Source organism: Pinus tabuliformis, chromosome 9 (assembly GCF_031772625.1).
Source record: "Pinus tabuliformis cultivar Carrire ecotype Pingquan chromosome 9, CPIR1, whole genome shotgun sequence".
Classification (NCBI taxonomy): Eukaryota; Viridiplantae; Streptophyta; class Pinopsida; order Pinales; family Pinaceae; genus Pinus; species Pinus tabuliformis.
The window spans coordinates 1865409540-1865481628 of record NC_142307.1 but is presented as its reverse complement, the minus strand read 5'-3'; positions in this window follow the sequence as shown (position 1 = coordinate 1865481628).

The window sequence follows — 72089 nt, the reverse complement described above, 5'->3', positions numbered from 1 at the left end:
CCCGATACTCCTTATCAATTGATCCCCACCGTCGATCTGTGCGATCCGACGGTGGAGCTTCATTCCTCCGTTCAAGTCTGCCTCGCCATACTGTCTGTGATAATCCCGACTACTCTCTACTGCCAAAGAATCAAGGCGGTCACCTACCTGTACCCGGCGCAGTTAATCCTTAGCTACCACATTCAAAGAGTAGCATGGCCAAGGAAGGAAACAGGATAGCCTCGATTAGTTATATCATTTATCAGTTATGGGTTTATTTCAGTCAACATTATATCTGCTCAGAGAAGGACTGTAGAGCACCAGAAAAGGTCGATTTTGTTCATTAAAACACTCAGATTGCAGCAGAGACCCTTATTAAATTGTAAATGTGGTTGGTGGTCCATTAAGACCCCTCCACACATAGGTTATGCAAAGCAATTTTGTGATCAACCTCCATATATACCGAGAAACAAAATGTTGATGGTTGATGAATGTTATTTTGTTGTAAGCTTCAACTTCTGGAGACTGTAACTACTATGATACCTGCAGCATCTGGTCTTCAATTTCAATTAATGCAAGTTTCTTTTGCTGTTAATTGCTCACTTTCCACTTCTTCTTCTTTGTTCCAGGTTGTACCTGTTATGCATTTTTAATCAGCTTTGATGTTTAGCATTAGAGGGCCTGTCATCCCACCTCTATGTTAGAATCTAGTTAGTATTATTGAATGTGTATGCAGGTTTCTATTGTTTTAATGCCAGAGAGCTGTCATCCTGTCTGTGCATTAGAAGATATATTTACAGACCTTTAAACTGGTTGCAGCTGGCCATCATAGGGTCCTGTGCATTTGCTGGTGTGATCAGTATTCTCCATCATCACATTTTCCTTAAACTGTGAGTAATTGTTGGTCTAAAGCCTTGTAGTCTGGGGGTGTTCACCCATGTCTGGGGTTAAGCATAGTAGAAGTGGTTATCTGGCTTGAATATGCAGTATTTCTTTCATTTATCTGCCATTTTTCCAACAATTTTGTTGAGTTTGTAATGTTCCCGAGCATCTCTGATATACAACCTAGGAGAGTTTCTTGGGGTGATAACATTAATTGGTGCCGTTGCCAGGGAGAGGAGAATTGAAGCTCAGCTTCCCTGGGAGAACAACACAGTTCCAAGCTTTGATGATAGACAAGGTTTGGGCACATATTCTGGTTGTAATCATCTATCTGGCGACTCCATTGGAGGAAGACCAAGCTTTGGCGACTCCACATTGCAGTTCTGGTGTAGTTGGTGAGGCATGCGCTGAGAAATATTCAGAAATCATCAGCTAAACCAGTGCCTGATCCTGAGAAGATCATTAAGTAGAGGAAAATATCACAGTAAGGAGCATTAGGACCAGGTAAGCCTTAAAAAGTTCCATGTATCTCTGTTAGTGAATTTCACCTTCAGAGATTCATTTAGCTCCTTAGTCATTCATTTCCCTTTCGGACCTCAGTTCAAAGAAGCATCGAGGTTGTCCATCATATTCCTCTGTTTTTGTCATCCTTTTCATTGATCTATCCAACTCTATCTACCAGAATCCTTTCATATGCTCTAATCATGGCAGGTCAGCAAGCCCTTACAAAGATAGAAAGAATAGTTGCTGCTAGGTATAGACCCTTAGTCTTGCCTACCCCTTTGAATGCCATGCCTGCAGGAGATTATTAAGAATATATGCCTAAGTTTACTGTTGTAGAAGGAGTATCAGTAGAATAGCACCTCGAATATTTTTATAGTTATGCTAATAACCTGGATATCAATGAAGAGGATGTCTAGATGAGGGTTTTTGTCCAAAGCCTAGAGGGGGAAGCTAGAAAATGGTTTAGAGAATTACCCCCTAAGTCTATTGTAGGTATTGAGGCCTTAGATGATGTGTTTTTAAAGCACTGGAGAAATAATAAAGAACTTCTCTTTTATCATGGTGAATTTGGGAACTTGCAGAGAGAAGATGGTGAGCTACTGTCTGATTTCAACATCAGATTCAATCATATGTATAGCAGAATGCCAGCTGAAGTAAGACCCACCCCTGCTTCTGCTATGCTCACTTATGCCAATGCCTTCGATTCTCAGTTATGCTTGCTGTTGAGAGAAAGAAGATGCACTTCTTTGGCTGATATGCAAAATGCAGCCTTTGAGGTAGAAGCAAATATTATTGCCACAGAAAGACTCGAAGGTGATGTTGAAAGTAGAAGTCAGGGAGGTGAGTCCTCATCATCCTCAGAGCCTGAGATCAATGAATTAGCTAGGATGATTGAGTTTTTAGCCTCTAAAGTTTACAAACTAAAGGCTGAGCAGTATTCTGAAGAAGCAGGAGCTCCTTGTCCCTTTACTCTTTCATAGACAAATCCATATAGAGGAACACATGAGCAGTTGCAGATTTTGCAAAGAAACAGTGATGCAAACGAAGATCAAAGGGTGAAGACCCTTTGTCAAAATATAGTCATGGAAGAAGAGTAGCCTGAAGAAGAGAAGGAGGTCCATGGTTTGGAAGGTGCTCCTTTCCTAACCAGAGCTGCCTATGAAGAGGCATTATCCAAAGGTACTACTCAGCAATTTGTTGTAGCTACAGAACAAAAAGTTGACCAGCAGTGGCAGCTAGTAGCAGATCCCTTCATCCTCGAAGAATCTGAGCTTGAAGCCTACCCATCTTCCCATGGTTATGAATTTCTGCAAATTTTCTAGACTGCTTTTTTCCCCAGTCTAGTGATTAAAAAGAGAGAGGAAAGCTCCCCATCATCTTATGTTTCGTTGTCTGCTCAAATGAGAATCCCTCAAAATTTCCACTTAAACACTGAGGGAGAACAAAATTCAATGCCCAAGATTGAGACTAATCACTTCAATCTTGATATTCTAATGCCTGCTCAGATGGCCTCCACATAGATTAAAAGGGCAGCTTATCAGATGACAAAGGAAGAGGATGCACAGTTTTGGGAATCCTCCTTGGATGAAGATTGTTAAAAGCAAGATACTGGAGTAGATAATGTCTCTGTTTCCTCCACACATGAACACATTGATACACCATTCATATTTATTGTGCAAGCCACAGGTGACAAAGATAAGTACACAGCAACAGTGGTTATTCAGCAGGTGTATAAAGTCTCCTGTGAGGAACATCCAAGGTGGAAAATACATAGAAGGGAGATGAAGGTTGATCCATTTCTACCTATTAAGCTCAAATGTCCTAAACTGTTTGAGGTAGAGGATCAAATAAATCCTATTTTGTAGCTCTATGATGAGGGGTCTGAGAGCAGGAGGAACAATTTTGGTAGCCCAGCAGATGGGCAGTTTAAAAAAAAAAAAAAATTAAGTTTTTAGGCCTTAATGATTGTAAGCAGTTTCTTTTTCAGGTTTTAGAGCAAACTTGGTGTGACTCCATGCCCAATGGAATACTAGGAAAATGTTTTTAAGTTGGTTTTGTATGAAGGCATTGGTCTGCAGGTCCTTGAGACCTCACAGGGGGATCTCATCCCTAGAAGGAGCCAGTGTTAGCTCTGCTACACATTTTGACATTTGAGGGTCATTGACAGCTTGGCCGTGTTGTTTTATGCTAAAAGGTAGCTCGCATCAGTCGGTTTACCTTCTTCTCCTTGATTCTCCTTACCTTCCCTTAACCTCCCGCTAGCCCTGTTTTCCTTCCAATTTCAGTGTAAACCCATGTTGTTTAACTCTCGGGCGCGGAGTTTAAATCGCATGACCATGTGCCTTATCCATTTATTCCTCATTGTTTAACTGTAGCCATTGATCGTCACGATCCAACGGTCATTTTTCTTTTTCCCGCACATTAAACTCTGTCCTTGTTCCCCGTCATCTCACCGTCCATGGCTTGATCCCACGGTTGTCGCTTTCCCTGATCGTGCAACTTGCGCACACGTTAACCCGCGGGGGCAGTGGTTTTTGTCCGCCACGTGTTATGATTCTATTGGAAAGCAAGGGGTTATACGGAAACCAGCGCCGCCCCAAAGGCGGTGCGGGGAATACCGCATGCCCGCGAAACCACCATTCTCCCGTGCGTTAACTTCCCCGCATCTTCCTCGTGCGATGGCCGTTGGATCCACCGCGCCCTAATCTGACAGCTCTCGTCTATCCCGATTTTATAACCTCTCGATACTCCTTATCAAATAATCCCCACAGTTGATCTGCGCGATCCGACGGTGGAGCTTCATTCCTCTGTTCAAGTCTGCCTCACCATACTGTCTGTAATACTCCTGACTACTCTCTGCTACCAAAGAATCAAGGCGGTCACCTACCTGTACCTGGCGCAGTTAATCCTTAGCTACCACATTCAAAGAGCAACATGGCCAAGGAAGGAAACAGGATAGCCTCGAGCAGTTATAGCATTTATCAGTTATGGGTTTCTTTCAGTCAACATTCTATCTGCTCAGAGGAGGACTGCAGAGCACCAGAAAAGTTCAATTTTGTTCATTAAAACACTCAGATTGCAGTAGAGACCCTTATTAGGTTGTAAATGTGGTTGGTGGTCCATTAAGACCCCTCCACGCATAGGTTATGTAGAGCAATTTTGTGATCAACCTCCATATATACCGAGAAACAGAATGTTGATGGTTGATGAATGTTATTTTGTTGTAGCTTCAACTTCTGGAGACTGTAACTACTATGATACCTGCAGTGTCTGGTCTTCATTTTTAGCTAATACAAGCTTCTTTTGCTGTTAATTGCTCACTTTCTACTTCTTCTTCTTTGTTCCAGGCTGTGCCTGTTATGCATTTTTAATCTGCTTTGATGTTTAGCATTAGAGGGCCTGTCATCCCACCTCTGTGTTAGAATCTAGTTAGTATTATTGAAAGTGTATGCAGGTTTCTGTTGTTTTAATGCCAGAGAGTTGTCATCTTGTCTATGCATTAGAAGATAGATTTACATACCTTTAAACTGGTTGCAGCTGGCCATCATAGGGTCCTGTGCATCTGCTGGTGTGATCAGTATTCTCCATCATCACATTTTCCTTAAACTGTGAGTAATTGGTAGTCTAAAGCCTTGTAGTCTGGGGGTGTTCACCCATGTCTGGGGTTAAAGCATAGTAGAAGTGGTTATCTGGCTTGAATATGCAGCGTTTCTTTCATTTATCCACCATTTTTCCAACAGTTTTGTTGCGTTTGTAATGTTCCCGAGCATCTCTGATATACAACCTAGGAGATTTTCTTGGGGTGATAACACAACCAATGATCATACAATGACAAGACTAGTCTTGGTTACAAAGAAAAATTTGAAAAGAAGTCGAGTCATTTTATGACAAATAAAGAAGATGGATATGCAAAATCTACTAATAAGTTAGATCTCTTAGCTAAATCAAGAGATCAAGACTTGTAGGAAGAACCTTGGAAGACAATTCCTCAAAGAATATTTCCTCCCAGGCACCAACATATCTTTTATGGTCATTTTTATTCATGTGGAAGGTTTGGACATAGAGCTACAGAATGTCACATGTATGTTTGGAATGAATATAATTCTAGGATATCCTTCAGAAATGGATATTCCGAAACTCAACATAATATCAACAAATTTGATCATTTGAGAGATGATGTCAAATGTTACAAATGTAAAAATTTTGGGCATATGGCTAGGGATTGTGAAGTTTAGATAGGTACAACTATTATCGACAAAACCCTAGAAGAAAATTTGCAAGATCATGAGATAGACACCAAACATAATCTTCTATGAATAACATCGAATGTTACAAATGTCATAACTATGGACACATAGCTTGTAACTATAGGTACAAGATGGAATCAACCATGAATTAAAAGCTTGATGATGAGAATAAGAAGGTTTTGAAAGGAAAACAAGTACATGATGAACAAGTACAAGATGAGCAAGAAAAGAAAGAAGGCAATAAGGTCCCAACAATTATTATTTCATGATTCGTAATGGATTGTGAGGAATCAATAACTTCTTCGGTTAATGACTCAAGTCAAGAGGATTCGTTAAATGACACACTATTCTGAAAAATTCAACTTATTGACTCCTAGAAATTTGAATATGAGGAGTCTATACAATAGTATATGATACAAGTCTACAATTGATAGACAAGTAGTTTGAACAAGATGGAAGTTTAATTACATATTCAGTTGGAGAAGAATAATTGAAGTATTACATATTCAAGAAAGAAAGTGTTGACCAAAAATGTCTATGTGAAAGTGGATCAAGACAATCTAATGATTATCGAGATATCTCAGTAGGATAAATGAATAGTCATATATCAAATCAAGTGCATCAAGGAAATGCTCAAGAAATTCAATATGGAAGATTGCAAGCCTATCCTTAACCCCATGGTAACAGGTTACAAGAAGATTTTTCAACGAATGTGGACCAAAGGTTGTATAGATCCATGATTGGTAGTCTCCTATATGTGATAGTCTCCCTGCCAGATGTAATGGAGGAAGTTGGACAAGTAGCACGATTCCAAGCAACACCAAAAGAATCTCATATCATTGCCATCAAAAGAATTCTTCGATATCTTAAGGAAACAATGGAATGTGGTCTCTAGTATCCCAAAGGAAATGATCTAGTCATCCAAGCTTATACAGATGCAAATTGGGTGGGAAGTGTTGATGATCGTAAGTGTACCAGTGGAGAAGAATTCTACCTAGGTGGTTTCCTTGTTAAGTAAAAACTAGTCTTCAATCTTGTTATCCATAGCAGAAGCAAAATACCTCGTGACAGCATCTTGTTGTACTCAAGTTATCTCAGTGAAGTAAACTTTGCAAGATCTTCAATTTAAGTTTGATGAGCCTATTTCCATATTCTACGATAACACCAGTGCCATCAATATCTCCAAAAATCTTGTGATGCATTCCAAAACAAAGCACATTCTGATCAAATATCATTTCGTTAGAGAGAAGGTTTCCGAAAAGAATATCAAGCTTGAATATGTTGGCACAAAGGAACAAATTGCTGACATATTTACCAAACCATTACCTCATGAAGCATTTGAGTATCTTTGCCAAAATCTTGGGATTCTCCCAAGTTATCATTAGAATATTTCTCTTATCTAACTAAGTAGAAAGGGGGAGTGTAGGTGTGTACATGTCCACAAGATGACATTTTGTCAAGGGGAGTTACCCTTTGTCATTGATGACAAAGGGGGGGAGAAGGAAGTAGGAAGACATTTCATGATCCCAGAGAGAGTACTTGTGTTTCCATCAATGCCAAAGGGGGATTTTGCTCATCAGTGGTTGTCATTAATGTTAACCCAATAAGCATCAAGGGGAAGATATTTCATGATCGCAGGGGGAGTACTTTTGTTTCCATCAATGCCAAAGGGGGACATTGTTGTCAAGTTGTTGCCATTTATGTCAACCCAAGCAGCACCAGGAGATACCCCAATACTTCATGGGAATTTTGCCTTGAAAAGTTACTCTATTATGAGTCAAAGATATTCTATATGAATTCTACTCATCAATATGTTTCTGTTGATATATGGCACGCCACATAATTCTTCATGGTTTGAGATATATTCATGTTTGAAGTTATTAACCCCAGTTAGTGGGCTAAAACCCTATGGGGTTGTGGCATGGCACTCATAATTGGTTGTGGTCATTGAATAGTCAATAATTAATAATATTTTTTTCTCCTAAAATCCCTCCATCTTTCACTTGTTAAGGACCCTCTCAACTCAAGACATTCATCTAAATAGTGACCCTCATATCCTCCTCTAGTAGGGATTTTCTGGCTTCAAACAAATCATCATGGAATTACCATAAAAAAATTTCTTCGAAGCTTCAGAAGCTGAAATTAAAACCCATTTGCACTGAAATATTGGTGAAACACATGACAAAATTTTAGATCTTGTTTAGCTATATTTTCAGAGATATGAATTGAGGAAGTTAGAGTTTTTGTAGGCTCCTAAATTCCATGTCAAACAAGTGACGTTGGGAAAATCGTCATAATTTTCTCTCTATGAATTGGATTCAAATTTCATATATAGTGACAAAAATATAATAGAATTTAGTGTTTTGGATCTCAATTTAGGGTTGAAGGTCACAACAGTGACACGTGGCGCTTCGTGTAAGTTCACTCTTCGGAACAGTATATAATCAGGTCATCATGGGAGATTGGGTATAACTCTTTCTTGAAGAATCTAATCTTGATCAGACATGTGGGGTTGGAAAGAAGACTCAGAGGGCTACAACAAGACGAATGTTTAGATCCCGAAGATTCGACATTACATAGATACAACATATTCAATATCGATCTCTTAGAAGGCAAGAAAAAGCATGCATTCAAGGATCATTCTAATAAGGACCACACATCAACAGATAAGGGTTAGTATCCTACATAAAGGTATGTATGATTAGTGTTTACATTTGAATTTTGAGTATCATCTCTTACATATGTTTTTGCAGGACAACGTAAGTATATACAGGGTCTCGGTTATATCTCTATTTCTCTATATGTCACAGTTATTTTTTATACCACGTTTCAGATGTCCTATTCTTCATACTACAGATTTGATGCTACACCAAGTATGCTAAATCTATATGATGTTGTAAGTTCATTTTACTTGTCTTGTCATAGTTGATAGAATGGTCTTTGTTGTTGTACTTAGAACTTGGTCCATCACAATTCTAGGGTATGTCATTAGTTTTTATTGTATATATCTTTAGGTCAGTTTTGGATATAGTCTCGCATAGAGTCCAGAACTATATGAAGAATGGGAGTCTTTGTCTACTGCTGCAATAACTCAAAACCAAAAGCAATAATCACACTTCAGGTATGCATTGTAATTTTAATTTGTATTTATTCATTATTATGCACTTACATGTTCATTATTTTGCATGCTGGTAAAAGAAGATTCAAGTACAACATCAGGGAAGAATTCAAGAGCAGATGTATCAAATTAAAGGAAGCATTGTAGTGGGACATCCTTGAAGACATGACAACCATCCAGATATTGTGAAGTATTGTTAAGGCCAAGAGTCATCATTGTAAGTTGTAAAAGAGTCATTTATAAAATAGTGATCATTGTAAAAGAGTAATTTGTAAAAGAGTCATCATTATAGGGTGGGAAGGAGGTGTCAGGTAGGTGTATGAAGTCACCTATAGGTCTAGGCCTATGAACACTTCAGGGTGGTAGGGTGGTGCTAGGGTGAGTTGTGGCTTGCTAGGGTGTTGGGGCATCCATTAAGTTGATTACTGAAGAAACTAGGGCGTTGGGGCATCCTTCTGATGGGAGTTGGATAAGAATGCTTTTCTAGACTTCTAGAGGGTTGTTGCATTCATTTTGGTTGGGGATGAAGATTAAAGAATTTATTAGAAAAGTTTTTGGTGGTTTTTTACACGAAGGGGGTTTTCTACCTAAAATTATTATGCCTAATGTGTTCTTTTATTTACTATTATTACTGCATAAACATTAATAATAATTGAATATTAAGTAATTCCCTGAAAAGATTTAAAAGCGTTAATTTCTAAGGAATAATGATTCACCCCCCCCCCCACTCAGTATTTCCAACAGGCAAAGGCAAGATGAAAACTACACCAACTTCCTCTACCTATATTTCCTCCACTTCTTCTTCACCAAAAATTGATCTACTCAGGTTGCTTGTGAGGTTTCAAAGGTTTGGAAAGCTTCTTGTCTTGCCTTTTCTTGGTTCTTTCTTCCTTAGTTGGCTTCATCCTTGTTGATTTCCATTGTTTCTGTGGCGATGTTGTTGCTACTTTGGGTGTTTCAACTACCGACATAGACATATCAACGAATTCCATGACTCCAGACAATCCCTTCTCATGAAAATTCCACACAATCTCCTCCCAATATCGCTCAAACAACATACACAACGAAGTCTCCTACAACTTCTTCACACTATTAATCACTCGAGTTCTTGATCAAGCAAATTTGTTAATCTGACTAGGATTCAACTATTTATAGCAATTCTAGCCTTTGAACCTCATCATTAGATTTGATTTTGTCCTAATTTTGTTAAGATTTAGTCATTAAATGCATATCTATCCTTAAATTCTCCCAATTTGTCGTCTTAAAAGAAACTTTATGTGCGTCTTTTCCCTTTTAACGGTCATATTTCTACTTTCCAGTGAACTTTGAGACGTTCCCTATTGTAGCACAGCTTTGTCTTATGTTGCAACTTCCTACAAAATTTTACATATTCCCAATTGTAGTGAAGTACTTTATTCGTCAAAGCTCTCTCTACAACATAGTTTATAGTCCAGTGCCCACTTTCAAATGCATGTGACACTAAGAATTTACTTCTTTCTTCTTTAGGGAAAAGTTGTAGGGGCAGGGTTGTCCCTATACAACTTCAACCTACTTCCATTTACTTTTCCCTACATTAATTTTTCATTCAACTTCGCTAAATGCATTGTGCTTCCATCAGTAATATATTTAATAACATATGGGCCTAACCAATGTGTTTTGAATTTCCCTAGAAATTTCACAAACCTACTGTCATAGAAGAGAACAAGGTCTCCTACCTGAAACTTCTTTTGCTTAATGTGCATTTCATGCCAATTCTTTTCTCTCGCTTTTTATACTTGTTGATGAAATCCTGCTATAAACACGTCTTCTTCTAGAGCAAGTAACTATGATATCCTTCTTCCATTATGTTGGGGTCTACCATATTTGTAAAAACTACAATTCTTAGGCAAGGGATAATGTATTCCATGGGAATCATAACTTCTTGCCCATAAACCAACCTAAAGGGTGTCTTACATGTCAACTTTTTGGATGTAGTCCTATAAGCCCATAATACTGTTGGAATCCTAAGGTCTTAGTCATCCCTGTTTACATTACATACCTCGGTTAGTGCATTCTCCAAAATTTTATTTAAATTATTCCACAGTTCCATTTACCTGAGGATGATAAGGAGTGATCTTTTGGTGGTAAACTTGAAATTCCTCAATTAATGCTTCAATGGTCTTATTCAAGAAATGTGACCCTTGGTCACTTATCAATATCTTTGGACACCCAAATCTAGACAATATGTATTCAAAGATGAACTTCACAGTAGTTTCTGCATGGCAATCCTTCACTGGCTGTGCTTTGGCCCACCTTGTCAAATAATCAGTCGCAGTGATTATATACCTTGCACCAGTCCTTTTTCCTAGTGGATTGATAGGTCCAACAAAATCAATAACCCATTTATCAAAAGCCTGCAATGTTACTTGTGGTACTAGTGACATTTCATCTCTTCTTGAAGGTTTTCCTATTATTTGGTAGATATCACAAGCTTGACAATACTCCTTCGCATATTTATGGAGTGTAGGCCACCACAATCCTTCTCTTAAAATTTTCTATGTAGTGTCTTTCCCTGCATAATGTCCACCAGCTGCGCCACTATGAGCTTCTGTTAAAATTATCTATCTTTCATGCTCAGGAACATACCTACGCAATATTTCATCTAGTCCCATATTATATAAAAGTCTTTCTATTAGTGAATTTTTTTTTTCCTTAACCACCAATTCTTTCTTCTGCTATGTAGTGTATTCTGAAGGGGCCATCCCTGTGGTTAAGAACTTAATAATATTAGGGAAGTGATCATCCAATATTCTGGTCATAAACAACTGTGAATCAGGAAGATTATCCTCTAAATTCATTGGTTCTTCTCCTATTTCCAACCTTGACACATGATCAGGTCCAACATTTAGTCTTCCTATCTTAACAACTTCAAAGTCATAATCCTGAAATAATAATAGCCATTTGCAAAGGTTTCCTTCTAAAACAGGCTTATTGACCAAATAATTTAGTGCAGAGCCATTTGTAAACATCTTGAAATGTGATCCCAACCAATAATGTCTAAACTTTTGTAAAGAAAATACTATAGCTAGTCCATCCCTTTCTGTAGTTGTATAGTTCTTCTCTTCTTTAGACAGTTTCCTACTTGCAAAAGCTATAGGGTGATAGATTTCTCCTATACCAGGCTGTTCTAATACCACTCCCAAAGCTATGCATGAGGCATCCACATGAACATGAAATTCCTTATTCCAATATGGGAATACCAATATAGGAGCATGTTGACGGTGCTGGACCCACCAACATTTAGGGGATCTCCCTGGTATGAAGTCCCAACTAGACCTCACATCATTTGGTGTAGGAATACCATCCGGTATGATGGCCCAATTGTCATTGTATTAGAGGTTTTCCTTAGCTCTTTCTTGTCAGCACATGAGTGTGGTCTACTTTTTCTTCGAAAAATCAAGTTCGTATGCCTGGTGAGTGCTAGTGTTACTTGTGTCAAGGTTATTTCACTGCAAAGGGAGAGGGTGGAAGTGAGTCTCCAATCGAAAGGGAAGAGTCCCAACTCTATCAGAGACACACAACACAATAGGACATGTGTAGCTTCTGGAAGAGTAGTCCACATGGATGTGGCAGTCACAAACACACAATGAAGGAGTAGCACGTACAACACTCAATGGAGTAGTCCGCACGAGTGCGACGGTCGTTATAACAAGTTTATGCAAAAGGTTTCGCCTAGTGTCTGGCGAGGCAACCTGCATGGGAAAGACAACCTTAAAAAATTATACAACACTTTTTCATAAACATATGTTTTAGAACAACTAAAATAGTTCAATTGTCTTAACACAGATTAAAGCAACATCCATTAAAAGTGTCCAAAGAATAGTCTTGCAAATAATTACAATACATGTGTGAAAATGTGTTGGCCTATTAGTAGGCTTTGGATTAATCAAAAGTTCCAAGACACGTTGGTACACCATACATCACTAACCCTGTAAGAAGGGCATTGGAGCCACTGCTCGCTCCTCAAAGAAAATATTACAAACTCTCAAGGATATGTCGGAGGAGCCAAGGTGAAAAGTCTTTTGCATGTATAAATGAGGGGTATTTATAGCCAAGGGTAAAAATAGCCATTTTGACTGTTTGAATTCCGTCATCATTGTTTGACTTACATGTCTCTTCAAATTTTCATGACTCTTCATATTTACATGTGGGTATCTTGGACTTCCACGTTAAATTCCATTGATTCAATTGTATGTCCCACAGTAGTGATGTGGCCGAGATGAATCATGACATAACTCAACACGACATAGATGGTATGTTCATTTTGTTGGTGGTGTCCATGTTGAGTTGCAGTGTTGTTGAGTGATGAATGTGTTCTTGGTGTATCACTGCTTCATCTCTGCAAGGGAAGGCATACGAAGTCTTCAATGGTATTGGTGTTCGCTTGATGTTTGCATGTGCATGTTCCTCCTTCCCTTGTACTTTGACATGCTTCATGTGTTCGTCCATTCATGAACAAATATCCTTGCATGCATTCCTCATTCATCCATTCGTGAAACAATATCATCACATCCATTCCTTGTTCGTGTGATCGTGAACAAATCTCCTCGCATGCATTCCTCATTCGTCCATTTGCGAACAAATCTCCTCACATGCTCTCCTTGTTCATCCGCTTTGTTGTCACATCATGTCTCATCCATGTACCTATATTTGTAATCATTCATGATGATATGACATCAAATCTAGAAATATCCTAGTCTACCATGATGCATTATCATTCACCATCGGATGTAGGTGACCGGGAGAGAGGACAAGGCTCTAGAACTACACAAGGAAGATTTCAAGTCAGGATGCAAGCTTCAAGCATTACTGGTAAAAATTACGCAGAGGTCCTGGGAGTGTGAGATGGACAATCTGGATCAGCAGTGACTATCTACGGGATTTGGGTCAGCTGGAGAGCAGATCTGCTTAATTTTTTCATGGAGGTAGCGTAGGAATCAAAGGGGGACTGGCAGCAAAAATTGCATAATTTCTCCAAGGATTTGGCAGTCGGCTGCAGGAGGCTTGCTTGGAAAAATTGTGCAATTTTTCTGGGGAGATGGTAGTGCGCTGTGGGAGTCTACTGGAAAAAACTGCATAATTGTTGGGAGGCTGATCAAGAGCTCAAGTCTGAGCTAGGGAAAAAGCTAAAAAATTTAAAGTGCTCAAATTCACTTGGAACCTGAGTGATTGGATAGGTCTCGGCGATGCAACCCAAACATCGCGAACGACACTCAAATCCAACATCGTATGGAGAAGTTATTGCATTTTGAAATTTGCCCAATAACTTGCAAAATTTGCATTTTTGGAAAAATAAAAAAAAAATAAAAAATAATTCGAGGACTGTTACCTAGAATATTCTCCAAAATATTCCCCGAAATATTTGTTTGAGGGCCAATCAAAGGATGCCATGTGGCTTGCCCGGAGGCCGCGACGTGGCCCCAAGGTTGCAGATTTTTGTATGGCCAAATGTTTATGGTCTTGGCAAGGTTTGATCACGGGTCTTCTGGCCACTAGCCCACAAGTTCGACCAGCTCACATGCGTAGTAGTTCTTAACATACTACAGTGAGAACATGTATTTGAATTTTAATATTGGTGTGGGCGATGGTAAAGGGGGCCGGCTCCCTTACATTAAAACCCTGGCGTGGGAACCAAGGGCCCAGAAAATTGGCGGATAGAACCTAACCCCAACGGTTAAGGATGCGGGGTGGTCACATGTGGTCTTTTTGTTGACAGTCTAGCTGATAGTTACGGTTTTGCCAAACCGCGCATTAAACTTAACTGCCCACCTACTCGGTCACATGCGCTAATTTCACTGGCGGTTAAGGATCTAACTGATACTTTAGTTGGCAGAGGTTTCCAAAAATGGTGGATTTTCCATATTTTTCGGAGCTAACTATAGTTTCACCAAAATTGGTGGAGTTTTTCTAGGGGTAACTGGCCAAATCATCAGTTAGCCATAACTTTGGCTAGGAGAGGCATTTTGATGTGATTTTTTTTTTGATTTTGGGTCTCTTCGACCTTTTGGACTCAATGGAGTAGGTATAAAGTCTAACAGAGGTCATCTTCAGAGGTTTAAGCTACAAAGAAGATGAAGGAGCCATCAGGGCCTTAAAGGAGAAGGCTGTGTATTGGACTGTGTTTCTTTGTTTAAGGTAAATGAACAGGAATTCTTAGCTATTTCATACCTTCTGAATCTGTTTATATGGTTTGCAGAGCCTGTTAAGAACATTAGAAAGACGAAAAGCTTCATTTAAGTTCTAGAGGCCATTTTTTCCGATTTGGCCAGCAATAGTGCAAGGCCTAGCCAGGGGAGCTAGAGGACATTTGCAGTGAACCAGTGGTCATTCTTGAATGAAAACATCATTTTGAATCCATTTACAGAGGTTTCATCAAGTATTAAAGACTTTTAGAGGTCGAAAACTCAGCAGAGAAACTTTCCTTGACCCTAGTGCCAGGGGGTGCCAAGAGTGTGTGTAGGCAAAACCGGAGCAGCCGGAGGCCGTTTCTGAAGAAACAAGACTCTATATTGACTATTTCAGTCATTATGGAACTTATGGAAGTGGTTTTAGATAATTTTGAGTACTTATATAGCTCGAGAAGTTGATGTGAAGTCATGGGCAACCCTGGGCAAACCATGCAGGAGAGCCATTTTTTGGGATGTTGTGCTTGATGTAAGCAAATAATCAGTTGGTATTTGGTGTCTGATCAATATTAGATACAACAGTAGTGGTTTCAGTAACATAAATAGGAATCTGAGGGATTTTGTGCCATTTAGAAGCTCAAAGAAGCTTAGTGCACCGACAGAAGGATGTGTATCCATGGAAGCCTTAAGTTGTTTGCAGGAACTAGAAAACCATTAAAGGGATTTAAAATGGTATTCTCAGCCCTCTGAATCATTTTTGGATTCATTTTGGTTAAGTTTGGAGCTTTTAAAAGAATTTAATTACCTTAATCCCAAAGATTCTAGTCATGTTGACGAAGCTGAAAGGAGATGTAGCCCAAGAGTTGGGGTGAACTCCTATATTATATTGCTGTTGTGTTTTGATATTCTATGGTTGAATTATGTTGCTGATATATATGTTAAGTTTCAGCAAAAACAAATAAAATTAAAACACATAAACAGAGGAAAAGACATACATCTCTTTCAAGCTAAAATTCTGCATAACGTCAAGTTCAAGCAAGGTTTTTTTAATTAAATCTGAGTGTTTACTTCTATTATTTCTTTAGGCAGAGTCTGTAGAGCGCCAAGTAGCTTCTCGATCTCATCCTCTGTTTAGAGGTGACATATCCAGTAAATTCCTCTACAGTCTATCTCTATATTAGAAATAAGAAGTTCTCACATTTTCAGATTTAAACTTGGAGCATTTTTTTGCACTCAATTACATAAATGGAAATGGATACCTTGCACCCTTTTTCAAGTACCTTCCATTTTCAGATCAGGTTGGTATCAGAGCACTTGGTTTGTTTGATTGACATCATAATAGCTTGAAAGGTGTTTAAAGAAGTGTAAAAGATTGTCTGCTTTATTATTTTGCAAACTGCATGTTGTTTGAGTTTGCTGAAGTTTGGGGATAGTTACTAATTAGCTAAGTCTTGGAGAAGACAAAAAGGAAGAGAAGATATTTTCCTTACCCCAAAGGACCTCAAAACCACTCCAATATTTTCACTTGATTTGGTTTGTTGTTAGCTCCTTGAACAAGATTTTCACTTGATTTGTGTGTTGTTGGCTACTTGAATATGTGATGGCTGTAAAGAAATTTGGGTGCAAAAGCTTTGTCATTTTTTTAAAAATCTTTAAGAACATTGTGAAGTTAATTTGATCATTGACATCATAATGACAACTTCTATAAGTGAAGTTTCCTCCTTCACAAGGTTCTTCGATGAGGATATGAAGCATGAATTCCTGATATTGAAGGATATGGTGCAGATCCTGTTTGAGGATAGAAGAGAAAGCACAGAGCTTCATGAGAAATTGTTGGCCATGAAGAAGGAGAAGGAATAAATTCTTCAAAGATTGCATGATATGGAGTTGTAGTTTCATCAATCCCAAGAGGCTTTGACCAAGAACATGCGTGAGAAAGAGGTAATCCATTCTGATTTGTCTTCAGTTTCCTGTTTAAAAATATGTGTTGGATCTTTCGAAAAGCATACAAGAGGAGTAGGATCCAAGTTAATGATTAAGATGTGTTATGAAGGCAAAGGATTAGGAAATCATGCACAAGGAATGATTGAACCTCTTTTTGTTGAGGAATGACCCAAGAATCTTGGACTTGGTTATGTGCAATCTAATGGCGAAGACTCAAAAGCCATGAAGGCATGTGAGGCTAATTCAAAGAGAACTTTTGTTCCAAGTTCCATGAGGAAAATATGTCAAATTTGTTTCAAAGATGATTGCCATTGCTTTAAGCCTTTGTTGCAGCAAGAAGATGGTAGACATGTAGCTTATGGCAAGCATGCAATTTTAGGCAGTTTTCAAGACAAGAACGATGATGTTAGTCTACAATTGAAAACTAGAGCCTCTACTAGTTCATCTCCTCATGGAGGCAAAAAGGATGAACATGCAAAGCAGCACAAGAGGTATACATCTTCTCATGATCAATTTGATTGTGTTTCTGCAAGGCATGAAAATTTTACATGCTTTAATGGAAGAAATATTTCTTGTACATATTCTGGTCAATTTAACCATCATGTTTCGAGATGCGGGATGAGGAAGAAATCACTAAGGAAACAGATGAAGAAAAGACTACCTTCAAAGAAGGTGCATAAGATTTGCACTTTTTGCCAAAAGAAGGGACATGTTGTCTCTCATTGTTAGACTTTACATCCAACTCATCGTCCCACACACATGCAACAAGAGGACAAGAAGATTAGCAAAGGTGGAACCATGAATTCTATTATTGATGTGGAAAGGGAAGTTTCACATGAGGAAAAGTTACAGCAACAAAACTCGCCATGGAAGTGGCTTGGTGAGAAGTGGATGGACTTCTTGACACAGTAAGATGTACTCCTTTTGTACATATGTAAATTTTGGATGTATGCATGTATTCTATGCTGTAATATCTTGTTTGTTTTGAGCCACCTTAGGTCATTGAACAAGGCAGCATTGTTTAGTTTCATTCTATAATTTTCTCGCCAGAAAATTTCTGTGTGAGTGCAAGAAAGACAATTGTGGACAAGATGACAAGTGCATTCAGGAAGGGAAATGTCAATTTCTTTCCATTTGGGTTCAAAGTCATTTGCCATGCAAAGCAAATATTTGAAAGGATAAAGAGAATAGGATGTTCATTCTCTAATTGTCTGTACTACAGTTCAGTTCAACATTTCAGTAAGCTTTTGGGAACCAAAAGCCTCTCATTTGGGAGGTGTGATCAGGACCTCAAGATTGAGCTAGGGAAAAAGCTCAAAAATTTAAAGTGCTCAAATTCACTTGGAACTTGAGTGACCAGATAGGCCTCAGCGATGTGATCCCAATGCCGCAAACAAAACTCAAATCCGACATCGTATGGAGAAGTTATTGCATTTTGAAATTTGCACAATAACTTGGAAAAATTGCATTTTTGGAAAAAATTAAAAAAAAGATAAAAATAAATAAAAAAATCGAGGAATATTCCTTGGAATATTCCCTAGAATATTCTCTAGAATATTCCCCAAAATATTCTATTTGAGGGCCAATCAAAGGATGCCACGTGGCCTACCTGAAGGCTTCCACGTGGCCCCAAGGCTGCAAACTTTTGTATGGCGAAATGTTTATGGTCTCGGTAAGGTTCAATTGTGGGTCTTCTAGCTACCAACCCACAGGCCCGACCAACTCACTTGCATAGTAGTTCTTAACATACTGCGGTGAGCACATGTATTTGAATTTTAATATTGGTGTGGGCGACGGTAAAGGGGCCAGCTCCCTTACAATAGAACCCTGGCACGGGAACCAAGATCCTAGAAAACTAGCGGATAGAACCTAACCCCAACGGTTAAGGATGCGGGGTGGTCACATGTAGTGTTTTTGCCGACAGTTACGATTTTTCCAAACTGCGCATTAAACTTAACCACCCACCTTCTCGGTCACATGCGCTAATTCCGCCAGCGGTTAAGGATCTAACTGATAGTTTAGTTGGTGGAGGTTGCCAAAAATGGTTGATTTTCCATATTTTTCAGAGCTAACTACAGTTTCACCAAAATTGGTGGAGTTTTTCTAGGGGTAACTGGCCAAATCATCAGTTAGCCATAACTTTGGCTAGGAGAGGCCTTTTGATGCGATTTTTTTATTATATATTTTTGGTCTCTTCAACCTTCTGGTCTTAATGGAGCAGGCCTAAAGTCTAACAGAAGTCATCCTTAGACGTTTAAGCTACGAAGAAGATGAAGGAGCCATCAGGGCTTTAAAGGAGAAGGTTGTGTATTAGACTGTGTTTCTCTGTTTAAGGTAAATGAACAGGAATTCTTAGCTATTTAATACCTTTTGAATATGTTTATATGTTTTTCAAAGCCTTTTAAGAACATTAGAAAGATGAAAAGCTTCATTTAAGTTCTAGAGGTCATTTTTTCTGATTTGGCCAGCAACAGTGCAGGGCCTAGCCAGGGGAGCTAGAGGGCATTTTCAAGGAACCAGTGGTCATTATTGACTAAAAATATCATTCTGAATCCATTTACAGAGGTTTCAGCAAGTATTAAAGACTTTTAGAGGTTGAAAACTTAGCAGAGAATTTTTCCTTGACCCTAGTGCTAAGGGGTGCCAACAGTGCGTGTAGGTGAAACCGGAGCAGCCGGAGGCCGTTTCTGAAGAAACAAGACTCTATATTGACTATTTCAGTCATTATGGAACTTATGGAAGTGGTTTTAGATAATTTTGAGTACTTCTACAGCTCGAGAAGTTGATGTGAAGTCGTGGGCAGCCCTGGGCAAATCATGGAGGAGAGCCATTTTTGGGGATGTTGTGCTTGATGTAAGCAATTAATCAGTTAGCATTTGGTGTCTGATAATTATTGGATATATAAGTAGTGGTTTCAATAATAGAAACAAGAATCTGAGGGATTTAGTGCCATTTAAAAGCTCAGAGAAGCTTAGTGCACCAAAAGAAGGATGTGTATAAATGGAAGCCTTAAGCTATTTGCGGGAATTGGACAGCCACTAAAGGGATTTAAAATGGTATTCTTAGCCCTTTGAATCATTTTTGGATTCATTTTGGTTAAGTGTGGAGATTGTAAAAGAATTTAATTACCTTAATCCCAAAGAGTCTAGTTAGGTTGACGAAGCTGAAAGGAGATGTAGCCCAAGAGTTGGGGTGAACTCCTATATTATATTGTTGTTGTGTTTTGATATTCTATGGATTAATTATGTTGATGATATATATGTTAAGTTTCAGCAAAAACAAATAAACTTAAAACACATAAACAAAGGAAAAGACATACACCTCTTTCAAGCTAAAATTCCGCATAAAGTCAAGTTCAAGCAAGGTTTTTTAATTAAAAATGAGTGTTTACTTCTATTATTTCTTTAGGTAGAGTCCATAGAGAGCCAGGTAGCTTCTGGATCTCATCCTCTCTTTAGAGGTGACATATCCAGTAAATGTCCCTACAGTCTACCTCTGTATTAGAAATAAGAAGTTCTCACATTTTCAGATTTAAACTTCGAGTATTTTTTTACAGTCATTTACATAAATGGAAATGGATACCTTGCACCCTTTTTCAAGTACATTCCATTTTTAGATCAGAGGCTGGCCTAATAAACATCCTTGCATAGTTTCTGAGCTGAGCGGGATGCTGGAAAGCTAGGTGACTACTCATGAGAACTGCACAGTTTTCCAGGTGAGCAACATTTCGGCTAACTCGGTGACTGGTTGGAAAAACTGCACAATTGTTTAAGGGAGACAGTGGTGGGCACAAGGTGTCTATCCAACATGTCTTCACATTTTTGTCAGTTAGTGGAGCAGTATTATTTGCAGCTTTTGCGCAATCTTTTGGCGAAGTGAGTCCTGGGGTCATTTCCTGGTCAAACTCTCTGGTTGACTAGTTGGAGGCTTGGTTGATGTGTTTGCGGGCAACGCATATCGAAATTGCTTGCTAAGCAACTTCTGTGCTATTCTGGGTGACAGTTAGTCTGATCGATTCTAGGATTGTGCAATGCAGGCTACTTGGGAGATAGCCTCAAGCTATGTGCAATTTTGGGTAGTAGTACATGATCACTAAGGGTTGAAACTGTGCAATGCAGCTTAGCAAAGGTACGGTTGTTGGAGGGTGATCTGGTCGTTATAATTTAATAAAAATGACTAAGTGTGTGAGAAAGTGAACTTGTGCATACATGACCTTGCGAACACACACTCAACATGAATCGATGACAAGAAACCTCAAACCATAAAGACAACATATACTCAGTGTGACTAATCGACAGTATGAGCGACAAGCACGACACTTATGATATATTGTTGAACGGCTGCAACGACGCTTGCACGACAGTGCATACAACATCATCTGTGAGTGTGCTAGATGTTTACATAGCGAACACAACTCAAAAAAAACCTTCAGCGTCACCAGAATGAGGTCGCAAGCATGACATAGAAATCAACATGCGGAAGACGACAGTTGGTTGAACAAGTGAAAAAGAAGAAAGACATGTAGAAGAAACACATAAGATGACTTTTTGCATTTGCGCACATGCATGTTACTGAGGACAGGGTGATATGACAATGACAAGAAGTCCTGCAAACTCAACTATGAGGTGTACTTCGAAAGATGTTATTTACTTACCATACGTACCCTGAAGATGATCATGCATCTGACAGAGTTTTCATGCGGTCCTGATATTTTCCATTGCTCGGTTCCTTAGTCCTTCTCCTCAACTCCTTAGGAGCGATTTTAGCATGTCACCTTTTCCTGTAGTCACTAGGAGGTAGATGTTCACAATTTTAGCAGACAACAATTGTTGCCGAAATTAGGCCCTGGGAGGCCCGTCTGCATAGTTTCTACATGCAAGATCGACAAGACAACTTGCACAACACTATGCATTGTTTAGGCTCAAAGCATTTCTATAAGATAGGGGTCCTAGGAGGACACCTCTGTGCAATTTATAAGTGTAGTGTAGCTGGACTAGTCTGCACATTTCTTGAGAGCAGTGCTAGCTACCTGACTTCTCTGCACATTTTTGGAGAGCAGTACTGGTTGGGTTCCTTGCAGGCTTTGGGGTTTCAGCAGGCATGGGAGGTTGGGATCTCTTTGGGCTACGAGGTTTTAGAGGGGAAGGGAGGAAGCTTGATGGTTGTATAAGAAAAGCACATAGTTCTTAGAAGCTGGGTGAGGCTAGGTTGCTCAGGAAAATGGCTAAGTATGAGATCAATGAAACATATGTAAACATTGGTAGGACTTGACTGTGATTGCACACATATGCTTAGTGACACAATGTAAACCATCCAGAATGCATAAGACATACTTTTCTTGATGCAACACCCTTCTTGACAAGAGTGTGTGAAGTGAGTGTGAAACATGTCTATGTGATGACAACCACTCATACACACACAATTCCCTTGAAGCAAGACAACAATCCCTTTGCATGAAAAATAACAACCCCTACGTCCATTGATGACACATGCTGCATAAATATTAGAATGCAGACAACACTTAGGATCAAGAAGGGTAGATTTAAATCATCATCTTACCAACAAGTAACCAAGGATGATCGATCGTTGGATCAAAGGTAGGCTTTGAAATTCACATGGGAGCCAAAATTTTGGAGGGTGGTTGTAGCTGCTACAATGGAGAAGTTACCATATTTTCTTTTAGTTTGTCAAGACTCTTTTGATATTCTTCATTCCATAGGAATGTTACATCTTTCTTCAGCAACTTTTCCATTGGCGCAATGATTTGTGCATATCCTTTGATAATTTTTCTGTAATATCTTGTATGTATAAATGTGGTGTGAAGTTGTCTCACTGTCTTTGGTGAAGGAAAATGAATAGGCTTCCCGACCTCCTACATTGTCTAATACTTCATCAGTGAAAGGAGTAGGGAATGGGTCATGTAGACATGCATCATTTAACTTCCTTAAATCAACACAAATCTTGATTTCTCCTTGTGTTTTCTTTTCTTGTACCGCCATAGGGCTTACCGATTCTGATTCTTTGACAATTTCAATGATTCCAGTTGATATCATTTTGTCAAGTTCTCTCTTCACTTTTTCTTTGTACTTTTGATTCAGTCTACAAGGCCTTTTCTTAACTGGCTTTGCAATAAGCTTTAGAGGAATCTTCATAACTCCTAAATCTCCTACTATGACCTTCATATCTAAAAAATTAATGGGAAATAACTCTTGGTATTCATGCAGAAGATCTATCACTTTGTTGACTATTTCTTCATCCCAATAATATACTATCGTTGCAAACTTTGGCTCCTCTTTTGATCCTATATTCACCTTGTTTGTCTTCAATGGATTTGTTATATCAGACATTTCTAACTCATGTCATTTCACTTCATAGTAGCCTTCATATTTTTCTATGTCAATATTGTGTTGGCATTATGATGCATGTGTTGTACTTGATGGCAACCCTCTAATAGAAGAATATCTCACTTATGTATAACTGGATGAATCTTCAGAAGAGATATCAGATGTGACTGATGGAGGACAGCTCAAAGGAATCAGATGATAGTTCTAAGTGTGACAAGTTAGCTTTGCCATCAAGTCCAAAGGGGGAGATTGTTGGCATTATGAGATAAGTGTTGTCCTTGATGGCAAACCACACTGATGACAAATCATAGTACAGAAGGTCAGCAGCAAGGAATTGATGATCAGACTATAAGAAGAAGAGAAAGTTCATACACGCAGGTTCGTTAAGCCCAAGTCGCGTGTACACGCAGGTTGGCTTCAGCAAAAGCGCGTGTATGTGGAAAAGTACCTTTGGTCCATGGCGGTTAGTCCTTGGAAGTTGTGCCTATGGTTTCAGACCATTGTGTCTCGACGGGCGTGTCGATCCCTAGTTTTGAAGTTGATGGTATTGTGTTACTATGGTTTTGGCTCTTGGTATTGAACAAGGCCTAAGGCTATATAAGGAGAAGGAAATCATTAGGCAAGTGGATCTGAAATGTCTTGAATATCTGATGAAGCATTAGATCCAGTATGCAGGTTATGGGTTGATGATGCATTGCTTGATCTGAGCTAAGGAGAGATCTCATCGGTTGATGGAGAGCAAGATCTAAGGAGAGATTGGGATCAAATGGTTTGAAATGAACTATCTTTATGATGCTTATTCTAGATCTACATACTGACGCATGTATTGTTCTATAAGTATTATGAGTATGATTGATGTCTGGTACAGCTGCAAGTTATGAGAAATTATTTTTAGATCTGTACGCGGGTTGTCTTTGGCGAAAGCGCGTATACACGCGGGTTTGATTCATCTAAGTAGCGTATACATTGTAAAGCTTGATATTTGAAGTTGCAGATGGATCTGATGGTTATTACAGAGTTCTGTGTCTGCTCTGTGTTCTGGTGACTGTTGTTAACAGGGTTTCAGTGATTCAGAGTTTGATGATTGTTTTGAGCTTCAATGATAGTTATGGGTCCAGTATGAAAATTGGATGAAACGTGGCCTTTCAGATTATGTGTTGTGCTTCAGTGTATCCAGTCTGAAAATTGATGAAACGTGGTACCCGGAGGAGAGAAGATTGTAGGCAAGCACCTACGTACTAGTATCTAAGCTAGTACAAAAGCTAAGGGAGATCTTTGGAGCATTGTAGCAGGTAGCAGCCTGCGTACTAGTAAATGGATCAGCTAGTACAAGAGCAAAGGGGGTTGTAGCTCCCGTACTGGTATAAGACTGCACCAGTACAAATATTGTAAAAGGTTTTTCTTATTAAGAAGAAGATTGAGATGACTTGCAGCAGGTGGTTTTCACCCACATTGGGTTTCCACCTTATATCATGGTGTTCATGTGTGTGGCTCTTGTGTGATGTTCTGTTCTGTTATACTGCACCTGTTTACTGTTAATATGCTTAATAATGTTCTGATGCATCTACTGAAGATTAAGATAACTGAATTATAAGATCTCTAGATATACGCTAGTTGCTTTAGACACAGTAGCGTGTACACGCGGGTTCACTTAACTGAAGTCGCGTATATGTTTCTGAGCATGAAATTGAAAAGTTTTATTGATCTGATAATACTGATTCACCCCCCCTCTCAGTATTATTTCCAACAATTGGTATCAGAGCAGGTCCTTTGGTAGAAGCTTGATCGCTTGAAGGAGATCCGTGGAACAATGGGAAAGAAGCTTAAGAAGAAGGCTCATAAGAAGAAGAAGACATCTCAGAAGGACTATGACAGTGGGAGAGTCGATTGGGGATTAGGTATAAGAAGTTCTTCAGATTCAGAATCAGATTCAGAATCATTATCAGGTATGAATGTGTTATCCTCTGATGTTCCTGCTATATTTCCTTGTGAAAGTGATGGAAGTGATAGTGAAACTACTGAACATGCTTTTATGGGTGAGCAAGAAAAGTATCAAATAGAGGCAGTATTTAGAAGGCTTACAGACAAAGTTAAAGATCAACAAGATCTATTGAACAAAAGGGAATGTGCTTTCAAAGAAGAAGTTACCAAACTAAAGGCCCAACTAGAAGAAGGAAACAAGGTAAGAAAGCTACTCAAGGACAAGGAAGATCAATGTCAAAAATTGCAGCATGAAGTGACATCATTAAGAAAAGAAGTCAACGAAAGAAGCACAACCATCAAGAAACTCAAAGATAGATCCAGCTACTATGAAAATCTTGAAGCTACAATCCTCTCACTAAAAGGAGATCTTGAAGAATCAAAGAAGCAGAATACAGATCTACTCCAAGCTATTGCAAAACAAGAAAACGAAGCCACCAGCTTAAAATCTCAACTAGAATGTGCCTTCCGAGTTCGTCAAATGCAGCAGGATCTGAATGAAGAACAAGAAAAGGAGATTCTCAAACTAAGGGAACAAATGGAAGAAGGAAGGAAAAGTGAAGAAGATTTGAAAAAGCAATCTCTTGAAAAGGAAGAACAGCTTCAGGTTGAGGTAAATATCTTGAAAGGTAAACTAGAAGAAAAGGATAAACTTTTGAGATTTCAAGATAGTACTAAAGCCTTGGATGATATTCTTAGTAGTCAAAGGTCTCCTGCAATCAAGACTGGTCTTGGTTTTCATGAATCTGTTGAAGGTGAATCTAGTTCACAAGGTGAGGCAAGGAACTCTAAAGAGAAAACTAAAATAATCAACAAGGAGATGAAAGGTCAACCCCATCAACAATCAAGGAAAGAGGCTACTCAAAGAAAATCTTTTACTCCTCCTATGAATAATTTTGAATGTTATGTATGTCATAATCTTGGACATGTTGCAGCGAGATGTGGAAGAAGAAGGGTTCAAGACCATCATGTTAAAAGATCATCACACTTTAATGGATATTGTTTCTCTTGCAATATGTTTGGTCACAAAGCTGTTGATTGCTACAGGAGGAACATGAAACATGTTAGATGTTATGCATGTAACAATCTTGGACATGTAGCAAAGGAATGCAGGAACAAAGGATGGACATCACACCAAAAGGAGAAAACCTCATCACACTTGAAGATATGGAGGAAGAAGGAAGTACAGTCAGCACAATGTACTCAGACACAGCATAGCACAGACATATCAGACTCAGGGGGAGCTGAAAGTGTAAAACTTCAGCGTTCTGAATCTCATACGCAAGTTCCTTAAAGGGAAGTCGCGTATATACGCGAGTTAGACACTGCAAAGTCGCGTATATGTCAGTCTGAGGAAAAGCAGTGGGGATAGGATCAGAAAAGGGATCTGATATGATTCAGTCCATTATTTGCTCTATTGGTTAATAGTTACAGTCTACTGAAATGTTTTGACACTTGTAAGATGCCTAGAAGTGTTTTGATCCTAACTTGAGGATGATGATGTTTTGATGCTTATTGCTGATATATGCATGATCAGATCTAACAGATGGCACTAGTTGAGGGGGAGCATATGCCTTTAGTAATTCATTGTTGGAATTATGGTTAATAATCCTTGATGATGATTCTTATATGGCTAAATGATATATCTTGCTATGATATGATGTTGTGAGTTGTCTATGATAAACTCTCATATGATTCTTGAAGCTACATCGTAGATGTTCAGATCAGATTTATGGTTGATCCTTTGATGATGCTTACATGGTGATCTTCATAAGGATAAGGAGAAGTACAAAGCTTGAATACACATCTTCCTCACTTGATGATGAGTCACTCATATACTGTTGTTGTCATATGCATAAAGATCATACAGTTATGATGCAGGCACTCTTGTGGATAAGGATTGTTGTTGTTGATGATATCAAGAAGTTTTTTTTTTCAAATGAGCTTGAGCTCAAGATACATAGTGCTGATAGATGGATGACTACTCAAAGTTGCTTTGTTGGAGACATGGTGATGAATTCTTATCTATATGATAGGATGATACTTACAAATGTTGATTGATGCAGATGTTCCCAAGTAATGATACTTGGATCATGTAGATCTTGACAGTGATGTAATGGCTATGGTGGTTTCACATATAAGATGAATGATTTCATGAGGATGTTTAAAAGGAGGAGTTGACATCTATGTTCAGACATACCTTGTTGCAGGACAGTTACAGGTTGCTGATATGAAAATGGTTGTACGCGGGTTTCATAAGGCCTATCCGCGTATATACGCTAGTTTATGTGGATACAGACACGTATATGGAGTTTTGAAGGAAATCAGCAGGGACAGATGTTGGTTGCAGAAAGTCTGATATAGGTCTGACAGAGACCATCTGGCACAGGTTCAGGGGGAGCAGATAAACATCCAATGGTGCACTTTTGGCATTATCTTAGAAGTTTTTGGTTCTAGCTGGTTTCAAGTGGAACAAGAGGCAGAGGAAGAACAGAAGGAAATCTTGGTTGTTGATCTGAATGGTGATTGACAGATGCTACTGCTATTAGTTATTGGTGACCTTCATAAGTCTTGTTCTAGATATTTCTTCTCTATGTCATGTATCCCTCTTGTGATATCTCTTTTATGGTGTCAAGGTCATGTAACGGCCTATTTTGGTTTCCCCACTATGCCTGGGATGAATATGTAATGAACTTGGTTGTCATATGTAAATTTTTGATGTATCCCCGATTGGTTGGGTGGATGATCCCCACTTGGTTGGGTGATGGATGTATGTATGAGTCCTTGGTGATAGGAAGGTCTTTTATGATGTATAGAGTCATGTTCTTCTTGAAGAACATCTTTTGCAGACCTTGCCTACAGTCAGGAAGAGCATGAACAGCACACTCAGGGGGAGTATGGATAGTGGAATGATTCAGCAAAGGAAGAGAATATCTTGGTCCACCCTTTGCCCTTGATGTCAAAGGGGGAGAGTGATTTGGTGTTGTTGCCATCAAGTCCAAAGGGGGAGATTGTTGGCATTATGATGCATGTGTTGTACTTGATGGCAACCCTCTCATAAAAGAATATCTCACTTATGTATAACTGGATGAATCTTCAGAAGAGATATCAGATGTGACTGATGGAGGACAGCTCAAAGGAATCAGATGATAGTTCTAAGTGTGACAAGTTAGCTTTGCCATCAAGTCCAAAGGGGGAGATTGTTGGCATTATGAGATAAGTGTTGTCCTTGATGGCAAACCACACTGATGACAAATCATAGTGCAGAAGGTCAGCAGCAAGGAATTGATGATCAGACTATAAGAAGAAGAGAAATTTCATACACGCAGGTTCGTTAAGCCCAAGTCGCGTGTACACGCAGGTTGGCTTCAGCAAAAGCGCGTGTATGTGGAAAAGTACCTTTGGTCCATGGCGGTTAGTCCTTGGAAGTTGTGCCTATGGTTTCAGACCATTGTGTCTCGACGGGCGTGTCGATCCCTAGTTTTGAAGTTGATGGTATTGTGTTACTATGGTTTTGGCTCTTGGTATTGAACAAGGCCTAAGGCTATATAAGGAGAAGGAAATCATTAGGCAAGTGGATCTGAAATGTCTTGAATATCTGATGAAGCATTAGATCCAGTATGCAGGTTATGGGTTGATGATGCATTGCTTGATCTGAGCTAAGGAGAGATCTCATCGGTTGATGGAGAGCAAGATCTAAGGAGAGATTGGGATCAAATGGTTTGAAATGAACTATCTTTATGATGCTTATTCTAGATCTACATACTGACGCATGTATTGTTCTATAAGTATTATGAGTATGATTGATGTCTGGTACAACTGCAAGTTATGAGAAATTATTTTTAGATCTGTACGCGGGTTGTCTTTGGCGAAAGCGCGTATACACGCGGGTTTGATTCATCTAAGTAGCGTATACATTGTAAAGCTTGATATTTGAAGTTGCAGATGGATCTGATGGTTATTACAGAGTTCTGTGTCTACTCTGTGTTCTGGTGACTGTTGTTAACAGGGTTTCAGTGATTCAGAGTTTGATGATTGTTTTGAGCTTCAATGATAGTTATGGGTCCAGTATGAAAATTGGATGAAACGTGGCCTTTCAGATTATGTGTTGTGCTTCAGTGTATCCAGTCTGAAAATTGATGAAACGTGGTACCCGGAGGAGAGAAGATTGTAGGCAAGCACCTACGTACTAGTATCTAAGCTAGTACAAAAGCTAAGGGAGATCTTTGGAGCATTGTAGCAGGTAGCAGCCTGCGTACTAGTAAATGGATCATCTAGTACAAGAGCAAAGGGGGTTGTAGCTCCCGTACTGGTATAAGACTGCACCAGTACAAATATTGTAAAAGGTTTTTCTTATTAAGAAGAAGATTGAGATGACTTGCAGCAGGTGGTTTTCACCCACATTGGGTTTCCACCTTATATCATGGTGTTCATGTGTGTGGCTCTTGTGTGATGTTCTGTTCTGTTATACTGCACCTGTTTACTGTTAATATGCTTAATAATGTTCTGATGCATCTACTGAAGATTAAGATAACTGAATTATAAGATCTCTAGATATACGCTAGTTGCTTTAGACACAGTAGCGTGTACACGCGGGTTCACTTAACTGAAGTCGCGTATATGTTTCTGAGCATGAAATTGAAAAGTTTTATTGATCTGATAATACTGATTCACCCCCCCTCTCAGTATTATTTCCAACAATTGGTATCAGAGCAGGTCCTTTGGTAGAAGCTTGATCGCTTGAAGGAGATCCGTGGAACAATGGGAAAGAAGCTTAAGAAGAAGGCTCATAAGAAGAAGAAGACATCTCAGAAGGACTATGACAGTGGGAGAGTCGATTGGGGATTATGGTTAATAATCCTTGATGATGATTCTTATATGGCTAAATGATATATCTTGCTATGATATGATGTTGTGAGTTGTCTATGATAAACTCTCATATGATTCTTGAAGCTACATCGTAGATGTTCAGATCAGATTTATGGTTGATCCTTTGATGATGCTTACATGGTGATCTTCATAAGGATAAGGAGAAGTACAAAGCTTGAATACACATCTTCCTCACTTGATGATGAGTCACTCATATACTGTTGTTGTCATATGCATAAAGATCATACAGTTATGATGTAGGCACTCTTGTGGATAAGGATTGTTGTTGTTGATGATATCAAGAAGTTTTTTTTTTCAAATGAGCTTGAGCTCAAGATACATAGTGCTGATAGATGGATGACTACTCAAAGTTGCTTTGTTGGAGACATGGTGATGAATTCTTATCTATATGATAGGATGATACTTACAAATGTTGATTGATGCAGATGTTCCCAAGTAATGATACTTGGATCATGTAGATCTTGACAGTGATGTAATGGCTATGGTGGTTTCACATATAATATGAATGATTTCATGAGGATGTTTAAAAGGAGGAGTTGACATCTATGTTCAGACATACCTTGTTGCAGGACAGTTACAGGTTGCTGATATGAAAATGGTTGTACGCGGGTTTCATAAGGCCTATCCGCGTATATACGCTAGTTTATGTGGATGCAGACGCGTATATGGAGTTTTGAAGGAAATCAGCAGGGACAGATGTTGGTTGCAGAAAGTCTGATATAGGTCTGACAGAGACCATCTGGCACAGGTTCAGGGGGAGCAGATAAACATCCAATGGTGCATTTTTGGCATTATCTTAGAAGCTTTTGGTTCTAGCTGGTTTCAAGTGGAACAAGAGGCAGAGGAAGAACAGAAGGAAATCTTGGTTGCTGATCTGAATGGTGATTGACAGATGCTGCTGCTATTAGTTATTGGTGACCTTCATAAGTCTTGTTCTAGATATTTCTTCTCTATGTCATGTATCCCTCTTGTGATATCTCTTTTATGGTGTCAAGGTCATGTAACGGCCTATTTTGGTTTCCCCACTATGCCTGGGATGAATATGTAATGAACTTGGTTGTCATATGTAAATTTTTGATGTATCCCCACTTGGTTGGGTGATGGATGTATGTATGAGTCCTTGGTGATAGGAAGGTCTTTTATGATGTATAGAGTCATGTTCTTCTTGAAGAACATCTTTTGCAGACCTTGCCTACAGTCAGGAAGAGCATGAACAGCACACTCAGGGGGAGTATGGATAGTGGAATGATTCAGCAAAGGAAGAGAATATCTTGGTCCACCCTTTGCCCTTGATGTCAAAGGGGGAGAGTGATTTGGTGTTGTTGCCATCAAGTCCAAAGGGGGAGATTGTTGGCATTATGATGCATGTGTTGTACTTGATGGCAACCCTCTCATAGAAGAATAGTTAATAGTTAATAGTTACAGTCTACTGAAATGTTTTGACACTTGTAAGATGCCTAGAAGTGTTTTGATCCTAACTTGAGGATGATGATGTTTTGATGCTTATTGCTGATATATGCATGATCAGATCTAACAGATGGCACTAGTTGAGGGGGAGCATATGCCTTTAGTAATTCATTGTTGGAATTATGGTTAATAATCCTTGATGATGATTCTTATATAGCTAAATGATATATCTTGCTATGATATGATGTTGTGAGTTGTCTATGATAAACTCTCATATGATTCTTGAAGCTACATCGTAGATGTTCAGATCAGATTTATGGTTGATCCTTTGATGATGCTTACATGGTGATCTTCATAAGGATAAGGAGAAGTACAAAGCTTGAATACACATCTTCCTCACTTGATGATGAGTCACTCATATACTGTTGTTGTCATATGCATAAAGATCATACAGTTATGATGCAGGCACTCTTGTGGATAAGGATTGTTGTTGTTGATGATATCAAGAAGTTTTTTTTTTCAAATGAGCTTGAGCTCAAGATACATAGTGCTGATAGATGGATGACTACTCAAAGTTGCTTTGTTGGAGACATGGTGATGAATTCTTATCTATATGATAGGATGATACTTACAAATGTTGATTGATGCAGATGTTCCCAAGTAATGATACTTGGATCATGTAGATCTTGACAGTGATGTAATGGCTATGGTGGTTTCACATATAATATGAATGATTTCATGAGGATGTTTAAAAGGAGGAGTTGACATCTATGTTCAGACATACCTTGTTGCAGGACAGTTACAGGTTGCTGATATGAAAATGGTTGTACGCGGGTTTCATAAGGCCTATCCGCGTATATACGCTAGTTTATGTGGATACAGACGCGTATATGGAGTTTTGAAGGAAATCAGCAGGGACAGATGTTGGTTGCAGAAAGTCTGATATAGGTCTGACAGAGACCATCTGGCACAGGTTCAGGGGGAGCAGATAAACATCCAATGGTGCATTTTTGGCATTATCTTAGAAGTTTTTGGTTCTAGCTGGTTTCAAGTGGAACAAGAGGCAGAGGAAGAACAGAAGGAAATCTTGGTTGTAGATCTGAATGGTGATTGACAGATGCTACTGCTATTAGTTATTGGTGACCTTCATAAGTCTTGTTCTAGATATTTCTTCTCTATGTCATGTATCCCTCTTGTGATATCTCTTTTATGGTGTCAAGGTCATGTAACGGCCTATTTTGGTTTCCCCACTATGCCTGGGATGAATATGTAATGAACTTGGTTGTCATATGTAAATTTTTGATGTATCCCCGATTGGTTGGGTGGATGATCCCCACTTGGTTGGGTGATGGATGTATGTATGAGTCCTTGGTGATAGGAAGGTCTTTTATGATGTATAGAGTCATGTTCTTCTTGAAGAACATCTTTTGCAGACCTTGCCTACAGTCAGGAAGAGCATGAACAGCACACTCAGGGGGAGTATGGATAGTGGAATGATTCAGCAAAGGAAGAGAATATCTTGGTCCACCCTTTGCCCTTGATGTCAAAGGGGGAGAGTGATTTGGTGTTGTTGCCATCAAGTCCAAAGGGGGAGATTGTTGGCATTATGATGCATGTGTTGTACTTGATGGCAACCCTCTCATAGAAGAATATCTCACTTATGTATAACTGGATGAATCTTCAGAAGAGATATCAGATGTGACTGATGGAGGACAGCTCAAAGGAATCAGATGATAGTTCTAAGTGTGACAAGTTAGCTTTGCCATCAAGTCCAAAGGGGGAGATTGTTGGCATTATGAGATAAGTGTTGTCCTTGATGGCAAACCACACTGATGACAAATCATAGTGCAGAAGGTCAGCAGCAAGGAATTGATGATCAGACTATAAGAAGAAGAGAAATTTCATACACGCAGGTTCGTTAAGCCCAAGTCGCGAGTACACGCAGGTTGGCTTCAGCAAAAGCGCGTGTATGTGGAAAAGTACCTTTGGTCCATGGCGGTTAGTCCTTGGAAGTTGTGCCTATGGTTTCAGACCATTGTGTCTCGACGGGCGTGTCGATCCCTAGTTTTGAAGTTGATGGTATTGTGTTACTATGGTTTTGGCTCTTGGTATTGAACAAGGCCTAAGGCTATATAAGGAGAAGGAAATCATTAGGCAAGTGGATCTGAAATGTCTTGAATATCTGATGAAGCATTAGATCCAGTATGCAGGTTATGGGTTGATGATGCATTGCTTGATCTGAGCTAAGGAGAGATCTCATCGGTTGATGGAGAGCAAGATCTAAGGAGAGATTGGGATCAAATGGTTTGAAATGAACTATCTTTATGATGCTTATTCTAGATCTACATACTGACGCATGTATTGTTCTATAAGTATTATGAGTATGATTGATGTCTGGTACAGCTGCAAGTTATGAGAAATTATTTTTAGATCTGTACGCGGGTTGTCTTTGGCGAAAGCGCGTATACACGCGGGTTTGATTCATCTAAGTAGCGTATACATTGTAAAGCTTGATATTTGAAGTTGCAGATGGATCTGATGGTTATTACAGAGTTCTGTGTCTGCTCTGTGTTCTGGTGACTGTTGTTAACAGGGCTTCAGTGATTCAGAGTTTGATGATTGTTTTGAGCTTCAATGATAGTTATGGGTCCAGTATGAAAATTGGATGAAACGTGGCCTTTCAGATTATGTGTTGTGCTTCAGTGTATCCAGTCTAAAAATTGATGAAACGTGGTACCCGGAGGAGAGAAGATTGTAGGCAAGCACCTACGTACTAGTATCTAAGCTAGTACAAAAGCTAAGGGAGATCTTTGGAGCATTGTAGCAGGTAGCAGCCTGCGTACTAGTAAATGGATCAGCTAGTACAAGAGCAAAGGGGGTTGTAGCTCCCGTACTGGTATAAGACTGCACCAGTACAAATATTGTAAAAGGTTTTTCTTATTAAGAAGAAGATTGAGATGACTTGCAGCAGGTGGTTTTCACCCACATTGGGTTTCCACCTTATATCATGGTGTTCATGTGTGTGGCTCTTGTGTGATGTTCTGTTCTGTTATACTGCACCTGTTTACTGTTAATATGCTTAATAATGTTCTGATGCATCTACTGAAGATTAAGATAACTGAATTATAAGATCTCTAGATATACGCTAGTTTCTTTAGACACAGTAGCGTGTACACGCGGGTTCACTTAACTGAAGTCGCGTATATGTTTCTGAGCATGAAATTGAAAAGTTTTATTGATCTGATAATACTAATTCACCCCCCCTCTCAGTATTATTTCCAACATATTGCAAGGGTGTTTGTCTTATTCTGCAGTGATGTTGTAGCATTCCAGTACATTCTATAGCTACATAACCCAATCAGGCTGCCAAGTGAGTGGAATCTCATTCTCAAAAATAATTTTTTTTTAACTATCTAAAGGGTTGAATCTATATATGGACAATCATATTCAAAGCTAAATGTCAATATAAACCCATCAACCATCTCTTGCCATTTCATAGTACCATTTCAAAGTTCTGTTTCCCGGTACCAATCTTGAGGAATTGTCTCCAACGCATGGATGAACCCATGCACCCATTCTTCTCGTGGAATCTCCTTCCATGCTATCATGCAAAGTTGGATGTGCTCTCTATTGTCATTTTTTCCATCATATATATCTTCCAACTTTCTTTCTACCTAACCAAACCTTATCCATATCAACCTTCAACATTCTTTCCAAGTTCCTATATTCTTCTTATGTGTACCCCACCATCTAGTAGGAGTAGCTCTTAGGGCTATATCCAGAGCTAACAATATTTGACACTATGGTACTTGTTCTTCATATTATTCAATAAAAATATTTATGTCACCTAAACCATCATAGAAAGGTAAGTCACATACCTCATCTTTCATACAACTAACTTCTTTATTAACTCTTCCACATCACCTCATAGATACTTCATGTAACTTGTTTTGCCAATTTTCCAATTCTTCTTCTAAATCTGAAGCACATGAATTGTCATGCTCCCAACTCAACTTTCCTTCAGTAGGTTTAACACAGTCTTGTTCTTTTATTGTCATCTGATATATGTTATCTATATCAGCTGCACTGTACTCCTCTTTAACTAGTTCAGTATACCTTGCTCCTTCTAATGGATCCAAGGGAACGATCACTCTCATATTGTTTCTTTCAAATATGATTTACCTCTTCTTTACGTTGATTATAGCCATGTTGGAAAATGTGAAATCTAGTACAAGTAACGTAGGATAGGGGTTACTATCATCCACAATTTCTATTACTTCAAAATTAGTAGTAGTGCACAACCCTTCAATGCCCACTGTAATGCCTGATAATCGTCCTAGAGGAAAAATCTTTTGTTTATTTACCATTCTTAGCTGAATAGGTGACCATTGCAACTTAGGTTTACCCATTAAATCCCATGTTTTCTTTGTCAGGACATTAGCTTCCGATCACAGATCTAAAATAACTTGCTCCATGTCATATTCTCCTATTTATGCACTAAACCTCATTTCCTTTCCAATTCTCTTTTGTCTATGCAAATAGTTAACTTCACACATCTCACTTTGCGGTACTTCCTTAGATGCATAATAATTTATCAATTCATGAAGTCCTTCTACCACTCTTTGATCTCGCAACAATTTCATACAAGTTTAAATAAAAGATTTAAAGTATCTACATTATATGTTGCATCCTGTTCTTGTATTGTCAGAGCTTGGCCTTGTGTCGAGGATGATACACTATAGTTATTCTTTTGATTCTATTGTGTGCTAGATGTCGAAGCTCCTACATCCATAAATATTTTCCTCGCTTCCATAAAGACTTCTTTTTGCTTTTGAATATCAAACACAGGGGAGTTTTTAGTAGTCTTTCTAAACCATGTAGCTTCAGCTTCCTTCTCTCCATCAACTTTATCACCTGTAGTCACAATTCCAATCCTTGTTACAATACTAACACGAGGTTCATCAGTCCTCAGTCATCATTTGGATTTTTTGTGTCAGTTGCTGGTTACTTTTTTCATTTATTTTTCTATAAGTATAGGACAATCTTCAACTACATGATCAAAATCCTTGCAATACTTACATGTTGTGGCAGGATTTTGACAATCTCTTGCAAAATGGCCTGCCTGGCCACAGTTGAAGCAGATAATCTTTCCTTGTCCTCAACCAGCTCCACCACTTCGACCAACACCTCAACCTCAACCTTGATAACCACCTCAACTATTGTGTTGTCCATGTTCCTCATGTCCATGTTCTCCAGATTGAATTCTATAGGCATCAATACTACTCTCCATCGTCAATTCATAAGCTCAACAATTGTTCTCATCATGCCCTATTGATTTCCATAATTTGCAATATACGTATCTTTGAGTCTAGACATACTTTTGCAATAGGTAACAATCTTATGAGAAATGGTCACCTCTAGTTTTACATATCTCACACCGTAAGTTGGATCCAGGATTCAAAGGATTCATTGCTCTACTAGCCATGTAGTTTCTGAAGAGAGGGCATTGTTCTTTAGAGTGGCGTTCTGATTTACACTTTGTACACCACACTTCCTCTCTGACTTCCTTACTTTTCTTCATATCTTGTATCTGCAGAGTCAAATTTTCCAACTAACTCTAGATCGGCTACATACCTGCATTGCTATCCCCAATAGGCGAAGCTTCTAATTTTTTTGTAAGTTCTAAATCTTTGGCTTGAGTTTCTATCTTCTATTGCGACAAAGGAAATCTTATATGTCAAAGCAACGCAACTATAAAACCTTCTTTATGTTGGTGTGGAGCTATTTCAAATCTCACCTGATCCAATAATATCTTGGATCTTTGATCAAATTCCCAAACAGACTCAGTAGGCCTCTGTTTGATTTGTTTTAACTCTATGATACACTGTGGCTCAAAATTTGGCCTTTTAAATTCTTTTACCAACATTGTTTTAATGTCTACAAATGATCTGATCTGATTGGTCAAATAAATCATGTACCACGTTAATGCTCTATCTCAAAATGTCATGACAAGCTACGCTTTCTTCATATTTTCGTCATGGAATTGCTTCGTTGTCCATACTACTTCACATAAGAACCAGAACTACTCTGGATCCTCTGATCCATTCCCTTTAAAGACAGGTAGCTTAATATCATCAACCATATTTTTTATCAAAGGAGGGGGAGGGGGTGGGGGAGGTGGATGGGGGGTAGGGAACCCAAAAGCACCCTGATTACTACTTGATTCTGGCTTCGATGAACTTTCAAGCTGGAAGGGTGAATACTGCAGAGTTACTTTAGGGTTCTCAAGGTGGTTTTCTTCACTTTCAGACTCACTTAAAAGAGGGTTATAATTAGTTTCTATAAAAGTCTTTAGACCTTGGCCATGAGATCTCTTCCTAGTGTCTATTCTATATCTTTTTCCACTTCACGTTGTTCCAGTTTCTTCTTCGGATCTTCTCCCAAACATAAGTAACTAATAATCTGATTGCATTCATAAAATTCCCTTTTCACACAAAAGCATCTTAATCCAAAGTTTTAGAGATCTCAAGAACTTACCTCGCGGTCCTTTGAAAAATTTCAATTCTGCTTTGCTATAGGACACAATCGAGTCTACCGTAAACTCAGTAATGAATACTTCGAAGATGTTATCAATCTAGAAATTAATAGCTCTTGAGATCCTATTATCAATGTTCTTGAGTTGTTGTATCAATTTAGGAGTCCACTCAGGCTCATCTCCTTTAAAACAATTTTTTCTCTCGTTCAACCTTGATATCCACTCATACAACTCATCATGAAATGAACCGAAGGATATTTCATATTAATATTGGAAAATATACTTCTCCATCCACCTTTCAACTGATAGATGAGGGTTTCTATTTTCTTGTTCTATAAATTCTTGTTCCTTATGTTCTACCCAATCTTGAATTTCTTTATTCGATAAATGCCACATAAACATATCCCTCAAATAGATCCTGGTCCCAAAAAATTAACCATTTTGTGGCTTAGGTTTGGCTGACCCAGGTTCGATTCTTTACTGCGCACCAACAAAACCCTTAATCACTCTCCCTTTCAGCAACGGCCTGCAAGAAAGTCACAGTTTCACCCAAACTGACTATGGGAGGTTGTAGAACCAGGTTTCTGCAGCCTTGAGGGATACTGCGATGTGGTCCTTTAATACTTATAAACTACTTCACATTCATGAACTACTTCTCACTTATATATTACTTCACAAAATTACAATCATCACTTAAACATATCATAAACATCCATAAAATTCACAGTATTGAAATAAAGTGCAGATAATAGGCAAATCAACACATGAAAACACAAATTTTACCATGGTTCATCCCAATGTGGGACTAAATCCACAAGAACTATTCCTTATAATAGAGAAATTGGTACAAAAAATAGTTCTTGACTCACGCACACAACTGTAGGTTGTCTCGCACTAAAATGCAGACGGTCTACGCACTAATTTGTAGACCTAGGCCTTCGCACACTCAGCTGTGGAGCCTTCCCTTTCTCTGAAGTACAAATCACAAAAATAAAACCATAAACATATATCTGGATCCAATTGATTCATTCATGCCTTACTTCTTTATTATTAATCCCTATATATACTATTACATTAAGGGATTACATCACTACATTATCATGGTTTCCAAAATACAAGGGACCATGGTCCAAAACCATTCAACTTTTACAATATTATTTGCTTTTACAAAAATGGAGGGGATTTTCCATGAAGCCCCTATACTACACGGTGAGTTTGTTGTGCAGTCCTCGTTGTGCTCTGCTACTCTGTTGTGCGGTCCAGTTTTCACCTCGTTGAATCCTTTCTACTACGCACTCTATTGACAAATTTCAGATTCCTTGCCCAAAATCTGGCCAGGTTGGGTTGCGCCTAACATAAAAATCCATCCTCATTCAAAGAATTTATAGACCATGCACTATGGGTTGATGCTATTGTAGATTAATATGATTCCATTGTCAGAAACAATGTTTTGGAAGTGGTCCCAAGACAAGTTGACAAATAAATGGTTGGTTCGGGATGGATTTACAAGGTAAAGCATGCAGCAGATAGTAGCATAGAGAAACACAAGGCCAGATTTGTGGCCAAGTGGTTCTCTCAGGTGGAGGGAATTGAATTTGAGGAGACATTTGCTCTAGTAGCAAGGTACTCATCCATTAGGTCAATTCTAGCACTATCAGCACAAATGGGTTGGAAGATCCACTATAAGGATGTCAATACAACATTCCTCAATGGATTTATTAAGGAGGAGGTGTATATTGAAAAACCAAATGGGTTTGAGACCTTTGAAAGAGAGTCACATGTGTACAGACTCACATGAGCATTGTATGGACTCAAGAAAGCACACCATGCTTGGTATAGTAGGATTGATAGCTATCTCACCAGTTTGGGCTTCAGCAAAAGTGAAGAAAATGCAAAAAATTATCAAATTGTTGTAGAAGGTAAATTATTGATTATTGTTTTGTATGTCGATGACTTAATCCTTACTGGTGATGAGAAGTTGATCAGGTCTTGCAAGGAGGACCTTGCAAGAGATCGAGATGAAGGACATGGGCCTCATGCACTACTTCTTTGGATTGGAAGGATGGCAAGGAGATGGGGAACTAATTTTCTCTCAGGGAAAGTATGCCAACTAGATACTTTAGAGGTTCTCCATGAATAGGTGAAAAACCATGGAGACTCCTCTAGTAGGAAATTGGAGGAAAGAGGAAACTACTTTAGGTGAAGTAGTGGAGGCTACCATTTACAAGTAGCTTGTGGGTTCACTTATGTATATGGTGAAAAAACGATTGAACATTTGTTGTGTAGTTAACTAGCTTAGTCAAGTAATGGTTAAGAAAAACAAACTATATTAGAAGACATCAAAACATGTGTTGAGATACCTCAGAGGCACTACTTAGTTTGGTATTTGGCATAAACAGATAGAGGGAGTGAATCTGCAAGGCTTCACAGATGCAAATTGAGATGGGAGTCCATCAAATAGGAAGAGAACTTCAGGAGGAATTTTTAGTGTTGGGTTAGCAACAATTTCTTGGTACAACAGGAAGCAGAGATATGTGGCACTTAGCTCAGCAGAAGCAGAGTACATGGCTGAAGTCAAGTAGCGTGTGAGGATATTTGGATGAGAAAAATTAGTGTTGGGTTATTTGGTCAGAAGATGGATTCTACAATGATTTACTATGACAATCAGAGTTGTATCAAACTCCTTGAGAATCCAATATTTCATGATCGATCCAAGCATTTCGACATCCGGTATCACCATCTACAAGATTGTGTGTAGAGGTGGATTATGTTGTTGCAATACATTATGACAAAGGAACAAGATGCAAATATTTTAACGAAGGCCTTGTAAAGAGGAAAATTCAAGTTTCATAGAAGTAGGATTGGGCTATTTGATAATCCATTTATTTCTTAGAGGGAGTGTTGAAAATTCAGCAAGAAAATCTAGTTTTGGCTTTGCCTTGGTGAAACTATATTAAAATTTGAATTTCAATTTCAACAAAATACTTGGAGGTACTTAACTGAAGTGACATGGCTCTTGTCACTTAGTTAACTTAGTACATTCGAGTTGGAGACACTTGAGTTTAGTTCTACATGATTGATTTCTAATTTGTATCAATGTATTTCAGTTAATTTGATTTATTGTTAGTTTAACTAGTTCTAACTATCAGAAGAACTAGTGGAGGTCATGTTGTGGGTGTGTAACTTCACACACTAAGTGATCAACCAGTTAATTGGTCAATCAACCCAAAATAACTTTTGCATGTAGAGAATTTGATTTACCCTGTTGAGATTGAAGTTCAAGGGTAGTGTAATATCAATTGTAAACTAATCCAAGTTGTACAAGTGGTGCATGTAGGCAAAAGATTTGCCTATAGTAATTGTGCAATTCCTTGGTGTGAAATTCCTATATAATAGGGGAAATTTCCTAAATGAATAACACAAGGAAGTAGGAGATTGGGAAGGCTTGAAATTGGCTAAGTTTTGGGCCAGGTACAATTAGTCAGGCAGAGGGATAAACTATACTAGTGCATGGTGTGCTCAGAATTGAGCAAGCATTGTATTTCTTCTATATTCTCTTATTAATGCGATAAAAATAGTGAGGGGTTTTGAGTAGTTACTTTCCCCTAGATAAATATTTGTGTATGTGTGATTTTCCTTTTTCATATCAATTATTCTTGTTTTAGATGGTGAATTAACTTCTTTAGATGAGTAGAGTAGTTTCAAGTCTTGTGATTTAGTAAATTTCATGAGGAGTATTGAATCTACGCATTAATTTCTACAAAGGGAATCTAGGCCATTGTATTTTGGAGGCTTTCTTAAGTTCAAGGTTTATTCTGGTCCTGATGGTTTAATAAGAAATTTATCTAGATAATAGCTTATCTAGGATGTAAAGGGGAAAAATATGAGGGCAACCATTACTTCCCCAAACCATAATATAAGTAAAATTTGTAGAAATTCTCACTGTAGATCACCTGATATTACAATATACTAAAGAAAAATACTAGATCTACTTCTACAAACAAACTAGCAAAAGCTTAATCAATTTTGAGCAAGATCAAATAGAACACATATCACAGAGAATGAGAAATCAATCACACATGAACACAGAAGAATACTCTGGGGAAAGCCTCAGCTAAAAGCCCTGCTATTTGTATTATCATACAAGTGGAAATATCTCTAGATTACACAAAGCTTTAGCTCACAAGCTATCCAGCTCTCAGTACAATCCCTCAAATGTTGCTCATAGATAGAATAGACACAACATATGCCTTCCCTCAGTCCTCCAAGTCTCCTATTTCCTTGTGGAGTTTCTCCTGGGTCGTCAAGCTACCACCTGTGTCTAATTACCTCACACATTGCTCACCAAACTCAGAAATAACTACACAATCCTCAGGGAATGAATTCCTTCTACATGCAAGAGATATCCTCAATGGAATATTCCTGCAACTGATAGTACATTGTCCAATCCTCTGATCTCAATTGGTTCTCTGACTAAACTGACATGCATGAGTTATTTATAAGAGAATATTCAGTTATCTGAAGTACACTAGTTACATGCATGCATGCATTAACTAACTAAACTCACAATCAGTTCCACAAACTGTTGGAACTAATATAACTAGACTTAAATCAGTTAACTGAGCTAACTAATTACAACTCAAAGTACAACTCATCAGGATCTCCTTAATTAAGGGATAACTACCTCAATTAAGGGGAAAATTGTTGCATGTCTTCACATAGACTTCATGTTTGATTTTCTCCAACTAATTAACTCAAGATGAATTAATTAATTAATTTACAAACAACTGCTAAGATCAAATTCGAATTTTAATTCTCAATTTTATTTCAGGGACTAAATAAAATTGGAATGTATCCTGAAATTCTATTTATAGCAATTCTATTGTTAGCACTTCTATATTTAGCATTTATTGTTGCTATTTTCGACACTCTCTCTCAACAAGAAAGGGATTATTTGTCACCCCAATCCTCTATTTGTGGAACTCAAATTTGCATTTTTACAATGCCTTAGTCAAAATATCTGCACCCTTCTCCTCAGTCGAAACATACAGCAACAACATGATCCTCTTCACCACACAGTCTCGAAGATGATGATACCGGATATCGATGTGCTTGGACCTGTCATGAAATACTGGATTCCCAGAGAGTTTGATGCAACTTTGATTATTGCAATAGATCATAGTTGGATCCATCCTTTGAAAAAACAATCCAACTAGAATTTTCCGCATCCAAATGGCCTCACATGCTGCCTAACTGGTAGCCATGTATTCAGCCTCTACTGAGCTAAGTGCATCTGACCTATGTTTCCTGTTTTACCAAGAAACTGCAATTGAACCAAGGTTGAAAATTCCCCTGAAGTGCTCTTCCGATCTGATGTAATCCCTGCCCAATCTGCATTTGTGAAGCCCTGAAGGTTCACTCCCTCTATCCATCTGTACCATAATCCATACTAAGATGTGCCTCTGAGGTATCTCAACACATGCTTCGCTACCTTACAAAACAACTTGGTAGGCTGAACCATAGCTTGACTCAGTTGGTTCACTAAAAAGCATAAATTTGGTCGTGTGTTCACTAAATACATCAATGAATCCACAAGCTACTGATACACAATAGCAGCTACTACCTCACCTTAAGTAGCGTCCTCCTTCCTCTAGTTACCTACTAGAGGAGTCTGCATGAGCTTGCACTTCTCCATGTGGAATCTCCTGAGTATCTCATTGGCATACTTGTCTTAAGACACAAACACTTCCCCATCCTTCTGCCACACTTCCATGCCTAGAAAGTAGTGCATAAGACCCATGTTTTTCATCTCAAGACTTGATCAACTGATCATCACCTATCAATATCAGATCATCAACATAAAGAACAATGATCAATGGCTTACCTTCTACCATGATGTGGTAAAGGTTCACATCCGCTTCACTCTTTATGAAGCACAACCCAGTGAAATAGTTGTCGATCTTAGTGTACCAAGAACGAGGTGCTTGCTTCAGTCCATACAAAGCTCTCTTGAGTCGGCACACATGTGACTCACGATCGAAGGTCTCAAATCCTTCCAGCTACTCTATACACACCTCTTCCTCAATCTTGCCATTGAGGAATGCAGTCTTCACATCCATCTAATGGATCTTCCAACCCATCTGTGCTAATAGTGCTAACATCGATCTGATAGATGAGTACCTTGCTACAGGAGCAAAAGTCTCATCATAGTCGATCCCCTCGACCTGTGAGAAACCACGAGCAATGAACCTTGCCTTATGTTTCTCCACACTCCCATCAGTTGCTTTCTTTAACTTGTAAAGCCATCGGAAACTCACCACTAACTTGTCCTCCGGTCTTGGGACAACATCCCAAACACTGTTCTGAAATATGGAGTTGTACTCCTCCACCATAGCATCAACCTAGACTGGCTGTTGCACTACTTCCTCAAAGGAATATGGTTAGGTCTCTACACACTCCCCAACAAGGGCCATGTAACTAGTGTACTACTTAGGTGATCTCCTCTATCTACACTGAGAAGATGGCTCTCCCATGTTCTCTCTCACATCCATCACCAATCTGTCAGCTTCCTTTGAGCATTTCCGCCCATCTATAGAAGACTCTACATGAGTGGATGTCTCCACTCCTGGATCCTCTGTATGCAGCTGCTCTGCATCAGTCTGAGGCTCCTCTTCCTTAGGAACCAAAAGTTCCTCCTCTGCATGCAACTTGAGCTCCCTCTCAAGGGAAACTCGCATGGCCTTCTTCTTGTCGAACTTTGTTAGATAATTATATATTACAGAAATATAAACACAAAAAACACATAAAACAAGAGAGACACAGATATATGTGGTTTGTCCAGTTTGGGCTACGTCCACAGAGAAACAGCCAGTCCTTCTTTTTATATTATCCAACAAACTGAAGAGATACAACCTATAGCAAATCCACTGTAATTCCCTCTTCGCTCTCAATCTCCTCTCTCTTCCTCATTCAGAATACAGATATATATAGACCCAATACAATTCCCTCATATATAGTGAGGGGTTGCCTTCTAGGGCAAAAAACCCTAAATTAAACATAACTTCCACCGTCAGATCTCTTCCTAATGAATGGCCCAGATTGACTACGAAATTACAACATTTTACAAGGAAATTTTACATCTATTCTTAGCTTTGGGGGCACTGCCCCCGATCCCCCTGCTAGGGGGGGGTCTCCCAAAGGTCGCTGCTGCCCCCCTGGACCCTCCTTGCAATGAATATTTTACGGGCGGTGTTGCCACCCCATTACGAACTAGGGTCTAATGCGGTGATACCTTTGAATACAAAAGATAATCAGGCTCCACACCCAAAAATATCCCACTTGGAGTCTAATTATATCAACTCCACCACTGCTTCATTTGTTGGACAATGACTCCACTTTGGACCTGGTTGTTTCTCATCTTCTTCATCATACTTGAAGACCAATTGAAACTAAGCAAATTCTCAGTCTCTTCCTAGTTACAACTTTTGTTAAAATATCTACAGGATTCTAGCTAGTGTGTATCTTTTCTAGTTTCAACTGTCCATCTTCCAATGTTGACCTTATGAAATGGTACTTTAGCTGTATATGTTTAGTCTTGGATGAAATTCAGAGTTCTTTGCAAGATGTATGGCACTTTGGCTGTCACTGTATAACATGCCCAACTCTTGCTTCTTACCTAATGTTATCACCAAAATAGGACCCTGATAGGCTGCTCATCAAGTCAATCTCAATGTAACTATTTCAAACCAATCTTTTGGTTGAGGCTTAGCCTCCTCAACCTGAGAGGGCTCTCTCACTAGGTTTAGGGTTTTTGATTAATGATTAGATGGTTAACTCTAGGAACAAAATGAATGGAAGTATAACTTATTGACTGGTTGAAAGTACAATTAGAAAACATCTATTGGGCTATGGAGTCAAATTGGTCTTCAACAAAACAACATGATCAACAAGATATGGAAATCAAGGCACTTAGAGTTTAGGTTTATGAAGAAGATTGTAACACAGTGAAACAACACAATTTACAAGCATGTGAAGGAAGTTAGAGCATTTTCCAATGAATTATAAGTATCACAAGCTCATACCACTGCAAATAAGTAATTCTATAAAGCCATAAAACCATTAAACATATAAACTCTTTGTGAATCTTGAGTAGTCAAATTGATCACTGTATTAAGTATGAAAAAACACAGTTTTTACAATAACACAATCTTTCCTTTACTAATGAAAACTCCAACCCTTTCTTATTTCATCTCTTTCTTCATATATAGCTTTTACAATAAGGATTCCATGATCCTTCATCAAGAGAATTCAAATTTTCTTGACCTGACACCTACTCATACCTAAAACAAACTATTAATTACAACTAGCTGTTAATTGACAGTCCTAGAATCCTAATACAACTAGGAGTGTAACTCCTTATTACGCTGGCAACAACCTTGACTGTGGAATAAATTTGGTTTTTAAAAACTGCTCCTTCTTAAATTCAAACTTCGCGATGTCCATAACCCCCCAGCTAGCCTCCAATAGCTTCTCATTCATCTACCTTGAAAACTAGGAAACTGTCCCCTGCTCTGTCCTGGTTGAAAAATAGGTGTTGGGATAGAGCTTTTTTCTTATCATCAAAAATGTGTTTTGCAAAACTGAAGGAGGCTTTTGTAGAACACTTTGTGCTGTAAAACAAAATCTCTTTTTTTTTTCAATACCTTTCCTACTGCCTAGAAACTATCTTTGAATATCAGGTGTAAACGGGAAATTGTGATTTCTGAAAAACTGCTCCTACAGCAGTTTCATAGTGCAATTTGAGTCATCAACTTCTCCTAGCTCATAATGAATTTGAAGAAAATGAAAGAGGTGTTTGTAGTTCAATATGTTAGGAATAAAAACCTCTTTCCTTTTTCCAAAATATGCTTTCAGTTTCTCAAGAGACCTCCAGGCAGTTTACTACTTATAATAGTTTTTCTGCTGAAAAAGGCTGCTTCAGTGATTCCGTAGCACATCCAATGCAAAATTATGGGTTTTGTGCTACGAAAAATCCTAAATACGAATCCCTGATTTTGTAGCGCACATAGTGTATTTTCTAATTTTTGCGTTACAAAAACTCCTAGGTGATTTCGTAGCGCATGTCAATTTTGAAACAACCTTAACACATGACACCTTTGAATCAATGTGGCACCAATGATAGGTAAAACAAGATTGTTGACCTTATTTGATAATGGGAACAAGACTCCACTCTATGTTTTATATTTCTAAAAACATTAAAAATGACTTGACCATAATTAACATAAAAACTTTGGAACCATGCGGGCTGTCCAAAATTGTTAAAACTTTTATAGTGATAACAGTGGCTCCACTTGGGATAGTGTGCCGTTGTGGTACACTAAGAACCTACAGTTCCAATTCTGCTATCCATCCTTTAGAATAAAATTCTGAAATGATGCCCAATCTTCTCCCCAAGCTTTAATGATTTCTGTAAGAGGGACTCAACCTGCACCTACTAAAAAAAATGCTCAGTCAACCTCCCCTGAGCTTATTTGCACATTCCTACCTACCCTATTAGTTGCAATTTCCACTTTAGGTTAGGCAACATGATATTTCTAAAAAATCCAATCAATTTTATTTTCTAATATTTGAGGCTCTTGACTGCATTCAACCTCAAAATAACCATGATAGTGGATGACCAAATCAACTTATAATGTATCCGATCTTCATAATGCAAATGAAAATGAAATACTGGTGTGCAAAACTTTGCCATGTATTCATTTATAGGGTTAAAGAGGACATGGTTATTTTGATGATCATCATAACATTCTATATCTTCAGAAAACTAATTTTCAGCCACACATGATTCCTTTGATATGCTATCCAACTGCTTTTCTGAATGATTCCCACAAACAATGTAATTTTCTTCATTATTAAGATCATTCATTGATGTCAGCTACTGCAAAGTATGACATAAAAATTCAACCTTTTCCTCTGTCTGAGGGTTATATTTCTTCCAGTATTTCTTCTTAGTGTTTGCAATTATTTTTATCTTCATTATGATCTGAAGACTGACAAGTATGTTGCATCTCTACATCAATCTTGGAGGATGTAATATGATTTTCATAAGTAAACCCCTGCTGATTTTTATGCTACATTTCATGGGATGTTATCCTTTCTTCTTGGTGTTGAAATGTATTGTTATGAAGATCCTCTAAAATTTCTTCATCCATGAATTCATCATCATCATAACAATCCTCCAAATATTGAATAAAACTCGCAGAATGTTTACAGCAATCTTTGACCAGCAATAAGGAGGGATGACATTCTTTATACATGTCATAGAATACATCATGGAAATCAGCAAGAGAATATAATGAACCATTTTCCAAGCTTTTATACCAAGACCATGCTTTTCTTCTAAAGTGGCCATAAACATATTCATGAGACAATCTTCAAGGAAATGAACCTTAAGACTGCGTACATGCATATGGAACCTAACTAAATGAAGAGCAGCATTGTCTCTCTTTTCATCTTTGAATATTGGAAGATCATCTAACTAATCAACCTTTGGCATAGGATTTGGAAAACTAGGGATGTGAGACCGATTCATAGGGGCATACCTGGCATTCATTCTTGCAATGGCACTCATCTTGAAACTTCATCAAGCTATTGATCTTCTAGCAGTGGAGTCACCTTCCAATTTTTTATTTGATGTGTGGAGTCACCAATGTAGATTGCAGCCTCAAAAACTTTCTGAGCTCCTGCTACCGTCAGAAGTTTAGCTTCTTGATTTCGGGAATGAATAATCTTCAGACTCCCGGTAGATGCACCAAAATGTTATCACCAAAATAGGACCCTTATAGACTGCTCATTAAGTCAATCTCAGTGTAACTATTTCAAACCAATATTTTGGCTGAGGCTTAGCCTCCTCAACTTGAGAGGGCTCTCTCACTAGGTTTAGGGGTTTTGATTAATGATTAGATGGCTAACTCTAGGAACAAAATGAATGGAAGTATAACTTATTGACTGGTTGAAAGTAAAATTAGAAAACATCTATTGGGCTATGGAATCAAATTGGTTTCAACAAAACAACATGATCAACAAGATATGGAAATCAAGGCACTTAGAGTTTAGGTTTATGAAGAAAACTGTAACACAATGAAACAACACAATTTACAAGCATGTGAAGGAAGTTAGAGAATTTTCCAATGAATTCTAAGTATCACAAGCTCATACCACTGCAAATAAGTAATTCTATAAAGCCATAAGAACATCAGACATATAAACTCTTTGTGAATATTGAGTAGTCAAATTGATCACTATATTAAGTATGAAAAAAAGCAGTTTTTACAATAACACAATCTTTCCTTTACTAATGAAAAATCCAACCCTTTCTAATTTCATCTCTTGCTTCATATATAGCTTTTACAATAAGGATTCCATGATCCTTCATCAAGAGAATTCGAATTTGATTGACCTGACACCTACTCATACCTAAAACAAACTATTAATTACAACTAGCTGTTAACTGACAATCCTAGAATCCTAATACAACTAGGAGTGTAACTCCTTATTATGTCGGAAACAACCTTGAATGTGGAATAAATTCGGTTTTTGATAGCTTCTCCTTCTTAAATTTGAACTTGGTGATGTCCATAACCCCCCAGCTGGCCTCCAATAACTTCTCCTTCATCTGTCCTGAAAACTAGGAAACTGTCCCCTGCTCTGTTCTGGATGAAAAATAGGTGTTGGGACAAAGCTTTTTTATCCTCATCAAAAATTTGTTTTGCAAAATTGAAGGAGGCTTTTGTATACTACTCTATTCTGCACAAAAACCTCTCTTGGTTTTTTGCAATACCTTTCCTACTGCCCAGAAACTGTCTTTGAATATCAGGTGTAAACTGGAAATTGTGATTTCTGAAAAACTGCTCCTACAGCAGTTTCGTAGTGCAATTTGAGTCATCGACTTCTCCAAGCTCATAATGAGTTTGAAGAAACTGAAAGATGTTTTTTAGTTCAGTATGTTAGGAATAAAACCTCTTTCATTTTTCCAAAATATTCTTTTAGTTGCTCAAGAGACCTCCTAGAAGTTGACTACTTAAAACAATTTTTCTGCTGAAAAAGGCTGCTTCAGTGATTTCATAGCGCATCCAGTGAAAATTCTGGGTTTTTTGCAAAGAAAAATCCTAACTATGAATCCTTGATTTTGTAGTGCACTTAGTGTATTTTCTGAGTTTTGCGCTACGAAAACTCCTAGGTGATTTCGTAGCGCATGTCAATTTTGAAACAGCCTTAACACATGACACCTTTGAATAAATGTGGGATTAATGATAGGTAAAACAAGATTTTTGACCTTATTTGATAATGGGAACAAGACTCCACTCTATGTTTTAGACTTCTAAAAGAATTAAAAATGACTTGACCATGTTTAACATAAAAACTTTGGAACCATGCGGGTTGTCCAAAATTGTTAAAACTTTTATAGTGATAACACCCAATTTATCCAGAAACCTTTGTAACCAAATCATTTCTTTACTAGCCTCTATAGCAGCAACATACTTTGCTTTTTTTGTTGAGAGTGCAACAACACTTTGCAGTTTTCAGACCCAACTAACAACTATTCCACCTACAATAAACACATACCCCGTTGTGCTTCTCATGTTATCTCTATCACCCACCATATCTGCATCAACATATCCCTGTAGAGCAATGTTTTAACCACCAAAGCATAATGCTTGATTTGCGGTACCTCTCAAATACCTGAGAATCCACTTCACTACCATACAATGTTCTTTCCCTGGATTGTTCATGTACCTTCTTACAACTCCTACTACATGTGAAATATCAAGCCTTGTGTAGATCATTGCATACACTAAGCTTCCAACTGCTAATGCATATGGAACTTTAGACATATGAGCCATTTGTTCCTCAGTCTTGGGCCACTCCTCCTTACTTAATTTGAAATGGCTAGCCAAAGGTATACTAACTGGTTTTGCATTCTGCATATTAAACCTTTTCAACACCTTTTCTATGTACTCACTTTGAGACAATGTTAATTTGTGATTCTTCCTGTCTCTAGTTATTCTCATACCAAGGATTTGTTTTGTAGCACCCAAATCCTTCATTGCAAATGAGTTTGCCAATTTTATTTTGAGCGCATTTATTTCCTACATGTTAGAACCTACAACAAGCATGTCATCTACATACAGTAACAATATAATATAGCTGCCATCATTTTTCCTTTTGAGATAAACATAATGATTAGAGTGACATCTAGTATAACCTTTTTTAGACATAAACCTGTCAAATTTTAGATACCACTGCCTTGGAGCCTGTTTTAAGCCATACAAGCTCTTCTTCAGCCCGCACACTAGTTTCTCCTTCCCTTTTACCTCATATCCTTGTGGCTACTGCATACATATCTCTTCCTCAAAATCCCCATGGAGAAAGGTTGTCTTTACATCTAACTTCTCAAGATGCAAATCTTCAGCTACTACTAGACTTAAAATAGTTCTGATTGAAGTCATTTTAACAACAGGAGAAAATATCTCATCAAATTCTATACCCTTTTTCTGTGCAAACCCTTTCACCACAAGTCTAGCTTTATACCTTTTTCTACCTCAATCTTCTTCCTTCAACTTGTAAACCCATTTATTCTGCAATGTTTTTTTACTTGTAGGCAACTTGACTAAGTCCCAAGTCTGATTATGTGCTAAAGAGTCCATCTCTTCTTTCATGGCTTGCTCCCACTTCTTCCTGGTTTCTACCTGCACTACTTCTTCATAACATTCTGGTTCACCAGAATCAATCAATAATACATAATATAATGAAGGAGAGCATTGTTCAGGGGGTCTACTTATCCTATTAGATCTTCTAACACCACTTTTAGGTGTTTGAGGTGCTTGTTGTTGTTGTGGTTGTTGTTCTAGCTGTTGATCATTATGATTTTCAGGCACCATCACTTTTCCTGTGATCTCATCAAGCACTGTGTATTCTCTGTTTTCTTTTTCCTATTTCTTTTCCTGCAGCTAATCCTTATACAAAACCTTTTCATTGAATATGACATCTCTACTCCTAATGATTTTGTGTTTTTCATAATCATAAAAGCGATAACCAAAATCATTCACACCATATCCAATAAAGGTACATTTCTTTGATTTTTCCTCAAGCTTTGTTCTATTTTCTTTATTAATGTGGACAAAGGCTTCACAACCAAAAGTTTTTAAAAAAGAGTAGTTTACCTTTTTACCTATCCATGCCTCCTCTAGAATACCACCATCTAGGAAACTTGAAGGTCCTCTGTTTATTAGTTAAACATCAGTATCTATAGCATCTGCCCAAAATTGTAAAGGCAATCTTGCATGCAATCTCATGCACCTTGCATGCTCCATGATTATCATTTTCATCCTTTCTGACACACCATTTTCTTGTGGTGTTCCTAGAACTATATTCTCTCTATGAATTCCATTCTCTGAAAAATACCTATCAAACTCTTTGCTGCAATATTCACCTCCATTGTCTGATCTGAGACACTTCAATCTTTTTCCTATCTCATTTTCAACCAAAGCTTTCCATTTCTTGAAAGTATCAAATACCTCAGATTTATTTCGAATACAATAAATCTAGGTTTTTCTAGTTGCATCATCAATAATAGTAACATAATAACAAGATCCACCAAGAGATGATACCTGAGTAGGTCCCCATACATCTGTATGCACAAGCTCTAATTTTTCGCTCTTCTTTTCTTTTCCAACTCTAAGGAATCTAACTCTCTTCTGTTTTCCATAAACACAATTCTTACAGAATTTTAAATCAACATGCTTCAAACCTGGAAGCAAATTTCTTGAGTGAAGAATCTACATCTCCTTCTCACTCATGTGCTCGAGCCTATGATTCCACAATGTTGTATCTTCTCCTTAAGAGGTTAAAGCATTAACAGAATTAGAAATACCATTGCATAAATACAATCTACCAACCCTTCCTCCTTTCGCTATTACCAGGGATCCTTTAGTGACCTTCCAGGTTTTATCTGTGAAAGTAGTTACGCAACCTTCACCTCCCAATTTCCCTATTGAAATAAGATTTTTCTTCAAATCTGGAACATGCCTTACCTCCTTCAATAGCCACTGATTTCCATTTTTTTGTTTTATGAAAACTGTACCCATTCCAATGATTTTACAAGGTTTATCATCACCCAATAGAACCTGTCCAAAATCTCCTTGAACATAATCATAAAAATGTTTCCTATCAGCTGTGGCATGGAATGAGGCCCTTGAATCTACCACCTAGGCCTAAATAATATTTTCTAATGAAAGAATCAAATCATCTTGCAACACATCACATGTTACATTCACTTCATGATTATTTTCTTGCTGCACATCTCCTTCTTTTCCCTTTCGAGACTTGCAGTCTTTCTTCAGGTGTCCTTTCTTCCTGCATTTCTAGCACACCATACTCGATCTGGACTTGGATCTACCCCTTTTTGACTTACTACGATATCCAGGGCTCTTTCCTCTTTCCATTTTTCTTCCCCTAGTCTCTGCAGTCAAAGCATTTCCTGATGTCTCACCGAAGCTTTTTCATCGCATTTCCTTGCTAAGGATTGCACCGACAACATCATCAAACTTTAAAGTAATAGCTCCAGAGACAGAGTTACTAATGGCCATAACTAAACCATTCCAACTTTCTAGCAATGAGCACAGAAATAACAGAGCCCTGACTTCATCATCAAAGGTTACCCCTATAGAACTTAACTGACTGGTAACTGTATTAAACTCATTTAAATGATTAGCAACAGATCCACCTTCAAACATATTCATATTAAATAAACGCTTCATAAGAAATACCTTATTTGAGGTCGAGGGTTTTTCATATAGTTTGGCCAATGTCAACAATAAACCCTTTGTTGTCGTTTCTTTTGAAATATTAAACGCTACTGACGCCACTAGGCACAGCAGTATTGTTCCAAGTGCTTCTCTGTCGAGAATATCCCATTCTGTGTTTGTCATACTCGTCGGCTTCTTTGTCTTTATGCTCAATGATTGGTACAGATCTCTCTGGTACAAATAATCTTCCATCTGCATCTTCCACAACTGGTAGTTTTGGCCGTTAAATTTTTCGACCCTAAACCTACCATCTTCTGCCATTGCTCCCACTTGAACCAGGAACCCTTCTCTCCTGTGAGTTTATCAGCTAAAAAAGACCTTCAGCTCTGATACCAGTTGTTAGAGAATTATATATTACATAAATATAAACACAGAAAATGCATAAAACAAGAGAGACACAGAAATACGTGGTTCGCCCAGTTTGGGCTACATCCATGGAGAAACAGCCAATCCTTCTTTTTATATTATCCATCAAACTGAAGAGATACAACCTACAATAGATCCGCTATAATTCTCTCTTCGCTCTTAATATCCTCTCTCTTCCTCACCCAAAATACAAATATATATAGACACAATACAATTCCCTCATATATAGCGAGGGGTTGCCTTCTAGGACAAAAAACCCTAAATTAAACATAACTTCTATTGTCAGATCTTCACCTAATGAATGGCCCAGATTGACTACGAAATTACAACATTTTACAAGGAAATTTTACATCTATTCTTAGCTCTGGGGGCGCTGCCCTCGATCCCCCTACCAAGGGGGGCTCCAAAAGGTCATAGCCGCCCCCCCTGGACCCTCCCTGCAGCAGATATTTTATGGGCGGCAACTGGGGTCCAATGTGGCGATACCTTTGAATACAGAAGATAATCAGGCTCCACACCCAACAAACTTCAGATCTCTGCATACCACTGTCCTCTCACTGGTAGGAAAGAACCCCCAATAGTTGTGGGGTGTATCAATGTACCCCACAAGTATCCCCAACTCAGCTATTGGCTCTAGCTTCTTTCAGGCATCTTTGGTCACATGACAAAATACTGATGGGCCAGAGATCCTAAGGTGACTTACATCTGGTCTCTTCCCAAAGAAATCCTCCTCTGGTGTCTTCATCCCTAGTATACGATGCGGGCTTCTGTTCTGCAAGTATACTGTTGTATTGCATGCCTCAGCCCACAAATGAAGTGGTAGGCCTTGGTCATGCAGCATCTCTCGAGCTACTCCCACAATCGTTCTGTTCTTCCTTTCGGCCACCCCATTCTGCTATGGGTTATGGGATGTCGTCAACTCCTGTTTAATTCCTTCTGTTGCACATAAGTCCTTAAACTATTGGGAGACATACTCTCCACCATTGTCGCTTCACAAGGCCCTTATTTTCTTTCCAGATTCTGTCTCAACTAAGGTTTTGAACTCACAAAACCTTGAGAAGGTTTGATCCTTCTTTTGCATGAAGTAGATCCAACATCTATGAGAAAAATCATTAATAAAAATAACATAGTACCTTTGTTTAGCGGTGGAGGCTATCGAGAATGGTCCATACACATCTATATGAACTCACTCCAGGATAGCTCCAGCTTGACTGTCTCGATCCTGAAAGGAATATTTTGCATACTTACCCAAGGTACAACCTTTTCATGTATCCACTTGCTCTAGTTTACCCTTGGGAAGTCCGGTAGAAATCTGTTGCATGATCTTCAAGGCCCCATGGTGCAAGTGGCCCAATCTTCTATGCCATAGCTCGCCAATATCTTGCCTTTGCACCAACTCTACTTTGGAACTCAATGCCACACAGTCATCTACCTCCAGCTTGTAGAGATTCTTTACTTGAATCCCAATCCTCTTGGTCTGTCCAGTGCTGATGCGCCTCAGGAATGCCTTTCCTTTACTAAATACTACTTCATATTCTTTGTCTTCCAACATAGCGACAAACACTAGGTTCTTCTTCAGTCCAGGCACATACTTTACATCAGTTAGGGTGAGAGGAGCTCCATGCTCCCTCTGAAACACAACCATACCTTCACCTAAAACATGGTATTTTCCATCATCGCCCATCTCTATGCACATCTGGAGGTTCTTCTCCTCCAAGGTACTGAATAGACTCTTGTCGCCGGTCATGTGGAATGAGGCTCCACTGTCTAGGTACCAAACACAACCCACCATTGATGAAACCATGCATGCAATGAGGGTGAAATCCAATTCGAACTGTGAGGCCAGTGCCTCACCATCTGATCCTTTCGAGGATCCCTTCTTGGATTTCTTCTGCGGACAATTCATAGCATAATGGCCCACCTCATGATAATGAAAGCATCGCACTTTTGATTTGTCAATCTTCTTCCCACCATGGGAAGAACGCAATTTGGAATGGGAAGCCTTTCCTCACCTTACTCGCTACGGATAGATTTTCTTCAACATCTTTCTTTGCTGAAGATCCATCTCTAGTGCTACTCCTTATCTCCTCTTGCATCAGATCTGACCACAGTCATTCCCAATCTGGCAGTTTCTCTCTTCCATTTACTGAGTCTTGGTAGCTATGCCAGCTCTTAGGAAGACCGAGGAGAGCAATACTCACCATGTCATCATTAACTGTCAGGATTCCTACACTTCCAAGCTCATCCCTGCAGGTGGTGAGCTTGTTCAGATATGTAGAGATCGCGTCGCCCTTTTCACACTTGATTTTCTGAAGCTTGCCTTTCAGCGCCAGATTCCTTTGATCGTTGTTGTTCTGATATAGATCCTTCAATGTTCTCCACATTGAAAATGGTGTCTCCTTCCCATGGAGACTCGCGACAATGTGGTCTCGAACTTCCTCCAGAAGAATCCTCCTTGCTCTAGCCACACATTTCTTCCATTCCACCAATTCTTGGGCATTAGCAGCTGCTGGCTTGGGGACTTCTTGATCAATGAATTCCTTCAAACTGTTTTCCTCTAATACCGCTTCCATGTGATCCTTCCAGGCTACATAATTCAAGCTGCCATCCAGGGCATAGTCAAGTCTCAAACCGTTGAATGCCATTGGTGAAATTTGAGATGTGATAAGAATTCGATTTCTATAATCAGGAACTTCAAACTTTAAACTTCTCCCTTCTTTGTATACTGTTCTCTGCTTTGATCACCTTTGCTCTGATACCATGTAGAAATTCTCACTGCAGATCACCTGATAATGCAATATACTAAAGCAAAATACTAGATCTACTTCTACAAACAAACTTGCGAAAGCTTAATCGATTTTGAGCAAGATCAAATAGAACACATATAACAAAGAATAAGAAATCAATCACACATGAACACAGAAGAATACTCTGGGGAAAACCTCAGCTAAAAACCCCGCTATCCGTATTATCATACAAGTGGAAATATCTTCGGATTACACAAAGCTTTTTAGCTCACAAGTTATCCAGCTCTCAGTACAATCCCTCAAATGTTGTTCATGGATAGAATAGACACAACATATGCCTTCCCTTAGTCCTCCAAGCCTCCTATTTCCTTGCGCAGTTTCACCTCGGTCCTCAAGCTGTCACTTGTGTGTAATTACCTCACGCACTGCTCACCAAACTCAGAAATAATTGCGCAATCCTCAAGGAATGAATTCCTTCTGCATGCAAGAGATATCCTCAATGGAATATTCCTGCAACTAATAGTACACTATCCCATCCTCTTATCTCAACTGAGTCTCTGACTGAACTAACATTCATGAGTTATTTATGAGAGAATATTCAGTGATCTGAAGTATACTAGTTACATGCATGCATGCATTAACTAACTGAACTCACAATCAGTTCCACAAACTGTTGGAACTAATCTAACTAGACTTAAATCAGTTAACTAAGATAACTAATTACAACTCAAAGTACAACTCATCCTGATCTCCTTAATTAAGGGATAACTTCCTCAATCAAGGGGAAAACTGTTGCATGTCTTCACATAGATTTCATGTTTTATTTTCTATAGCTAATTAACTCAAGATGAATTAATTAATTATTTTACAAACAACTGCTAAGATCAAATTCGAATTTTAATTCTCAATTTTAGTTCAGGGACTAACTAAAATTGGAATGTATCCCGAAATGCTATTTATAGCAATGCTAGTTTTAGCACTTCTATATTTAGCATTTCTTGTTGCTATTTTCAACAAAATTTTCTTCAACAAAATAGTCTCCAATTCTTTCTAAACAATCCTTGGTGTCTGAAGACATTATTGAAACCATAGAATTGAATATAGATTAGTACAAAGGAATCACTATGAGGTGACATATTTGGTAAAAATGATCAAAATAGTTTTCTTCCTAGAGAATGTTGTGGTAAATGTGGGTGGGAAGAGGGTTTGAAAGTGTCCATTTCCATCCTAGCTTGGAAAGTCTAATTAAAAACAAATGACATCCATCACATAAGAAGACATATAAAATGATAGATTAGGAGTGGTCGTTTGTTAGGAATGAAAAATTAGGATGGGTTTAACCATATTATTAGATAGAATCTGAGCCCAATTAAAAATACAACCATTGGATACATTTTAAATAAGAGGGACCTAGTCAACTAGGAAATGCAAGACATTTTGCAAAGCAAACAATCGACAACTCATCGAAGAAATGAAACAATAAGGGGTTGCAAGGGGATAAATAGTGTACACACCAAAGGATTCTTCTTTGGACTTATTTGTGTTTCTTCTCCATTCTTTTATCAATTTGGTTAGTGCTTTCCATTTACCCTCACATTACTCTTTCGTGAGACTTTCTAGAAACTGGGAATCATACACTATGTATGGCTCATAAAATGATACATACCCTGAATGCTTTCACGCTTGAAAGAACCATTGGTCATACCTTGTCGGGTGATGAATTGTCTTTTGTTTATATCAAAATTTTCCACCACCCGTCATATCATGTCTGTATAGGGAAGTAACCTTAGTCACACAACAATTCTGTGTAAGTGAGATTTGGAAGTGTCCCTAATTCTCACTTCATGGGGTTTATTGCCACCTTGGTATGTGGTTTCTATTGTTGGTGACTCTTCATCTTCTTCTTCCTCAAACATCTCATAAATGGCATTCCAAGATGAATGGCCAAAATTTATTGTGCACACTATATCAGAGAAGAGTAAAGCACCTGACAACTTTTCATCAATTACTTCTTTGAAGGGCCTAGATGTTTGTTGTAGAGGATCTTTCTTCTTTCCTTTTGTCATTTTAGTAGTATGAGAAAATATTTCTACAACAATCAACCATTATAGGAAAAATCAACCATTATAGGAAAAAGCAAGAATTATAGGGTTTTACTATGAGAAATTCCATATAATTGCATAAAAACATAAGCTAAATCAATCACCGGCGATATAAAATTCCAATAATGCAACAATAAATCAAATTAAATGATTGTAAGTACAAAATTAAGCGAAGGCATGTCGTTCAATTATTTGTATTGAGGTGAGGATAGTTTAAAGATGACAGTTGACATGGGTTTATTTCTCAAAACAAATGAGTTAACAGATTGTGTGGGAGGTTACGTCATCCCGTTGGCTAAATCCGAGAAGGAATGAAATAAGAATTGAGGTGTAATAGAGATGAGGATGTTCTAATGAGATGTCTCTCATCGAATGATAAAAGGAGAGTTAGGGAACATGGGAGCAAAATCTATGAGATATCCCAATGCTTACTCATCTCGGGGATTTGGAAAAAACGGTTTATATGTATCTCCCAAGAAAGAAGAGTTGGGATAACATGTCATATGAATTGAGACAAGCTACAGGGGTATTTTATTATTCTGAAACATATTACAATGTTCAATTGCCTCTTCGAGGGGGGAACAAAGCGAAGCTCGAATACAATAGGACTCAATGATTCTTCCCTTGCTATTTACGAAAATTTATAGCTTAATGACATCCAATACCATAACTACTAATGGCCCATTGCATAACATGGTTCAACCACTTTATTTATTAACTATGCCACATTTTCAACTAATTGTGGTCCATTTTCTATAATGTGGGTCAACTACATTACAAATATTATGAATTCAGATAATTGCTTACACGCCTTATTGACTCAACCAACTAACTATGACTTTGACTAGGCCCCTTGGGATTATTACATAAATAAAGGGGTTAGGGTTGGACCCTAATATTCCCTCCCCCATAAAAAGCAACCTTGTCCTCAATGTTGAAGCTACAGAAACTGCTGAAGAAAAATGGCTAGTTCCCATGTCACATCTTTTGGAGAGGAGTTTTTCCACTTGATGAGGAATTCCTAGATCATGCAGCCACAAATATGTCTTTTACATGTATCAAGGACCTATTCGGGTCGAAGGGAAAGTGAACCTTCCTTATCCAATTTTGGACAACTTTTTTGAACGTTACAATTATTCACCACAACTTTCTTGAGGCACGATACATGGAAGACTGGGTGGATTTTTGAAGTAGTTGACAATGCTAGTTTGTAAGTGATTGCTCCTATATGTCGAAGTACCTTATAAGGACCTGTTGTGCTATACAACAACCCCCCCCTCCACCATTTCAAAAATTTTCTTAATTGTATTCTAAGATTCTAAATAGGAAATAGGGTCCCTTTAGTTTGTAAAAAGCAATAAAACCTTTACATAGAAATCAATTTCTTTGTTTCTTGCTTTTTAAATAAAAGTGCTTCAAAAAAACCCTCTAAAAACAACACACATCACAAATCGCAATCGCTTACGTTTAAGGAACATACAATCCATATAATATTGTTGTGATTTGAAAATCTCAATTGTACAACTTCTTACGCAAATCATTGACAAATATGCGATGCGATAAAGCGATCGGATATCACCTATCACGTCGCAGATTCCAAGTGATAGGTTTAACAAAACATTGAAACTTTGTGATGTGATAAGATTATCACTTTTCACATATCGCCAAACACCAAAAGAAGCTACACCCGAAAACTTGCGATGCAATAAGTTTCTCGCATCTCGCATATCGCAATCCCAGTGGAAATAATTGATAATCACCTCTGGGATGCGCGATGCGATGATAAAATACAATAAAGTGGTTTAATGATAATACGAAGAAAACATGATGTTGGTGGTTAAATAAAGATTTTCCCAACTCTAGGTGCAAGGTCATCACTGATCGCAATCACAAAAATTCGAAAGACTCTTAGAACATGGCACTTACACCTCCCGACTTGCGATATGTGGTGGCTCTTAGAATATTAAAATAATATATATTGAAAGTGCTCATTGCAAAATCGAAAAATTTATGACACACATTCTAATTAGACCTTAAGGAAACTGTGATGTGATCTATTTATTAAACATTTAAGTTTCACGTCGTTGAATACGACAAAGCATTAAGAACAATAATGACTTCAGTCCTTCAAGATTTCATCCTTCATGTTAATATTATTTCATCGTACGAAATATTTTGCACCAAATGCTCCTGCCCTGATTTTCAACTGTACTATTATCACCATTATCTGTTCAAACATAAGCCGCTCTAAAAGTTTTAGTTTATTGCTTTTCTCAGTTTCATATAATTGCAGTTTGAATCTGGAAGTATGCAGCCAGCTAAAATGTCAAAGAAAGCCCGAAAGACGAAAGCTTCCCCTACAGTAGCCGAAGAACCGGATAAAGTTGTGTTGATCTCAAATATGACATGCCAAGACTGTGGGAAAAATTTCATGGGAAGGTATATATGATATGATGCAAAAGGAAAAGCCTGAGGTAACTGAAGGACAAACAACAGTGGATGGACCTGCAGAATTTGAGAACACACTTGGTGATTTACCCAACTCTTTTCTTCATAGAATAGTGGCCCAACCAAAGATTTTGCCATACAATGACATGGTAAAATGGGTAGTTGAGGGAATCAATATAATAGACAGGGCACTATTCATAGCCGACGGAAGAATGTTTGGATCCTTCAAGCCTGAAGACTTGAAGAAGATGTATCATTTTCCAGAGCCTCATAAGTACTATAAAAAATCATTCCTTCAAGCTTTCACAGAGGAAAACAAAATAGTGTCAGACCCCATCAAACGATGGAGGCACTTCCCTAACAAACACAAGCATGATTCATCCGGTATGTACTCTGTGGACACTCTAGCATCTCCATATTTTTATGTTGCTGCAATGATGTGTAGACTATTTGGAAGCCCTAATTCTACTAAGTTTTCCATTGAAATGGTCCGGTTAATAGAAGCAACATTGAATTCTTTTGTGATGATTGGGCTGCTATCGTATCAGACAAAATGGCAATCCAAATACTTGATTATAGGAAAAATAGGTTTGTGACCACTCAAGTTGTTCCCCCATTCTATATGAGTGCCTACATAGTCGATATCGTTTGTTTCAATTCCAATTTTCCCATCATGGGATGGAAATGGACTGTTCAGGACCTAACCCTTATCCATATTTACCATAAAGACCTATGGAAAAAACAACATAAGAAGCATTTTTACAAAATTTGTCATGTCTTCATCCTACCCATTAATCAAGCCATTTTTAATAGACCATCCCCTTGGCTATTTGAGGAAGCTAGCATCGATTTAACTTCAATTGGAAGCTGGTTTGGGGAAGAACTATTTGCATATATTAGGGTTTTTGGCAGTATTACCAACCCGCATGTCCTTCCTCTATATGTCCCAGATAAGTTATTGGCTAGGGAAATAGCTTGTCAGACAGTTGAAAAAGGGCTTACAAAATTCTCAAAGATGCCAAGAAACAGTTATGGCCTACCTTTATGGTTCGTTGCGGCACCTATTCTTTGCAAAATTATAAGCACGCCCATATTGAAGCTGAGAAAATAGGGGATTTTGAACCTAGCGTTATTCCCAAAAGGCAGTATGACCTAAATAATGTTGCTTATAATTTCACTACTCAAGTAAAAGTTAAACAATTCATCCATGAGAAAGATGAATTCGATGACTTCTTCAGATCATTTGAGATGTTCTCACAAGTACATCACCTGGCAAAGATTAAGCTGGGACCAGGGAAAATGGATCGATTCATCTAATACAAGACACAAAGGCTTCAGACAGTACCACTGTACTTATTGAGTATTGCACCAATTATCCAGAAAACAACGCAAAGCACAAAGTAGGAGAAAACTATAGAGGCAGTCGAGACAATCGAGAAGGCAATTGAACAGTTGGACACAGATGTTCACATTGATATGATATTAATCAAAGAATGGGAACAGTTAGATCAACAGATTAAAAGGTCAGAGTAATACCCAAACTGTTATCACACCAGAATCTCCCTTAAAACAACAGCCCATGATTCATGAGCCTGTGATTGACCATCTGGCATGGACTCACCTCTAAATGAAATTGAGGTAATCCCTGAGTATCCTTCATCAGAGATTACACTCAGCATAGAAGAAATTCCACCGTTGGATGTGTTTTATAGCCCTAAACACAGAGATGTAGTCAAAATGCAGTGAGAAAGGAGAAAGATAGATCAAGTATCAATGATAGTTACTCAAAATGAATCCATGAATATCATTTGGAGAGACTCAGAAGTTAATCCCTCTGAGGACTTGACCAAATTATCTTAGTTTGCAGGAGCATATACAGCTGCCACAATTGATAAAGGAACCGAAGTTAACCAATTGCTCAAGGAAAAGGATCAGAGGATTAAACAACTAGAGGAATAGTTAAGGGTGGAAAAACAAAGGATTAATCAGCAAGCTATTGAAAGACAACATCACCTATCTCATGAATTCGAACAACTGAAACTGGCACATCATGAAGAGATAAAATCTAAGGATGAGAAAATAAAGCAGCTACAACTCTCAATGGATCAATTTAAAGACAATCCCAAACTTGAAGAGTTTATAAAGGAAGCCTTAGAAGTAAATAATATCTTGTCTCAATAGCTAACCCAACTCTGCCAAAGATATCTCTCATTCATCCAATATGTATCAAAACCAGCATGCTGATAGATCAAGCAATCAATTCTAGGTTGGAATTCGAAGATGCAGATGACAAGATTACAGATTACATCTCTTGGCAGAACACAGGAAAGGGAAGGGCTACTAAATTGCCAGTAATTGAAGAATCTCACAAAGAGATATTATTTTTAGAATGGGAGACACAGCTGATCAAATCAGAAAGAGCAACTTCCAGGGCCAGAGAAGTGAGGAATAATATCATTGAACTGATAAATGATAACTTACACAGTGCCAATTTAATTTTTGAGTGTTTCCCAGAAAATCTTCCAAAACCAAAGGTGTTGTAAAAGCAATGGAAGCAAGATTTGAGTGCCAGGGAGGAGAAAATCAAAAAATTAAAAAGTCTCAATTGGGATGCACATTGGTTATACTTGGTCAAACCGCATAGTCAACAAATGAAAATCAAATGTCTCGCTGATGTAGCCGATCACATGATACCAGAAATCTCGGATGTAGTGTAGACAGGTCAGTTGCATGCTAGGATGAGTCATCCTCCAAATTCCAAACGATGCTCGAAATTTGTCAGTTAAAGCCGTAGGAGGAGTGATAGATGCAATGCATCTTTTTAGAGTTATTGCAATTCTATTTTTATCATGATATCCCATATTTTGAGAGAGGTTGTTCCAACCACTTTAAGCACTTTTTACAAACATTTTTTTTTTATATTTTTACTATAAAGATCCTTTCATGTCATTTTAGAAAGGGTCCTGAAATTGTATTAAATTAGATTTAAGAAGATAACACTTCTGCACTTCTGGATTTATTTTTGTAGAAGATAAGGATCAAGGTTCAAACTTGTTATAAAGGAGAATTCAAGAGGACTTGCATTTCTGTATCTTTTTGGAGTTTTCGGAAATAAGAAGAATGAACCAGATTGTTATTCTCGTAGCAGGATTCAAATACATATGGTACTTTTATCAAATGTCTTTTTGTTACATGTTATGAAAATAAACAGTCTTTTGATTCGATGTTGTTATTATATGTGAATGTTCATACAGTTCTGCATTACATCACTTTTGAGTAAGTTAGAATTGGTATTCTATAAGCACATATGCTGACAATTGATATTATTATGAGATGCGATATGTTTTATATCACTTTGTGATCATCATTCATGCTTAACTTTCGATAGTCAGGTGACTGATATTTATTAGCATTTGATTACCAGGAATCATTATATATTGTATTACCTGGGCTATTTATATATAGATTTATTTGTATATTTTTGTAAATTTGCAACTCAAACGATATATTATCTCATTATATACTCAAAACACTCATTCATCAAAACACATTTGATTGGGAAACTGGTCCCATATTATCCAGTCGGAGCCACCATCCCAAACAGAAAAGGAACTGTATTAAGGGCCGGACCGGGTGGTTATCCCCAATGTTTGTGCAATGATTTTAGAGGCATCAATAGGACCATATAATTTTGGTAGTAATTTCTGGCATCCTTTTTATCTGAGAGAGGTCTACATATATGGTTGGAGTCAAAAGAACACATGGTCACCTACTTGAAATGATGACTTGGAATGATGTTGGTCAACTTGTTGCTTCATTTTGTTCTGAGGTTGATGTAGATTATTTTTTAGATGAGCGATAATGTCGACACGATTCTATAGGAGCTTATCAACTGCATGTACTTTGGAACATCCAGGGATATAAGAAGCTAGTGAAGGTGGGAGTTGACCATACACTGCATCATACAGCATAATCTTTATGGCTTCATGATAGTTAGTATTATACCACCATTCAACTAAAGGTATCCACCATACCCATTGATGTTTCTTGCCTGAAGCAAAGCACCACAGATAGGCTTCAAAACATTTGTTGACTACTTTTGTTTGACCATTGGTTTGGGGTTGATAAGCTATACTCAGTTGCATTTGCGTGCTCTGTAGCCTAAAAAGTTCCTACCAAAATTTGTTGGTGAAAGTGGCTTCTCAATTAGACACAATGGAAGTCGACATGCCATGCAATTTGAAGATTTGGTCCATGAAAACTTGAGCCACTAATTTTGGGGTGAATGGGTGTGGTAGAATGCAAAAATGAGCATATTTGGAAAGTCTATTGACAATCATCATGATGAATGAATTGTTGCCTGAATTTGGGAGACCTGTAATGAAATCCATTGAGACATCTGTTGAGATGGAAATAGGGAGTGGAAATGGTTGTAAGGTTCCCAGTATCTTGATCCTTTCCCCTTTGTTGCATTGGAATACATCACATTCAGCTACAAAAGTAAGAATGGTGTTCTTCATGCTGGTCCAAAAGAAAGAGCAAAGTGCTTGCGCATAATTCATCTGAAATCCTAAGTGGCATGCGACTGGAGAGGATCCAAACTCTTCAAAGATGCATGTTTTGAGGGTGGAGATTAGGGATAACAAAATCCAATCCTTGTAGTGAAGAACCTCATCATTCCAAGAGTATTCCTCTGAGAAATTAGGATTTTATCTTAATTTATTAATGATTTGGGACATAGAGGAGTGGGAGAACCATTCATGATGGGCCTCTTCAATTTAATATGTTATGGGTAGAGAGAGGGATAAAATGGTTCCATTGTCCTCAAGTTGGCTAGATAAGGCATCAACCACTACATTGTCATGCCCCTTCTTGTAAATGATCTCATAATCATATCCCAACATTTTTGCGAGCCATTTATTTTGATGTGGAAACTATAGATGCTTCCTGAGGAAATATTTTAGGCTATGATAGTCGGTGCAGATTTAGAAACGACACCCCAATAAGTATTGTCACCAAGTGTCGAATGCATGTAAGATGGCCATCCTTTCTTTATAATATGTAGATTGACCCAGATTATTTCCACTAAGTTGTTGACTCATGAAATCCAACTACTAGGATAGAAAATTTATCCTTGATAGGGAGCTTGTTAAGGGCCCTAAAGTCTGGACACATTTTCCATTCACCATATTGCTTTAGAATCATAACCATTGAAGATGAATAAGGGCTAGTGCTAGGATGAATAACACCTGATTCAAGGAGTTCCTTGATGATATTTTCAATTTCCTTCTTTTGGGAAAAATGATATCGATAGGGGAAGATGTTTGGTGGTTGGGTGCCCGATATCAAGGGGATGTTATGATCATGTTCACCCCTAGATCATGGGAGCTCATTAGGTTTGTCGAAGACCCGTTGGTGGTGATCTAGTACCTGTAACATCTCAGGATGAATGGAAGGAGGAGTGGATTCAATGGCATGAATGGTGTTAAATTGTGTGACTATCCCATGATGGCCCTCTTTTAAAATATTCTCCATTTGTTGTGAGCTAATGATAGTAGGAGCACCTGCCTAGAGTCCCCTTAGTGTATGAGTGTGTCCATTCTGCTTAAAGCTCATATATAACTCTTGGAAGTTCATTGTGATAGGGTCCAGTGTGTGAAGCCATTAAACACCAAGGACAATGTCACAACCACCCATTTCAATGGAAAACATGTGGGTTTTGAGGTGATAATCCACCATTTTAAGCTTAATATTTTCATAGCAGCCTTCAGTTTCATGGTTCCCCCATCAGTGATAAGGACTTGGAAATTAGATACCCCCTGACAAAATAATGAACTTCTTCTGCTACTTTCTTATGAACAAAATTATGTGTGCTACCACTATCAATCAACACCATTACTAGCCAATGTTTAATAGAACCTTGAATTTTGAGAGTCTAGGAAGAAGAAATATTAGCCAGGGCATGCTCATCTGGAGTAACTAGAGTATAAAATGTTTGGGTTTGTTAGGGGTTCACCCTCTTCCTCCTCAGACACTTTAGTGGCTAGAGATTCATCGACAAAGCTATTTTCAGAAGTGTCAATTTGAAAGAATTTTAGTTCCCTGATTTATGTCCCAGGGAGTATTTGTCATCACAATAGTAACAAAGTCCTTGTTTCCTTCTTTCAACCATTTCTGTTAGTGACACTTTTTGAGCCTTAAGTGTTTGGGTGGGGACCATAGCTAGGGTGTGCGATGAAGTTTGGACAATTGGAATGGGAATTTAAAGCAACTTCTACCTCTAATGCCTTGTTGCATGCATCTAACCAAGTAGTTGGGTGATGCATTTTGACATGGGCTTAGATAGCTTCCTTTAAGCCACTGATCAAACATTCCAAGTAAAAATTATCTCCTAGTCCTTCAGTCTGGATGGCCAATTTTTCAAAGGCTGCAATGTAGTCCCTTACTATACTTGTTTGCCTGAGCTTAGTGATATGACCCAAAAAGTGAGATTCTTGATCAAAGTAGTCAGAAAGGGCTTTTGAGAACATGTTCCAAGTTTGCCTCCCTTGATATAATTTCTGATGCCACTGCCACCACTGCCATCGCTCTTGGTCCAAGTAAAGTTCTACCACATGTAGTTTAGTCTCCTCTTCCTAGAAACTTTTAAGGCAGAAATATCGTTCCATTTGCACCACCCATAGTGCCAGGTTAGAACCATCAAATTTGTACACGTCAAGATTAGGTGTCTAATGGCTCGAATATTGGTGACCTCCATGGAAATGAATGTGACAATTGGATTCTCCTTCTATGTGTGCATCAACACTATGTTCTTCCCTTACGGGTTCGCAAGGCATCTACAGGGTAGTGAATTTGTATGTGAGTTTGTCAATGGCTGCCTCGATGCATCGAATTTTTTCTTGAGAGCTTCAAATTTCTCCACTGGCCACTCCACAACCATAACTTGGGACTTGATATCGTACATACACTATCTCTAGTCAAATTTTGATCTTACTTAAGAGTAGTACGGTTGGAAATAAGGCAATATCAGGTGTTTAGTGATGTGGGTCACTTGAAGCCATGTCGAAAAAATTTGGGACCGCATTAAAATTGGGGGTTTATAGGTGAATGGTACCAATGCAAGCAACTCGCCATCCTAAATCTTATGGGCTCAGTCTCTTGCAAGCGTCTCATGGTGGACCCATTTTTTTTTAGTTTGAAAGGATTTTTACTCCCATCTAATCAATACTGCAGTGCCCAAAATACAGAATGCTTGATACTGCCAAATATATTTTGAAAATCGGGCATAGACTGTAGTAATTGAAACCTAATTTTTTTGGCACTACAAAATGTCCTTTGAAAATATGATCTAGACTATGGCAACCAAAATCCTCACTGCACAAAGAGTTCTATTTATGTTGTGAAAACCCCAACTATTGAATTTGATCTGTATTACGGCGGAAAAACCGCAACAATTAGATCTGATCTCTATAGAGACGACCAAACACCAACTAGTAGATTGATCTAGAAGACAAGGTAGGGGGTGATCTTGAGAGAACTTGTTAAATTTTCTTAGGGCGACATTTTTCTTTGCTATGATAGTTGCATTTCATCATTAATACATTAATTTCACCCCATATCATCATTTCATTTTCAGATCTACACCATTATACACCAGCATATGCAATTACATAGAAAGAAACAACATCACCAACATCATCAATGCAACAGAACATAAAAGGAATAGTAGAATAAATCATGCACATGTATAGAGACACCAGCATTTTTCCAAAACCGGGGAAAAACACACTATGTAGAAAAACCTTGCAAATCTTCTTCTTCTTAGATCATCATAAAATGATGAAGCAAAAGAGAGTACAATGATCCATAACTTTATCTATGTAGAAAAACAATAATGATATCTATGAAACAAATCTAATCATGCTAGGAATCAAAAAACCCACATACTAATGTTTGTAACGTGATGCCACAAAATGATGTCAACTGTTGTATATTGTTGTCACTATGTCGAACATTGCTGAGCATTGTTGTCACTATGTTAAACATTGTTGAGCACTGTTGTCACTATCAATGAGCCTTGTTAGCCTTGTGGGCAAATGGCCCAAAAATGGATCCAAAAATGCTCTTGAAGGTCTCCATAAACCAGCAAAATCATGCCAATGGATCCAAATTTTCTCTTAAAGTCTTCAAAATATTCACTAAGATCATCCAAAGAGCGAAACTATCACATGCTGAGAGCCCTTGGAAGGGCGGAAAACACTATCGGGAGGCTAAAACACTCCAAAACAGTGAAAAAAAGACAAAGTATTGCAAGCATAAACATGGCAATGCACAACTGCCATTAGATCTGGCCAATCAACGGCCCAAATCTAAGTGGCTAATCACATTGGCAGTGGCCATCGGAGGCATTTGGAGTAGAGTCGTGATGAGATTGGGCTGAGCAATATGCCGATCACCAATATTGGCGATATCGCTATCGGCAGGGAGCATATGCCATGTTATATGAAGGACCCGGGGAGTGAGCGACGCGCGATTGTGATTTATCGCATCGCTATATCACATCAACACTATACCATGGGCAGGGCCTATGCACAGGCATATGTGCGACCCGATGACTAGACTTGACAGCGTTATATATGAGAGTTCATAAATTTTGGAGTCTGCGGGAAGGCCTGTTTTAAACGCATTTTAATGTATTTTGTTATATAATGAAATACAAAGGGGAACAAGGGAGCGCTGATTGTGATGAACCTCGAACTCGAAAGGGTTCAGGAAGAAAAAATATATATTTTTTCATTTCTACAAAAGCCCATTTTTAATGTTTTTTGTGTGTTTTCATTGTTTAAACTAAATACAAAGGAACCTTTGGCTAGCGCCGATTGCAATGAGTCCCAGACCCGAAAGGGTTCGGGAAGTGAAATATATAATATCTGAAGTCCACCAAAGCCATTTTTCATACATTTTCAGTGTTTTTACATATTCCAGAATACAAAGAAAATACACAGGGCCAGGGCATCAGCGACTTGCGATAGCAACCCCAAAGGTGGACCCAATGGATATAAACCATTTTTGAGGACTTTTGAGTCTGAAAAGGACACAGAGGGGCGGGATTTCTCAGTGTTGTTGTGTTTTCTGTTTAAAATAGAAATATTCATTATTTTCAACAGAGGTCCACAATAGGGTAGTGTTGTTCTGTTTTAACAGAAAGCATGCATTGTTAAACCATTGAAAGGGCCACAACATGTGCAGTTCCTCCCCAAACCGACATAGAGGCTGAGAAGTAGCACAGCGCATCAATAGCCCAGCACAGCTCATCAAACAAACATCATGGAGCATCTATGGCATGAGAGAGCTCCCAGACAACACATCAAACTACCTGAAGGTGGTTATTCCTCTGTCAGAAGGTGAAAACCTCCAAGCCATGCTTGCCCATAGAAGGAATCAAATAGTTAAGGGACAGATCAGAAAAGATTAAGACTCTGAGCCTCTTAGAGCTTAGGAGAACTGTAAACAGGCTATAAATAGTTGAAAGTAAGATGTAATAGGAGTTCAACTTTTGGAGATTGTTTCTCCTCGGTTCCTTCAAGCTTCTCATCTTCATTCTAGTAATATAAGCCTCTTTTGCTATTATATGCTCAATGTCCATTCTCTTTGTTGTTATATGCTTGCACTTGAATAGGTTATTCATGTTTTCTGCTGTGTCTAATGAAAGATAAATGTCATCTTATCTCTGCATTGATAAATTATATATGCAAGTCTCATTTACTTCCTGTAGCTGGCCATTCATATGTGTTTATGTATGCAATCTGCTGGTACAGTCATTATTCTCCATCTATTCATTAAATATATAAATTATTGAGCATTAGTGGTCTAAAGCCTTGTATTGGTGAGAGTGTTCATGCATGTCTTGACTGTGAATAGAGCTGAAATGGTTATCTGACTTGATCCAAACCATCATCCATTCCAATAGTTCTGAAAACAATATTGAAGATTATATGTTACCAGGCATCTCTGAGCTGCAACCTAGGAGATTTTCCTGGAGTGATAACATAATTGGCACCATTGCCAGGGAGAGGAAATTGAAGCTTAGCTTCCCTGGGAAATGGCAAAGATCTAGCTTTGATGATAGACAAAGTTTGGGAACTTTTTGGTTGTAATCATCTATCTAGCGACTCTACTGGAGGCCGAACCTCTTGGTGACTCCACTTCATAGTTCTGGCTCAATTTGTGAGGCATACTCGAAGAAATACTCAGAAGCTACAAGCTGACCTAGTACCTAACCCTGAAAAAATCATCAAAGAGACAAAGGTATTGCAGAAAGGAGCATCCAGTTCAGGTAAACTTAAACAATCTCCTATATCTCTTCAAGCAAGTCATGTAATAGAACAAATACATGTTGAGAGTATAGCATCTAATACTAGCAGTGAAGAAAAACTCTCAAAGATTCATAAAGCTCCTTATTCTTTAGGTTCTCCTTTTGATTTAAGCCCAAAGGAAACATCACCTCCTATCCATCATACTCCTTTAGTCTTATCAGTCACTCCTCATACCTCTATCATTTAGACT